The sequence below is a fragment of the Zea mays genome, chromosome 3, assembly GCF_902167145.1.
Source record: "Zea mays cultivar B73 chromosome 3, Zm-B73-REFERENCE-NAM-5.0, whole genome shotgun sequence".
In the NCBI taxonomy this organism is placed as follows: Eukaryota; Viridiplantae; Streptophyta; class Magnoliopsida; order Poales; family Poaceae; genus Zea; species Zea mays.
The window spans coordinates 217,763,764-217,835,201 of NC_050098.1; the positions used below are offsets into that span (position 1 = coordinate 217,763,764).

The window sequence follows — 71,438 nt, forward strand, 5'->3', positions numbered from 1 at the left end:
GCAAACTAGTTAGTCCAAAGATTTGTGTTGGGCAATTCAACCACCAAAATTATTTAGGAACTAGGTATAAGCCTAATTCCCTTTCACTTTTTCTGTCAATGTTAAAGAGAAGATCCTCGACCTGCAGGGGCACACCCATTAGATCAATCTTGCGGATCATCCTCATTACCTTTCCGACGCGTCGGATTGTTTCTTCGTCCTCGGAGGATGATGTGCATGGTTGATTATCTTCATCATCATCACTTTCTTCTTCTTTCTCTTCTTCACTTGAGGAACTTGGAGTGGGAGCCTTCTTTTTGCCTTCCTTTCATCACATGCAAAAGCATATGACTTTGAGGAAGTTGGCTCCTCTCCCCGACTCATTTTTCGCGACATCTCAAAAGCCGCAATTTTCCCAATCACAATGGTCGGGGTCATGTTGCTTAGGTCCTCCATGTTGTGAAGGATGGTGATGATGCTCCCATATCTTTGTTGTGGTAGCAGGGAGATAATCTTCCTCACAATGTCTGCATCACCTAGCTTATTAATGCCAATAGAATTGAGCTCATTGATTATTAGATTCAAACGAGAATACATGTCTCTAACAAGCTCATCATCTTTCATAGCAAAAGAATTATACTTATTTAAGACTAGGCAATGTTTTTGCTCACGGACATTGGATGTGCCGTCATGGAGCTCATGCAATTTTAGCCAAATCTCATTAGCAGTCTTCAAGGTAAATACTTGATTAAAAATATCCATGCTAAGAGATTCATACAAGCAATTTTTGGCTCTAGCATTTAAATGAATTTCTTTTTCCTCACTCGTGGTGGGTTTCTCGGGATTCTTGAGGGTTTCATCCCGTCACGAGTGACTCTCCAAACACCTAGATCAACGGCCTCTAGGTAACAAGCCATTCTAGCACTATAATATGGGAAGTTAGTGTCGTCGAAGTGTGGTGGCCTATGGGTATCCATCCCTTCCTCTAAAAAGCGTCGGCTCTTTTAGCGGTGAAGCTAAAGCGTTTCAAATGAGCCAAACTGGGCTTTGATACAACTTGAAGGAAACGGGTGACGCCTAAGAGGGGGGGTGAATTAGGACTTCTAAAACTTTTACTAAACTAGGCCACAAATAAATCCCTAGAGCAAAACCTATGCAAATAATCAAACTAGAATGTGCAAGTTAGGTTTTGTCTAAGTGTTGCTATCTCTACCGCAAAGGCTAAGTTTTAATCTACACTAAATAAGAATGGATACAAGATTGAAACTTAAATGCTTAATATAAATGCGGAAACTTAAAGAGCAAAGTAGAGAAGCAAACTCTTATGGATGACGCCGGTATTTTTACCGAGGTATCCGGAACCACGCAAGGTCCGACTAATCCTCGTTGGTGCCCCTACGCAAAGGGAAGCTCACGCGAGGGCCAAGCACCACGGTCGAGTAACTCCGTAGAGAGCCGTAGGCCTTCTTCACGCTCAAGTGGTGCTCCGCTTTCGGCTCCTCTCGGACGCTCCCCACCGTCTCCACTATCGAGCTTCCGGCCGAAACGCCGTGGGCCTCGTTCCCTCTGGTACACGGTGGCGGCCGTGACACAAACGCGGTTGTCACGGTCTCGCAAGACTCTCGCCCCACTCGGTACAATTACAACGACTCACGCAAGAGCTGAGGGGTTGTGTGGTTTTACAAAACTTACTCAACTAACTAGGGTTCACCTAGAGCAAGCGCTAAAGCGGTCTAACTAACCTAAGCACTTCGCAAAGTACCTACGCTAATCACCGAGTGATTCTATTAAGCACTTGGTTGTTTGAGCTCTTGGAAATGTGCACTATATGCCTTGGTATGTTGCTTGAGCTCCCACACTAGAGAATGGCCGGTTGGGGTGGTATTTATAGCCTCCAATCCCCAAACTAGCAGTTGGACAGAAAGCAGCAGCTTTCTATCGTCGGGTGCACCGGACAGTCCGGTGCACCACCGGACAGCCACTGTGCAGTGTCCGGTGCACGCCACGTCAGCCGACCGTTGGCGCCTGTAGCAGTTGTAACACCCGGCTTTAAGGAACAAAGCCAGGTGCATCTCATACATGCGCCAAGAAGACAACACATATAATAACAGAGTGTATAGAGATAAATGTCATAAATCATCAGAGTATTTATTACATAGCGGAAGACTTATTACAAAATAAAATAATAAAGATAAAACGAACTAAGGATCGCCGGCGCCAATGTCGACTGGGAAACGCCACCTAGATCAGATCGAACTCCTCAGTGTTAGGCGGCTCCTCCTGAACCTCCTGATCATCTCCTGTGGGGGGGTGTGAGACAGCAAGGGTGAGCTCACACATGATCATAGCTCAACAAGTTGTGGGGAACCAGTGGACATAAACTCACAAAGGTGTGAGTTCATGTGATGTGTAAGGCTAATCAATGATAGGGGTTAAAGCTGAGCATTGCTTTTAAGTAGTTGGTCAAAATTTTATTAGCAATTACTAAGTATAAGTAAATACCAAACCATAAGTAAAGTAATAGAACAGAATTAATAACAAACCCATGCAATGCAAATGACAAAATTGAATTTAAGTTCCATAATTTAAACATCAGAGAGTCCTGAGTTGCTCATGACCGCGAGCACGGCTAGTATACCAGTTTTACACTCTGCAGAGGTTGTACCCTTTACCCACAAGTCGTGTATCCCATGTCGCCAGGGTTTGCAAGGCCCTTAGACACTACCGAGGTGAATGGCTAGGGATCCACTACGAGGCCTTTACAAAGTTCCACTAGCTTCCGAAAACCCGCTACAGTTTATAGGAAGTTCCAATGCAGGGTTCCTGGCTGACTGCCATCCCAGCAAAATCAACCAGGGACCTCCCTACACTGACCACTCCCCTACTGCCCTTGCCCCTTTCGGGTAAGGTAGTCTTCCACTAGCTTTCCTAATTAATCAGCCAAGGGCGTCCCATTAAACCCTTGTGGTGGCACGTGTTACTCAAGTTAAGCTCTATGTTCCAATTAACATTAATGAACTTGACATGAACATAAACAGAATAACAAGAATAATTGGAACATAGATATAATAAATGATTATCCCAAAACCATGTAAAGCAATAGCAAACTACCCAGTGATTCAGGGGTAAACAAGGTAATGAGATAAACAAATCTAGGGTGACCTATTGGGTCCCATCAAAATTAACCTATGCATGGATAAGTGATATTAAAGAGCATTATTGGGTAAAAAGTGGTCAAGGGCACAACTTGCCTTCAATGAGCTCCTGCTCAGCTACTTCAACCTGCTGCTCACCAGGATCCTCAGCAACGGGCTCTTCTACTCGCCACAATACAAACAAGCACAGTGCATATAGAGAAATTAACATTACACCAAACATATAAACAAAATACACAGAGATATTCTAGATGTTAAAATAAAATTCTAGGAACAGGAATCATAATTTTTGGAGTTATAGAATTTAAGTTATGGATTTTCAAAGATTTTATGTGCTTTAAATAGAATTAAGTGATAAATTAATTTCTTACTGTTTTCATGACATAACAGAGGCTCTAGGTGATAGAGAATAAAACTACAAAATTTTAGGAACTGGAATGGATTAATTTGGAGTTAGTATGAATTTTCTATGAATTTATAAAGTTCTAGCAATTATTTTCCTATTAAAAATCTATTTTCTAATTCATTTAATCATTTTAAAACAGCACTGGACTGGGGCTCATTTAAACAGGAACATAGGGGGCCCAGGGTAAGTTGTCCAAGACACAGTGAACAGCTACGAAAGGACGGTGGGTTGATTTCGCTAAAGTCCGAGGGCTCTTTAACAAAAGTGACCCGCGAAGGGGTACGGTTTGATACCGGTCGTTCGATCAGAAACGACAGGCGCTGATTAGGTCGCGATTCCCCCGAGCTGGCGTGCAATGGTGACCACCGGATCTAGGATCCACGGTTCTGCTTTAATTAGCACTAAGTCGCATCAGACCGCCCGCTAGAAGATCTACGGTGCAGAATTATCCGTACGCGCGTTCCAATCTAAGCTGTCGTCCATGGATCCGACGGCGCACAGACCGTCCCCTTCGTCATATCCTGACCGCCCACCGAATCGGACGGTCGAAGGCGCGTCTTCAACCTCCGATCAGACCCCAGGCAGCAGCGCATAACCCCACGGTGGAGACCTTCCTCCGATGCCCCGATCGTCGCCTAGTGAGCTAATCTCGGATTGGAGACATGCTACACGAAGCACAATGCGAAACGAAGAGAATGAATGGGTTATTACCCTCGATGGTGGTGCAGAGACCCGCGCCCACGACGAAGCGACAAAGGGGATCTCCAGCGACGAATCCTTGGAGTTGCAGAGGATAGTCCCGCACGCGATGCTATGGTGGACCTTCCCCCGGGCCTGGTGAAGGGCACGGACTCCACACGAGGCGCGGATGGCGGCACTACTGGGGATTCCACCGCGGCGGCAATGGAATTGTTGGGCGGCAGTGATTTCCTCTCTCGGTTTCCTTGAAGTGTGGCGAGGGGCACGGCGGTTGAAGGCATGAATAGCACGGCCGAGGCGGTCCTTAACATATATGCGCCCCGGTCAAGCGATTGGGAGCAGATGCGAGATCGCCGCGCCCGGCGGCTTCGGATTCTGTTACGGAGAAGATGACCGAGCTGACGGGTGGGTCCCGCGTTGCAGTGTAACAGAGCCGCGGCGCCAAAGGTTTCCAGTGCACGCGTGGCATGGGGAGTGGATGACAACGTGGGCCCGCTCGACAGTGTGCCGTGCGCAGTGGAAGCCGATCGGGCCGCGCGGGTGAATTGGCCAAGTGGGCCAAATTCTGTTTCCCAGGCCCATCCGAGTTAAAAGCTTTTTTTTCCTTTATATTTCTTCTTCCCTTTCTTTTCCTTTTTAATTTCTAGAATTCAAATTTGAATTCAATTTTAACTGTGAATTCATATTCATTTTAAATGTACAGGTTGGACCCAAATAAGGGGATCTAACTATTTCTTTATATTTTTTTTTCTTTATCTTTGTCTAGTATTCTTTATTCTCTTTTTTCAAATTCTTGCATTCTCTTTAGACCTTAAATTTCCATTTAGGGCATTAATATTTTTCTTTTCACATTATTTTTATGTTGTCACAAATGCACACAAAATAAAAAAAATCTCAGCATGATGCAATGATTCAGTGGCATTTACTTTAGAATTACCTGTTTTACAATATGGTGTTCACATATGATGGCACAAAAAGTTCAAACTCCCACATGGATAAAGTGAACTTGTTTCTCCCTTTGGTATTATCTCTTGCAAATTATAAATTGGGTATTACAAATCCTACCCCCCTTAAAAATAATCTCGTCCTCGAGATTTAAGAAGAACGAGGGAAAAGATGGGGAAAATCTATACGAAGCTCTTCTTCTCTTTCCCAAGTTGCTTCATCTTCACCGTGGTGACTCCATTGGACTTTGCACATCTTTATCACCTTATTTCTTGTAACTCGAGTCAATGTATCAAGAATCTTGATCGGGTACTCCGTGTAAGTCAAATCACCTTGAACACTGAGCTCTTCCATCGGTAACTGTTCCTCAGGGACACGGAGACACTTCTTGAGTTGAGATACGTGAAACACATTATGCACATCCGATAGACTAGCAGGTAACTCGAGTTGGTATGCCATCTCCCCAACTCTTCTAAAGATCAAGAATGGACCAATATAACGAGGGGACAATTTGCCCTTAACTTTGAATCTCCTCATTCCACGCAGTGGTGACACCTTGAGGTACACATAATCTCCTTCTTCAAATTCCAGTGGCCTCCTTCTATTATCAGCATAACTCTTTTGCCTGGTTTGAGCCACTCTCAAATTCTCTCGAATTATACGGACTTGTTCTTCTGCTTCTTGAATCAATTCAGGCCCAAAGAACTGTCTCTCTCCAGTCTGATCCCAATACAAAGGAGTCCTGCACTTTCTCCCATATAAAGCTTCAAAAGGTGACATCCTCAGACTGGCCTGATAACTATTATTATATGAGAACTCAGCATAAGGCAGACTCTTATCCCAACTTCCTCCATGCTGAAGGGCACATGCTCTCAACATATCTTCCAATACTTGATTAGTCCTTTCAGTCTGTCCATCAGTCTGAGGGTGATAGGCTGTACTAAAATTCAACTTTGTACTCATGTTCTCATGAAAGCTTCTCCAAAATCTTGAGGTAAACTGCGAACCTCGATCAGACACGATCTTCTTTGGTACTCCATGCAAACACACAATCCGAGCCATATATAACTCTGCTAGCTGAGAACCTTTGTAAGTAGTCTTCACAGGAATAAAGTGAGCCACTTTAGTCAATCTATCCACAATCACCCATATTGCATCATATCCTTTCTGGGTGCGAGGCAATCCAGTAATGAAATCCATACCAATCTCTTCCCACTTCCACTCGGGTATCTTAAGTGGGTGCAATAGTCCAGCTGGCCTCTGGTGTTCAGCCTTAACTCTTTGACATACGTCGCACATAGCCACATGCGCAGCTACGTCTCTTTTCAATCCATACCACCAATACTTCCGCTTCAAATCCTGATACATCTTAGTACTACCAGGATGAATAGAATAATCTGAATCATGGGCCTCTTTCAATATAGTCTCTCGAAGGCTTTTAATATCAGGAACACACATTCTATCCCTGAACCATACAGTGCCTTGCTCATCTTCCGTGAACTCCGGAACTCGACCTTCAGTAATCAGATCCTTAATCTCTTTTATTTTAGCATCACCAATTTGTCCTTTGCGGATCTCTTGCTCCAAAGTAGGTTCCACATCAATAGTAACTCCTTCAGTATGAGCAACTATCCCCAGGTTAAGTCTCCTGAAATCCTCAACAATCTCATCGGGTAGCTGGGCAACAATAGCTGAATGAACATGCTCCTTGCGACTCAAGGCATCTGCAACCAAATTAGCCTTGCCCGGGTGATAGTGAATCTCCAAATCATAATCCTTTATAAGCTCCAACCAACGACGTTGCCTAAGGTTGAGATCCTTCTGAGTGAATATATACTTCAAACTCTTATGATCCGTATATACTTGGCACTTGGTCCCCATAATGTAATGTCTCCAAATCTTAAGAGCATGCACAACTGCTGCTAGTTCCAAGTCATGAGTGGGGTAATTCAGTTCATGCTTCCGCAACTGACGAGATGCATAGGCAATCACATGTCCTTCTTGCATAAGCACACATCCAAGTCCTTGGCCACATGCATCACAATAAATGTCAAACCCCTTCTGTAGGTCTGGCATAACCAATACCGGTGGCGACATCAACCTCTTCTTCAATAGATCAAAGCTGTCTTGACACTTCTCGTCCCACTTAAATTCTTTTCCCTTCTCCAAAAGTGAAGTCATAGGTTTAGCAATCTTAGAAAATCCTTCAATAAATCTCCGATAATATCCAGCAAGTCCCAAGAAACTCCGAATCTCAGTAACTGTAGTGGGTACTCTCCACTCCATTATCTCCTTAACCTTAGCAGGATCCACTGAAATTCCTCCATTAGAAATAATATGTCCAAGAAATGGCACCTCGCCAATCCAAAACTCGCACTTGCTGAACTTGGCATAGAGTTGATTATCTCGTAGCTTCTGTAGCACCAACCTTAGATGTTCCTCGTGATCACTATCACTCTGAGAATAAATAAGAATATCGTCGATGAATACCACGACGAATCTGTCCAAATACTCCATAAACACCTTATTCATCAAGTTCATGAAATAAGCTGGGGCATTGGTTAATCCAAACGACATAACAGTAAACTCATATAATCCATATTGAGTCGAGAAAGCCGTCTTGGGAATATCCGATGGTCTAATCCTCATCTGATGGTATCCCGATCGGAGATCAATCTTCGAAAATACTCTTGCACCTCTCATCTGATCAAATAAATCCTCAATACGGGGCAACGGATAATTGTTCTTCACTGTAACATCATTAAGAGATCTATAATCCACACACATCCGCTGCGATCCATCCTTCTTCTGTACAAACAGAACCGGTGCTCCCCAAGGCGAGGAACTCGGACGAATGTACCCAGCCTCTTGTAACTCAGTTAACTGCTTCTTAAGTTCCTTCAACTCCTCTACGGACATTCTATATGGCCGTTTAGAAATAGGGGCGGTTCCAGGTAAGAGATCAATAACAAACTCGACTTCTCTCTCAGGTGGCATTCCTGGTAACTCCTCTGGAAAGACATCCGGAAAATCTCTAACCACCCGGATGTTGTCACCAACAAACTCCTCCGGTATAAAGAACATTGCACGCATGGGTGAGGAGGTTACTGCAATATTAACTTGAAACCTTTCTCCTTTAGTGGTAGTGAGTTCTACGGTACCTCTACCACATGCTATAACGGCCTTTGCCTTTCTTAGCCATGACATACCAAGGATCAAATCTATACTGCTTGACTCCAATATTATAGCAGTAGCTCCAAATTCTCTACCCATAATGGTTAATGTCAATCTACGTGTCATTTGATTCGCCTCAACAGGCCCTTTAGGTGTAATTACTCCCATGGGTTTTCTCATATTGTCCAACACATGTGCACAAACCAAAATCTCAGCATGACGCACAATTTTATTAGCAACTCATGGGGTCAAATAGACCTTTTTATTCCTCCTAAAATAGTATCATACCGAATACTAACTAAAGGAACATGTAGATCTTACAAATAGTAGTAATTTATATATATGTTTATGTAGCTTGGTGGAGCTGGTGGTGGTGGAGATGGTGGTTGTTGTTGTTGTCTCTCCAACCGTGATTGCCTTCTTTCTTGTTGTATCTCCAGACGGGCCCGACGTATTTCCTCGCGTTCTTGTCTTATCTGGTTTTGCATTTCAGTCACCATGTCTGTCAATTGTTGTATTACCAGCCTTTGGGTTGCAATCACTTGATCGGTGTCGACAGGTGGAGGATTTGGAGAATTCATTTCTGTTTGCTGTTGCGTGATAATCTTTCCTTTCCTGGTATTGACCCTCTGAGTTAGATACATATGGTAAGAGAATAGTAGACAAGGCAGGTATTTACAAAGCAGGTTACTTTGGGGAATTTTATTAGCTAAGCAGATTGATATTTTACCTACTAAAGCTAATTCAACTCCTTATGTTGGTACATGCTAAGATGTCCATCTATAATTCAATCAATCAAAGAAGCAAATCAGGCATTTAGCATCAGCACAATCAAACAATATTTTTAAAGAAAATAGTTTTATTTTCATCTCAGGTTCCCTATCTCTTAAAAAGATCATAGTGGTAGGATTCCAAGGTGTGAAATCCATTTTGTCTTAGAGTAGAAAAGATAAGGTTAATCAGAGTAGAGTAGCAAAAGGTGAGACAAGATCAAGATGAGATAAGTATAGAATGAGTCAGAGTAAGGTAAGTAGGAAAGGGGTTGTCCATTTCTATCTAGGTCTCGTCCTACGGTCAACATTTGCTCTGATACCACTTCTGTAACACCCGGCTTTAAGGAACAAAGCCAGGTGCATCTCATACATGCGCCAAGAAGACAACACATATAATAACAGAGTGTATAGAGATAAATGTCATAAATCATCAGAGTATTTATTACATAGCGGAAGACTTATTACAAAATAAAATAATAAAGATAAAACGAACTAAGGATCGCCGGCGCCAATGTCGACTGGGAAACGCCACCTAGATCAGATCGAACTCCTCAGTGTTAGGCGGCTCCTCCTGAACCTCCTGATCATCTCCTGTGGGGGGGGTGTGAGACAGCAAGGGTGAGCTCACACATGATCATAGCTCAACAAGTTGTGGGGAACCAGTGGACATAAACTCACAAAGGTGTGAGTCCATGTGATGTGTAAGGCTAATCAATGATAGGGGTTAAAGCTGAGCATTGCTTTTAAGTAGTTGGTCAAAATTTTATTAGCAATTACTAAGTATAAGTAAATACCAAACCATAAGTAAAGTAATAGAACAGAATTAATAACAAACCCATGCAATGCAAATGACAAAATTGAATTTAAGTTCCATAATTTAAACATCAGAGAGTCCTGAGTTGCTCATGACCGCGAGCACGGCTAGTATACCAGTTTTACACTCTGCAGAGGTTGTACCCTTTACCCACAAGTCGTGTATCCCATGTCGCCAGGGTTTGCAAGGCCCTTAGACACTACCGAGGTGAATGGCTAGGGATCCACTACGAGGCCTTTACAAAGTTCCACTAGCTTCCGAAAACCCGCTACAGTTTATAGGAAGTTCCAATGCAGGGTTCCTGGCTGACTGCCATCCCAGCAAAATCAACCAGGGACCTCCCTACACTGACCACTCCCCTACTGCCCTTGCCCCTTTCGGGTAAGGTAGTCTTCCACTAGCTTTCCTAATTAATCAGCCAAGGGCGTCCCATTAAACCCTTGTGGTGGCACGTGTTACTCAAGTTAAGCTCTATGTTCCAATTAACATTAATGAACTTGACATGAACATAAACAGAATAACAAGAATAATTGGAACATAGATATAATAAATGATTATCCCAAAACCATGTAAAGCAATAGCAAACTACCCAGTGATTCAGGGGTAAACAAGGTAATGAGATAAACAAATCTAGGGTGACCTATTGGGTCCCATCAAAATTAACCTATGCATGGATAAGTGATATTAAAGAGCATTATTGGGTAAAAAGTGGTCAAGGGCACAACTTGCCTTCAATGAGCTCCTGCTCAGCTACTTCAACCTGCTGCTCACCAGGATCCTCAGCAACGGGCTCTTCTACTCGCCACAATACAAACAAGCACAGTGCATATAGAGAAATTAACATTACACCAAACATATAAACAAAATACACAGAGATATTCTACATGTTAAAATAAAATTCTAGGAACAGGAATCATAATTTTTGGAGTTATAGAATTTAAGTTATGGATTTTCAAAGATTTTATGTGCTTTAAATAGAATTAAGTGATAAATTAATTTCTTACTGTTTTCATGACATAACAGAGGCTCTAGGTGATAGAGAATAAAACTACAAAATTTTAGGAACTGGAATGGATTAATTTGGAGTTAGTATGAATTTTCTATGAATTTATAAAGTTCTAGCAATTATTTTCCTATTAAAAATCTATTTTCTAATTCATTTAATCATTTTAAAACAGCACTGGACTGGGGCTCATTTAAACAGGAACATAGGGGGCCCAGGGTAAGTTGTCCAAGACACAGTGAACAGCTACGAAAGGACGACGAGTTGATTTCGCTAAAGTCCGAGGCTCTTTAACAAAAGTGACCCGCGAAGGGGTACGGTTTGATACCGGTCGTTCGATCAGAAACGACAGGCGCTGATTAGGTCGCGATTCCCCCGAGCTGGCGTGCAATGGTGACCACCGGATCTAGGATCCACGGTTCTGCTTTAATTAGCACTAAGTCGCATCAGACCGCCCGCTAGAAGATCTACGGTGCAGAATTATCCGTACGCGCGTTCCAATCTAAGCTATCGTCCATGGATCCGACGGCGCACAGACCGTCCCCTTCGTCATATCCTGACCGCCCACCGAATCGGACGGTCGAAGGCGCGTCTTCAACCTCCGATCAGACCCCGGGCAGCAGCGCATAACCCCACGGCGGAGACCTTCCTCCGATGCCCCGATCGTCGCCTAGTGAGCTAATCTCGGATTGGAGACATGCTACACGAAGCACAATGCGAAACGAAGAGAATGAATGGGTTATTACCCTTGATGGTGGTGCAGAGACCCGCGCCCACGACGAAGCGACAAAGGGGATCTCCAGCGACGAATCCTTGGAGTTGCAGAGGATAGTCCCGCACGCGATGCTATGGTGGACCTTCCCCCGGGCCTGGTGAAGGGCACGGACTCCACACGAGGCGCGGATGGCGGCACTACTAGGGATTCCACCGCGGCGGCAATGGAATTGTTGGGCGGCAGTGATTTCCTCTCTCGGTTTCCTTGAAGTGTGGCGAGGGGCACGGCGGTTGAAGGCATGAATAGCACGGCCGAGGCGGTCCTTAACATATATGCGCCCCGGTCAAGCGATTGGGAGCAGATGCGAGATCGCCGCGCCCGGCGGCTTCGGATTCTGTTACGGAGAAGATGACCGAGCTGACGGGTGGGTCCCGCGTTGCAGTGTAACAGAGCCGCGGCGCCAAAGGTTTCCAGTGCACGCGTGGCATGGGGAGTGGATGACAACGTGGGCCCGCTCGACAGTGTGCCGTGCGCAGTGGAAGCCGATCGGGCCGCGCGGGTGAATTGGCCAAGTGGGCCAAATTCTGTTTCCCAGGCCCATCCGAGTTAAAAGCTTTTTTTCCTTTATATTTCTTCTTCCCTTTCTTTTCCTTTTTAATTTCTAGAATTCAAATTTGAATTCAATTTTAACTGTGAATTCATATTCATTTTAAATGTACAGGTTGGACCCAAATAAGGGGATCTAACTATTTCTTTATATTTTTTTTTCTTTATCTTTGTCTAGTATTCTTTATTCTCTTTTTTCAAATTCTTGCATTCTCTTTAGACCTTAAATTTCCATTTAGGGCATTAATATTTTTCTTTTCACATTATTTTTATGTTGTCACAAATGCACACAAAATAAAAAAAAATCTCAGCATGATGCAATGATTCAGTGGCATTTACTTTAGAATTACCTGTTTTACAATATGGTGTTCACATATGATGGCACAAAAAGTTCAAACTCCCACATGGATAAAGTGAACTTGTTTCTCCCTTTGGTATTATCTCTTGCAAATTATAAATTGGGTATTACAGCAGTCGACCGTTGGATCCGACCGTTGCCGTCTGTCCGGTGCACACCGGACAGTCCGGTGCCGACTGTCCGGTGCACCACTGGACAGACCGGTGCTACAGCCCGAGAGCGCATGTCTGTGGTGTCTCTGCGCAGACTGTCCGGTTGTCCCACTGGACAGTCCGGTGCGCCACCAGGCGCTGGCCGACAGCCCGCTTCTTGGATTCCTTTGCTGATTTCTTCGGGCTTCTTTTGTTCTTGAGTATTGGACTCCTATGCATCTTTTTATGTCTTCTTTTGAGGTGTTGCATCCTCATTGCCTTGGTCCAATTCTCTTCGCATCCTGTGAACTAAACACTAGCAAACATATTAGTCCACAGGTTGTGTTAATCATCAAACACCAAAACTCAATTAGCCAAAAAGGCCTGGGGTCCATTTTCCTTACACGCCTGACAGAAGAGTGGGCATGCCTCATTAAATGCCGAGGCGGCATATCGCTTATCAGGCGGCGCGTCTTATCCGCAATAAATGCAGGGGCCGCGCAACCCGGAGGCCTTACGTCAGGCTCCGCCCTCTGGCTTATGCCACGCGTAGTAGGCCAGGTGGCGGCATCGGGACTCCGCCTGGGCAGGGAGCAGAAGCATATGCGGACAGGTCCGCACCAGGCTGGGCCTGGACACGTGTTGACACCGGACCCCTGCGTGGGTCCTGTTCAAGGCCCGTGTATGTTCCGTCCTGGGACCTTGGGACCCCACTGTGGGCGACCCGGACCCCATACGGAGGGGTCAGGATCCCATTCCAGGGGTCTAGCTTGCCCACGTGGAGGTCCGGGACCAACCTTGGGGGTCCGGACTGTATATCCGGGGGTCCGGCGCTCTCCCGTGGGGTCCGGACCACTATTGATGCCTTGGAGTATATCACCTTCTCTAGACACGTGGTGGCTTTGGACCCGCTCACGTGGCGGGATCGGGTGCTGCTGTGGACCCAGAATAGCCGCCTGAGATCAGGGCGAGCCGTGGCTTGATCCCACACATAGCACTTCTACCACGCGACTAAGTGATAGCCGCGTGGGCACTATGTCTTTGCACAGTAGTAGGGGTACCCTAGTTACAAGGTACCGACAGTGACTAATTTTTAGTTTTTTCATTTAATTTAATTTTATTTTATTTTAGTCTCCGCTAATTTCTATGTTGTCGGCTTAATCTCCTCCGATCTCCATGCAAACAAGCCCCCAACTATAAGAGGAGCCTCCATAGATTTACTCTAGAAGGGATTTCTGCACTATTAAACTAGACAAGAAAAGGCACACATAGAGGCCAAGCCAAGCGTATCATCACGTCCACACCGACTAGTTTTGAATAAATGTCAAATTATAATAGTAACTACAGATTTCTGTTGTATGCTTACATAAAAATGACTTGTCGTATGCTAATGTAGGAGAAATAACGACAGTAGTACTGTAGTAGATGTAGATGCAGTTATCATGTTAGACTATTCGTACCCATATAAATCTAAATTTTTACCCTAAACAAAATATTTTGTTCTTGTCTACCGTTAAATTTAATCTATATCTCAGTCATATACCAAATACTATTATATTATCTTATTTTTTTTAATTCTGTACCTTATATTTAGCGTTTGGTGTCGTTCGCAATGCCTCCAAGAACATACGCTATCACGTCCGGTAAGATAGCACTCCCAGCGTCCTCTATATCTGAGGCTGCTTCGCCGTCTGCTAAACATTGTGCTCGTAGTGTTCTCATTTAATTCCACTCTATTTCCTGTATGGGGATGTGATGTATGCGTAGTGTGGTGTACGACACGAGATGAGGGGCGTGTTTGGTTCGGCTTTTTTCTGAATAGCTTTTCTGAAAAGCTGGCTGTGGGGAAAAGCTGGCTGTTGGGAAAAGCTGATGGTTAGAATTTAGGTGTTTGGTTCGCCAGCTGTGCAGAAAAGTTGTTCGTTAGAATCTACGTGTTTGGATAAACAGATTCTCATATTGCAGATTCTGTTCGAACAAACGACAAACTTGAACCCTGAACCAACAAAAGGTCATTACACATTAATTAGTGGAGTTGATTACATCATAAGTACCGTTACATTGACATAGTTAACTACGACACTAATGCATTAGCAATTGCATCTCGAAAAGCACTCATGTCTAACTCATCAGATGTGCTACTACTACTCTCACCTATAGGTACATCATGACTGAGGCTAGGTCCTAGTTCATCAAAGTCTCTATCGTGTAGAGCACTATCGCTAATGAAGTTATGCAATGTCATACATGCAATAATTATCTTCGATTGTTTGTTAAGCGAAAAAGAAGGGAGACTTAATAGAATTCTCCACTTTATTTTAAGCACCCTAAACGATCGCTCTATAACATTGCGTAGCAAAGAGTGTGCATAGTTGAATACTTCTTTGCTCCCAATAGGTTGCCTCGCATTTTGCCATTCCGAAATGTGGTACTTCTGACCCTTATAAGGTGCAAGGTACCCCTTTCTATTTGGATAACCTGAATCGACAAGATAGTATTTACCTGCACAAACATGAAATACAAAAGTTAAATACTTAAGACATAAATTAATGCCGTATGATAAAAAAGTACAACATATTTATGTACCTTCGGGTGGATGGGGGACCTGTCCGCATAAGTTATCAAAGTATCTTGTAATACTCTAGTGTCATGTACGGATCCTGGCCATCCTGTGACAACAAATGTGAACCTCATATCGAAGTCATAAACGGCCATTACATTCTACGATGCGTAACCGGCCAATATATTTGGCTTGCTCCGAGGCCGGGACTGACGCTGGAAAGTGACTACCATCAATTGCTCCTATGCAATCCTTGAAGTGGGGCCAAAATCTCGCCTCTCGCAAACGAGGATGAATCTCGATGAAATTTGGGTCTTTGGGCTTGATTATGTCAGATGACATCTTATACAGTGCATTAAGGACTTCACTATACTTGCGACTAATAGTTTCCAAGGAGTGACCAAACTTATTCCTTATCTGCCTAAATGATTGTGGACCCCCACATGCCCACAAGAAAATGCCTAGAGCTTCCATAGTACTGACACCCCAGCTTGGAAGCAGACCATAATTTTCCACCAACGTATCATGCAATCGTCTAAAAACAGTACGTCGCATGCGAAACATGTTGAAGCAGTCGTTACTATTCTCCAAAGTTCTCTCAACCCATTGAATACCAGTTTCAACCATTGTTCTTCTAGGAACCTCACTGAAAGGCCTGCCCCAAATGTCTACAGCATATAGAGCAACAAGTAATTCTGCATCTCTGTCATCCATGTCATGATCATTTGTGTGTGCACCAGGGTCACACATCTGCATGCACACAAACAACAACCACATATTCATATGTAACCACAGTTTATAAGCCACATATTAATGTATAAGCACAGTTTACAAGCCACATATTCATGTATCATAGGTGACAGAAAGTTCACAGATTCACATTGTTCACAAGCTTACAACTCTGATTATTGAAATACATGTTCAACTCGAATATTTGGAAAATTGTTTGAAAGGGAAAATGATGCGTACGAAAAGTTTATGTTCTAACACGACAATCCTCATAAAAGTGAAACGACATGACTCATAAAACAGACACAACTAACATAATACTCAACATCAGCCTCTGTTGTCGGACGACCAGCATCTAATTGGACTTTTTAAGATCTATCTCGAAAGCTTTGCGCATCCAAGCGTTCCTTCCTTCTTTTGTCTTCAGTGATGCAAATACATCTCTATACTTTTTCTCAATCAACAGATGAGTGGCAAACAAATGTAGGTCGCTGCCTTCTGGTGATCCATCATCGATCACTTGTTGCAATTGCGCAATAACCTCAACACGAACTGGGTCCGTGTCAGCAGAGGTAATGGACTTGTTAGTGGTCATTGAACGCGACTCAAAAGCCTCCACTAGGCGTTTCATGTACTCTTCCCTCGAATCTTTTTTCTTCTTTGGTTTTGGAGAATCATGTCGCATCTTACGCTTCCCAGTCGCATTTGTGCATGGGTCAGGTGTGTTGTTTTCACCCCCACCTAAAGTGGCTTCCAAATGATCGTCAGATGATGAATTAGCATCCTCGACGCCAGGAACAAGGGTTCTTTCATTTGTGCAGACAATGGGTCCAAACATAACCTTTAGCTCGTCCTCATTCTCTAGGGGGGGTGTTTTGAACATAATACAACCTGGCATTGCCTGCAGCAACATGGTAGTTCCTAGTTTCAGATGGCCAATACTATTGTTAGTCTACAAAAAAAAAGATCTACTTACTTCATTTTGCTTAGCCCACCACTCATCTGGCGCACTGATTGAACCAGTATGAGGGTCTCGACCAAGACCTGTAGCCCTTTCATTAAGAGTTTTCCACTGGGTGAACATTCTCTTCAAGGAGTCCCACCTATTCTTCATTTGATCCCTTGTGTAAGTGCGACCAGTGCGTTCCTTAAACTTTCTTATGAGGTTAGCATACCCTTCGGTGTTTAGGAAATGTTGTGGCCTGTTCCGTGCATTGACCTCTTCTACACAAATTTCTGTGAAAATTTTTGTTGCTCTACTATCCCACTTAGCAATCACTTTGCCAGACTTGTCCATCTAGTGGAAAAAAGTGTAGACGATTGAAAATACGTATTGAAGTGCAGTTACTATGACAAAATATATAACAGGTAAGGGACCATAATAACATAAAGTAGTACCATAAGCAGTCACATTCGTTTGCCATAATTACATATAGAGACTGACGAAATTAAAGTGCTGCTGGACACAAAAGCACAAGGAACACTTAAGAACTGCGCATGAACCAAAAGCCTGATCTATCCCAGTTACCCTAATACCTGACTCTAACATGGTCTAACTTAAACTTCATTATCACTAAACGATGGCATCTGGTCCGAGTCATATTCAAGACCCCAGAAGTTTTCAAAGTGCTCAGCAAAGTCCCAATCCGGACTAAGGTACTCATCAGCTGGGGGTGGTGAGGACAAGGCTGACGGTTCGTAGCTGCTGTGACCAGGGTTGTTTACGTTGTTCACGTTGTCCAAATTCTCTTGCAACACCAGAGAGTCTTGCTCAAGCATGCAAGCAATGTCCTCCAATGCTACACGTAGTTTGGTAGCCTCAAATGAGGTCAACCCGCGTCCTGGACGGATTGTTTCCCGAGCTACGGAAAATATCTTGTCCGCAATCTCTTGCATCCTTCCAATTGCCTTGTCGGCTATGGAGTCTGCTGAATCCATCTGATGTGGATTTAGGTGGTTAGTGAACTAGACATTAGGACAATGTACTTACATCCATGTAATTCTGTGCGTACATAGACAAAAGTAGGGTTCAAGCTACAATCATACAGATACTCAGATAGACAATCTATGAAATAAACCCTGAACCCTAAATAGTACGGATAAAACATATGAATGGTTTCCAGTTAACCGCGAACAACATTTGGTAATATCTTATGTATTCAAATAAAATACATCCCCCCCACAAAAAATTGATGTAGTAGTTGAGCCCTACCATTGAGAATACTTTTGTTATCCTAACTGTGGACTCATTGTTTAGGTGTCGTGAATCTATGAACTAAAAGAAGGCCATCGTTTCACGTTGTTGGAACACTTAAAGCGCATCTATGCTGACAAATAAGTGAACCACAAATTGATATTCACGTTACCTTCGCTGCAGTGGATGTTGGAACCGAAGTCCAAGAATCCCTGTTGATGCGGAAATCTGCAGGACAAATTGGACAAAAATTTCGTTAGTATCTCGAGCGAAACCCGTTGTGATGTACTAAATAGACTGCACATTACGACTTAACCTACGAGGATCAACCGTAAACAATAAGGGAAACGGGGACGAGGCAACCTAAAAACACGAAAACCGGCGGCGGCTGGAGAATAGAGGCTCGGGATGGAGGCGAGCGTACCTGCGAAGACGACGACGTAATGGGGAGAAGCCTTCAGGACGGAGCTGCGACGCCGGTGTGCATGCGGCAACCCTAGCGAAACAGAAACGGTCAAGGGTGCGCCAACCCTAGGCGAACGAGACGCGGCGGGGGAGGAGAATACACGAATGGAGGAGATCGAGGAGGTGTTCGCCCGTACCTGCGAAGCCGTCGGTGTGGGGAGGAGAGGGAGCGACGGCAGCGCGGTGGGTGCGCGAGAACCCTAGCGACGTTTCCCAAGCGTTCGCAAGAAGCCAACTGATGGCCGCTTCTCGGGCACCGTAGGCGGCTGGCTTCTATTCGAAGCGCTGCGAGGAAAAGCCGCCCGAGAAGCTGGCCGTTTGGTTAGAGCTTCAGCTTCTGGCGGCCAGAAGCCGCCCAGAAGCTGAACCAAACGGCACCGAGGTCACAAGGATACAGTGGTGATGGAGGAATGTTTAGAAATTAGTTGTAATGATGAAAAATTACGTAAATGAATAAATAATTTATTTTTGTGATTCTGTAAATGAATGAGTAATTGATTTTCTTGAGTCGTCAAAATTACTGTTAATATAGTTAACGAAATGAAAAAAAACAATGCCCTTAATAAAGTCTGTTAACACTGTAGACATAGAAGACCTAACTTAGAGAACGTTGTTGGAGATAAAAAAATGTATAGGATGAAACTTTTTAAAGAATTTTGTAAAATTTAGAGAATATTTTTTTAGAGGACGAAATTTAGAGCTATTGTTGGAGAGTATAGGAAGACTGCACACACGTAGACCGGCTGGCTTATGGTCAATGTTATTATTGTTAAAAAAAACTTTTGAGCACATAAAAAGCATATAGTAACTAACTTTATTTGCAGAAAAAAAATCGAATTGGTAAAATAGACTGGAGAACTGTAAGACTGTCTCTCGTCTTATGTCTCATTCTACTATTTAACAGTGTAATCTACTGCCGTACAGCGGACAACTTAAAAGTGTGTTTAGCGAAATAATCACGAAAGTACCAGCCGTAGCCGCCGCCCGCCTCGAAGCTTTGGCGGTGGCTCTCCGAGATGTAGCGCGGGGGGAGTTTGACAACTGCCGATGATCGGCTGGTGCACGGCCGGTTTTTGTAACACGTGCCGGGCGCGGCCGTTGCCGCGGCGATCCCGACGGCAGCCCAGCCGCGCGCAGGGAGCCAGAAGAAGCCAGCGGCGCGGCATTGCTGTGCTGGGGCCTGGGCGGATGGAGAGAATCTCGCGCGCTGGCGGAGGAGGCTGAACGCGGCACGAAAAGCTGGGCTTCACGAGGGCGTCCGGTGGTCTTTTCCTATGCTGCCCCCTCTTTGTTTACTCCTCCCCATACCTCCCAGTTGCTGCACAGCTCAAGCTCAAGCTCGTCGTCGTCGACGCCACTCTCTCTCTCTCTCTCTCTCTCCTCTCGTCGGGAACCTCCACAGCACACTGTCCCTCTCTCTCTCTCTCTCTCTCTCTCTGTCTCTCCCGAGGCGGCGACGAAATTATTAGGAAGTGCTTTAACGCTACTAGATTAAACGTGTGGTGGAGCACTGGAGCGTATGCTAATGCGGCTGTCGTCCTCCTGTGATCTCTTGTCTCTCAGTCTCAGGCGACTGGTGCCCAGCAAAATGCAGGGGAAGCGGTCTAAAATACTCTGGGCGGTGACGACATGGCACGCTTGCAAGCACGAGAACGACGGTGGCCAGCCAGATTCGCTCGCCCACTTGTTTTTTTTTTTGGTGTGTGTGTGTGTTCTTCCGAGCTAGCTGTCCTGCATGGGGGCGGCACCGCGGCAGGCAGGACTGGCCCGGGACACGCATCATCACGTCCATTCGTCGTCCAGCCTCGCCCAGATGCTTCCACGCTAGCACTCCCCATGTATATAATGTGGGGCAGCGTCACGTGTGCCGCACGAACCTTTGCCTTTTTTTTCCTGCTCCGGTATGAGTATGTGTACTTCACCTTGTGACAGCGGGTTTTGTTTAAGAATGATGGCGGCGCTGATAGCAGCTTTAGTTTAGCCTAGCTGCTGCATACGCTGAGCACTTCCAGCCATTTGACCAACGGTTCGATGCGAAGAAAAGTAACTAACCGTTGTTATCTGGTGAAAAAAAAATAACCCGAGAGGAAGATAATAAAAAGTTTCCCCACCTTGGTCGAGCTGGAGTGACTCGCATGTGCACGCGCAGTCATCCAGCACAGCAGATCTCTGCTGCTGCCGGCTGGTATCTTTCGATCCTCAGGCAGATGGTCAAGCACGACCTGCATCAAACTGAGAGCTCTGTTCCAGGTTCACAATACTCGCCCACTTGACCTCACTTACAGTGTGGAGAGGAAAAACTGTCGACTGAGCTGAGCATAGCTTCTCGTCGCTCGATTCCTCAGAGTTCTCACTCAAATCCGCCTCAGGAAATTCGGGAAGCTCCCGTCTAGCCATCAGACGTGCTTGTGGCGGGGCGTCGCGCTTTATGCTGGAACACATTTCCCGCCAGGCGCCACCAGCACACACAGCGTCCGTTAATACAGAAGCCCCCGCAAAACAGAAACCAACATTTGGTCCACGTACAAAACCCAGTACCGTTTGTGCTCAGAAGCGGCACTCTTCAAATAAACGGAGAAACATGACAGGAGGTGAGCTGGCGAACTTTACAAGAACTTTTATTTTTTATTTTTCCCACAAGAACCGTATCCGACATTAACTAGATATACACATCAACAGGACAGGACAGGAACGGAACGGGAAGTTCAGCACGACAAATGGCTTTACAATATTTATTCAGCTTCGCAATGGGAAGTCTAGCAGTGCTTTATTCTTATTCCTCGGAGCGAACGAAGTACAAACAGTCGGTGCTCGGCGACAGTAATGAACAAATAAGGTAGTTTGTACATTGGGGATGAATACCGTAAACGATCAATTTGGCAAAAACCACTAGGTAGAAGCGAGCCATACCATCATCTGCGGATTGAGTCAATTAAGCTGCAGTCTGGCCAAAAAGAAGCTTCCGGATCTGCAAGGGTAGGAGCGTTGTGTTAACTTGGTTCTATGAAGATTTCGTGATAAACTAATAATTAATTGCTCATAAAACAGAAGAATGGTTTTCTCCTATAAAAAAAAACTCTACCTGTTTTACAGTAACTAAATGACAAGTTACTGCTAAAAGGTTTTCATACAGGTATATTGAAAAAATGAGATGGCCAAAGGTACCTCTGGCAATTTCTTGCGGAAAACAACTTCCAGTCTGGCGTCAAGTGTACTCTCAAACACAATCTTTCCATCTCGAGAAGCCAAGACAATACCTCCAGAGCTGAATAAACAGATACTTTTAGAATATAACATTGGAATTATGGCCAAGATTGAGTTGAAAAGCTAGCCACAAACTATTGGAAACAGACTATATTCAGAATTATAGCAGCAATCCAAATCTCATGAAGATACATAGATATATGTATCTCAAGCACATAAAGAACCATCCGGAGCATCAAATTGAACAAAAGATGTTTTTTTATGTAGTAAAAAGATCTGGGAAGGGGGGAAACTATGCTTTTCCAAGTTCCATCACTACACAAAGGTAGATATGTCTTGATGCAAGACATGTCAGCATAGTAGTCTCTTGCAATACCACGGTATTGCCCATATATTTGGCTTTGCTAAAGAAAGTAACTTTACTGTTGAAAATAGGACGGTAAGCCTAGCAACAATACCAGATTTAAGCGTAGTCATATGTCAATTCAAATGTAATATGAACAACTATGTGCCAATTCTACCATGGACTGATATGCAGAAGACTATTGTAGCATGTCGACCAGCAGCAGCGATAGGCAACCAAGAGTCCAAGAATAATCAAATAATACCCCAGTCCCCAAACAAGCAACCAGTGGCATAACAAACATTACCAAAACTGGCCGTGAGCATCATGATGGCTTGGGGCAGGTGGTAGGTACACATCATGGTCAACAAATATCTCTGGTTCATGGACATCTGCTTTTGATGCATACTCGTGCTTTGCTGAATGCAGTACTGATTCCACATGATGGTGATCTTCCTTGCGGCAACGGAGCAATACAGCTGGCTCTTTCAAACGGAGCAAGCCCTGAATTTGATCAAACAAACTGTCTAATTGATGTTTGACAATAATGGGAAGCAGCATGCAGAAAGTACTGATATGGCACATAGCATATTTGGCCCTATTGAGCATTTGACATCAGATCAGCCAAATCTAGGAAAAATGACAAATAGCATATTGTGCTATAGTTTGCCTTAGTTGAAATTTAAGATTAGAGCATGCATTAATATACATAAATTTTATTTGTTTAGTAACTTTAGATATCGACTTGTAGATTTTTTTTCTAAAAAAAGAACATTGAAATGTGTGTATGATGTTTTGTCCTAACCTGAACAATTAGATCTTTCAAAAGGTTCTTGTATTCATGGTGGTTGTGGCTGACAAGGAGGAGTTCCTTCATCGCATCGTCTTTCATTTTGTTTACTAGATCATCCTGAGCTTGAAGAACTTTGATGCGAGAAGCATTCAACTGCATAGAGTACTCACTGTTAACGAGCAAACAGAACCTTGTTAGATAACAGGTTTGAAAAATCATAAACATTGATGTAACATGACATAATGGTATGCCTCGAAGATAAAGCAAATCATGATGGCATATTTTGGATGTCAGAAGTTGCAGTGGCATATTTCACTATAGCAGCATGGTTCCAATTCACCCTAAACACTACAGCTAAACTAAGATGCCATTACTATAAATCAATATCCAGTTAATTTTGTGTTGTATTTACTAAGGAAGAAACTCTTTTTTCCATTGAGACATATCCAGTTTCCCATGACCTTTTACAGTGTTAAGATCTGTCTTTGCGTCTTTCATCCGCAGCATATTCCTTTCAACTTTTGTTGTCATACAGCAACAACCTCCTGACTATATAACACCTACTGACTACTAAAATTCCCAAATAAAATGTTCAGCCAACTTATCTAGCATCTACCTCCTCTGACCACAACCATATATTCATGTAGGTTTGTTTATCCTAAGTCAATTCCTTTTACCTTTGACTACCAATACCTAAAACTTTAAAAGACCATCAACATTTTAAAAGGATAGGGCAGAGGGTTTCTCTCTATGCTGACGATATAGTGCTGTTCTTACATCCTTGCGCTGAGGAATTACTGCTGGTCAAAGAAATCTTAGGGTCTTTGATGAATCCTCTAACTTGGTTACAAACATTGGAAAGAGTTCAGTCACTCCCATCAGATGTGAGCTTCGTGATTTGGAAATTATACAACAGGTGCTACCTTGCAATGTGCAACACTTCCCTTGTAAGTGTCTTGGTATGCCATTGTCGTTAGGAAACTTACAAAGAGTGACTTCTATCCGCTCATTGATAAGATAGCTGAACGGCTCCCTGGTTGGAAGGCTACCCTTATTAATTCTGCTGGTAGAGTGACGCTGGTAAAATCGGTCCTAACAGCTATCCCAATTTATCACCTCATTGCTATTCAGTGTCCCAAGTGGGTAATCAAAGCAGTTGATAAGATTAGACGGGGGGTTCTTGTGGAAGGGAAGGAAAGACATTAGAGGAGGTCACTGCCTAGTTGGATGGCAAAGAGTATGTCGCCCACGCGAGCTTGATGGGCTTGGAATACACAATCTGGAGGTTTTGGGGTGGTCTTAGGTCGTGTTTGGTTTGGAGTCAAAATAGGATGGGATAGGGTCATTCCTAATTTAGGGGCAGGGTCATTCTTAAGAGTCACTACTGTTTTTGTTTGGTTGAAGGGATAAACTTGGATGGAACCAACCAAGTTTTTGTTTGGATGGTGGTTTTGTCACTTGTTGGGAGGCAACACGATTTTTCAGCACCGCGACAGGGGCGGGGGCGACTTCATCCGCTTGTTTTTTGGGGACGGTGCCGCCACCGAAAAATGGTCTGGGGTTCAACTCGCCCCTGCTTGACCCTCATCCAAACATGACTGATACTGTGTCCGCCTCGTTCCGTCCCTCTTTGTCCATTCAACCAAACGCACCCTAAATATGAGATGGTTATGGATGCAAAAAAACTCGGTCATAATTGGGCAGGGCTAAATATTCAGGTTCATCCTTGTGCGACATCCATGTTTGCAGCTTCAGTTCCAACAGTGGTGGGTAATGGAGCAGCGACATTGTTTTGGTTGGATCATTGGCTGCATGGCAAATCTTTACTTGACCTAGCCCCAAACCTGGTTTCTTCAGTACCTAATCGTATTATGAGGGTTCGTAAAGTTCGAGATGCCCTTGCTTATAATCAATGGGTCAACGATGTTAGAGGTGACTTGTCTCTACAAGCTTTCTATGAATTCTTTTTGTGCTGGGATTTGATGCAAGGGTGTCAACTTTACCCTGAAATTCATGATCAACATATATGGTTCCCTTCTACAGCTGGTACTTACTCGTCCAAGTCAGCTTATGATCGCTTCTTTGTGGGGGCAGGCGGTTGCGTTTGAGCCAGCTGCTTGCATTTGGAAGACTTGAGCGCCCCCTAAGTGCAAGTTTTTCTTATGGTTGCCTCCTTGAATCATTGTTAGATAGCGGATCGTCTGGCGCGCCGAGAATAGTATAGACACTAAGGGGGCGTTTGGCGAAGCTCCCATAGTTCCACTCCCAGCGAGAATCACTCTCACGTAGCCAAACGGCAAAAAAGTGAACTGCTCCATGGTGTGAGTGGAGTGAATCTAGTCACCATTTTATACTAGAGAGTATGAGCCAAAGAAAAACTTCTTCCTGCCGCTCTCAACCTGCTCCCCACTCTCCAACCCCCAGGAATCACTTTACACACTATTTGCCAAACAATTTTCACTAGATAGATTCACTTCTACTAAAGAATCATTCGGAATCACTCTATCAAAGAATCAGCTCTCGGAGCTAGAGAATCAAGGAGCAGAGCTCTACCAAACGAGCCCTAAGATAGGGATGGTGATATGTATCGCAGGATTGTCAGAACCACACTACACATACAATCTCAAGTGACTCTAAAGACAGGTCAGAGATCATCCTTGGATTTGAGATCAAATAGCAGGGATTAGATGTGGCTCGTACCAACCGTACAATAGAAAAAAGCTGCACTGGCAGCAGTGTCATTATGCAGAGAAAGAGGCACACTGACAGTGTCTTCACCTTCTCTTTGAATTTGGATGTCAACATTGTTCCTTTGCGCGACTAATTGCTTCGTCTACAAAGCAGGAGAGGGGAAGTTGCTAGATGTGTCCATGTCTTCGGTGAAGGGGATTTGAGTGCTGGCTGCTGGGATACCGGCAGCAAAGCGGAGAGCCAAAAGCAAGGCACTTCTGCCATGAAGCTATAAATGATTCGTGCATACCTCTAGGAACCGGGCACTAGTTGTAGCAACATTGCAGCATTAGCAAGGTGAGTGTTAGCACTCATGTACTTTATCCTCTACCTGATGCCTTAACCATTCGTGATATGGATGGTGTGCCTTCCTATGATGAATGTATTACTGAAACTGAGGAGCCTGCTCTTCCGATGGTGTAGCTGAATATATTGATAATTTCTGGTATTGTGATAGTCTGATAGATAGTTATTAGATGTTCCTTGCTGCAATGTGACTCCAAGTCTCCAACTAAGCGTCATTGTACAAAATGTTAGAATTAAGAAATCGATATAACTATCTGAAGTTTTGTGTTCATGTATGAGGACAAACTCGGCACTTTATCTTCAGAACATACGTTAAATGGAACTATTAGCTATAATGTGTGCTTTTCTTTTGACAAATATATTTGTTTGTAACTTTGTATGTCTCTTTTTTAAAGAAATCTCATAATCTCATAGGATCCTGATGCTACGATATGATCCTATGATCCAATACTGCCTAGGATCCCAGACCTTGCCACCTTGCAACGAGTATAATGATGCTCTAGTGTGCAATCCAGCTCAATGACATATTTTCTGATGCTAATGTAGCATGTTACATGTTGTGAACATTCTCAACACGAAATGCATTTCATGGCAACGACATCATATTCCATGGCAATTACTGTTTATCGAAGAGGTGAACAAATTCATAGAATTGAAGTCTTACATTTTCTTCCGTACTTCAACCTGCTTCTCTTTGCGTTCATACTCTTGTCTAATCTTCTTTTTCTCAGCTTCAACAAGCTGCAGCTTCTCAATGTTGAATTCCTGTAAGTTTTTAAACAAAATAAATTAAAATTGAGGACACATAGAAAAATGGTCATTAACAAGTATGCACATAAAAAAATAAGTGAAATTGTCTGTCCGATCAAATCACATTTGAATTTGTGTATGCAAGCTGTTAGCGTAACTGTAATTGTCTTGTAATGGGCCTTGACCCAATTACTCTGATATTAATATACTCCCAACCAACTCTAGGGTGAGGGTTTTATTCTGCCAACACTAAATATACTCTGTGTATGCCTTTTTACATATGAATACAGTGTTTATATCTAATACAAAATCAGAAGAAAAGGAAGCAATAAATAAACATAATGCATAAAAGGAGGACAAAAACACTAAAAATTGTCAACTGAATAAAATGTTTACTCAAAAGTCAAACCACATTACATCTAATGCAGGCTAGATACAAACATGAATCTATGTGTGCTATTCAAATATGAATCAAGTGTTTGGATTGCACATTGAGTCCTCTTGGTCAGTTTCAGACAACGCCTGCACAACAATAACCTTATACATTCGCATGAAACAATTAATAGGCATATTTAAATACAGTAGACCCGATCATGGGCCACCCAACCTGACCAACACGATCTGACCTGACCCAAGCCAACCAAGTCGATACTACGGGCAGGCACAAGCCATCCTTTTTTACTCAAAGAAAATGCCGGGTCAGGCCCAGTTTTCAACCTGCAGTCCGACCAGATGGCCCAAATATAAAAATAGAATAGAAAAAAATATCATACACCTACGATCCCACATGCAGCCCAGGAATAGCCGAATAACAGAAGCCCATCAATACCACATGTATGCCACCCATACCGTGCACAACCCTCTGGCCCAAATCAGCCTCTTATAATATCTCTCGTCTCCACCAGCCACCCCCGCCTCCTGTCTCGTCCTCTCGTAATCTCATTTGTCCCATCCTCCAGCCACTAGTCGTCAAGCACGCTGTCAGGGCCTAAGGAGACCCACGGAGGGGCTGCGGCAGCAGCAGCCATGGGCCCTCCAAGGGGGATTAGATAAGGATAGTTAGAGATAAGATTAGAAGATTAGTTGAGATTATCTAGGAAGGTTATCAGTTAGTAGTTGTTGAGAGTTTTAAGGAGATAAAGATTTCTAGTTAGATAGGGGCGGCCAGCTGACCTATTTATGTAATCAATAGATGAGAAATAAAGTAGGCAAGAATTAGAAGGGAGAAACCCTCCTCTTGCTCGGCCGTGGGCAGAGGCCCCCGGCCGACGTTCCTGTCCATCGATACCCCTCTCCAATCCCTCACCGATCTAGCGACCATACCACACGCCCAGTGCCAGACAAGCTCGAACAGTCAAAAGGTGGTAGGAGCACTGTGTCCACCACAAGGAGCTCTACATCCGCTGCCCGTCTCCCCAGCCACTCCAGATCCCATTGTCGTCAGGCACCATGCAGGGCCAATGACAAGCAGAGTAGAGACCACTGGCAGGACCAGGCCACCATGGAGCACAAGACACACTGGATCCAGCCGTTCGCCACTGCGCCCTCGCCCAGTCTTCGTTGTGTCATCAGGCCATGCCGCGGGTGGCCTTGGGACACTTCTTTAGGTTCTAGTCGGGCCACCGACGAGCTTGGGCCATAGCAAAAGTGGACAATTATTTTTAGCATGGCACAAATCTGGCCAGACCTGAGCCATGATCAGGTCTGAGATAAAGTTCAGAGTAAATTTAAGCTAGATATAAATAATAATGCAGACAATGCTACTATTTTAATGATAACCCTAAATCCCTGCCATGTTTTGATGACATATATTATAGTTAGTAATTAACTCATATTATACTTTCACCCAAATGCATAAACATGTCTAATGATCAAGGAAAACGTGGGTGTGAAAATAGCAATAAAAACAAGTGGATATCTATATTTAGTGCAAAGAAATCAATACATGACTCACGCACTTCAACATGACTATTGCTCCACAAAGTCAAACATTACCGCAGCACATGTATATCCAGAGAGCACACTACTCCCATCGCCTCAACCCAAATATAGCACGTGAAGTGCATCTTTTCTTGTATTGTTCGGTTTTTATGATCTTCAAGATTAAACCATGCATGCTAATTTTTTATAACTCCATGCCAATCTACACTAACAAATGTGCTTTTATGGAAACATTTCTACAAGATAGGCCTAGCAATGTGGTTTTCATATAGGCAAACTTTGATAGTTTTAGACATTATTAGTCAAGATTTTGCACGTTTGGCAGGCTGAATTCTAGTTCACCAAACAAAAGGTTTTGGCAATAGCCTATCCCACGCCGCTTAGAACCATCTAGGCATCTACCAATGCAGGTTGAGCACAATGGTCCAACATATTCTACTATACTCTAGCAGATTGAGTAAATTAATCATACATGTACGAGATCTCATACATTGAATTCAATCAGTAGTTCAGTATACTTTGTCCACAAGTAGGCAGCAAAGGCAAACATGAAAAGACAAGAATGTGCACGATGGTAGAAGCCCTCCCACAAGTAAATCTGTTGGCAACTGTCTAGTACACTAGCAATTCATCTAGCAAGCACCCAAAATTTGTATCTGTCAGACTGCATCTTCCAGTACAGTTACTTAACTGTCCATTTCACACTACAGCGAGAAACCAAAAAGGCACCTTAAACGGTGATCCATGGTTAATGGCATAGGTAACTATGTACAGCATACATAAGTTGTGATTAGTTGTTTGAAACTTATGATATCAGGGGTTATACTCTTATTTCTGGAAAGCTATTTGAAGCCGAACTTGTAGAACCAAGGCAGAAGAAACATGGGGCATTGAGGCCATTCGCTTTGAAACCTAACTCATAGAATTAGTCTAGACAACAAATGGAGTGATTTAGCTTAAGCTCCAATTTAGCTTCTAGGACCATCTAGAAGGCTGTGAATCACGTTTTCAGCTTAAGCTCCAATTTTCTTTCCAGAACCATCAGGAAGCTTGTGAACCATTTGTGAGCTCCGAAAACCACCTCGTCTGACTACAGTTATACAGGAGCCCTAGAATTCAGTCAGTCGGTAGAGAATGGCGTGAATTGTCTGAGCGCACTTCCAAATACCAGGTCAAAGCTTGGAGAGTTGGAAGCACAAAACCTCCGCGATCTAGAAGTTCTACAATGTCCACCACCCACCGTGATCGGCACAAGCTTAAAGCCTTGCAGCCGCCAGCCGCTAATCCAACTCCAAGCTCTCCTCGATCTGCCTCGTAACTGGGGATCTTTGTCGCTTGGGACTACGGATCTCGTGCACAATAAGTGAAACACCAAGTGAAAAAACAATCGAGCGTCTAAGGCGGGTGCTCCCAGATGCTTCGGGGTCATGGAGCGCGCCAGCCACATCGGGCAGCTGAAAGTACAGAGGCAACCATCTAGGGGCTTCTGGAAGCTTCTAGGAGGGTGAGGAAGCGGCAGCGAAGGAAAACTGACCTCCTCGGCGGAGACGGAGATCTCGTTGGCCTTCTCGTCGGCCTCCTGGCGGATGAACCGCACCATCTGCTGGATCTGCTTGGCTACATCGGCGTCATTCATCTTGGCGGCGGCGGATCCGACGGGCCTTCCGGCAGCTCTGCTCGCTCCGGCGACCGCCGCGCGAGGGTGGAAATGCTGGAGCCGGGACAGCCGGACAGGTAGAGGAGGCAGGCAATTGGGAGTCCACGGGATCGGGAATGGTCGAGCTGGAGGTCGTGGGGCTAGTCCAGCCGCGGGAGCAACGTGATCGGGTTGGCTCTGTGGTTGCCGTTGATTGTCTGTATGTGCTATCATTATTTCGTGAACCCGGTCCATGGATCTGTGATTTGCAATTCTGCTTTCTAAATCAGATTTACTATCAAAAAATAAAATTCCAACTAAAAAGGTATAAAAGCTGAATAATTTTTTAAAATCTATATAATCCTCTGATTCAATCTAGAATATTCTCTTATCTCAATTTTTTTTTAGATTCATGGCATCCTAAATATTTTGAACCTGAGTTACCAAACTACTTAAGTTTTTGGTTACTCTGTGTCCAATCCTAGGAATCAATTTTGAAACTCCAACCTTACCCGGTAAACCGTGTAGTCTTATTAATTTTCTATTGAAAAAGTTTTATCAATCCTCTGCTACTTATGTTTTCACAGTACAGTTTGTTCATTGTTAGAATGTTGTTTCATTTTTAAATATGAGTAAATTTGTCCGCAGCAGAGGTAACTGGTGTAGGCTATCATCCTCGAGTAGAAACTTTGTGTGTTTAGTGTGAACTCAGGGTTGCCAACTATTGTGTAGACCCGAGGACTTGCGCAATATAAAGGTCCCCATATCTGATGATGACTACCATGAGGTCTCACTGTTCAGTCACGTTCAAGCAATATCTACTAGCCAAACAATATGCTACTGAATTCCTCAAACAGCATTAGGTACGCTTCTTAGACCTTGATCCGTTGAGCAGGTTCCCATTTCCGATGATTCTATTAACAGGAAATCCTGAACGAATTTAGTGAGACATTTCTTCTTCTTATGCTGACGTATAAAAAATCTTTAGACATCCGAGTCCACTTGGTAGGACATAGAAAAGAAGAAGGCGAACAACCATTACCGAATTCGGCTCTTTGCCGAGTGTTTTTTTCGGGCACTCGGCAAAGAAACTATTTGTTGAGTGCCAAACAAAAAATCCTCGATAAAAAAGACATTCGGCAAAAAAAATCTTTGTCGAGTGTTTTTTGACATTCGGTAAATAGCTTTTTTGCCGAGTGTTTTATTTTGGACACTAGGCAAAGAGCTTTTTTGGCGAGTGTTTTTTTTTCCAACACTAAACAAAGACAATTTAAAAATCATATTTTAAAGCAGTAAATTATTTCAAACGAAAAAATTTCAACTACAAACTTATATAGCTCATCAAGATGTACAATTTATATTTTGATCATTTCTTCATATGACAAAATAGAAGTAAATTTATTTATAAAACCTATCTCTCGTAATTTATGAAACTACAAGAGAGATGTACAAGATTTGTGAATAATGTTAGAACCATCATGCGAGATGAACAAATGACCAAACAACCAAAATAAACTTTGTAAATCTTGAGAAGTTATAGAATTTTGTAGTTGACAACGTTTTCATTTGAAGTCATTTTGTCAACGAATTTGAAATTTGAAAACAACCTCGAATGGAAAAACCAACAACATAAAAGCTGTAGGTCTTGAAAAGTTATGAAACTTTGTAGTTGACAATGTTTTGGTTTTAAATCATCTTATCATGCAAAACCATGTTTAAATTTTTCAAACTACCTCGGATGGAAAAACCACCAAAATAAAAGTTGTAGGCCTTGAAATGTAATCAAACTCTGTAATTGATAATTCTTTGATTTGAAATTATCTTATCATAGAAAAATTCGTGTGGAGTTTTTAAATTTAAAATTCAAATTTTGTAAACAACCTTGAATGTAGAAATTATAAAAATAAAACTTGTAGATTTTAAAAAGTTATGCAACTATCGTTGACCAACTTGAGGCCAAGTAGGCCAAGCTTGAAGTACGTGACCAACTTGTGAATAATGTTATAATTTAGGACGGAGAGAGTATTTATAAATTATCTTCCAGTCAAGGAGTAGGCTCATCTAAAATCGCCAAATTAGATTGGCATTTATCACAATGCTCCTTGTGACAACTAAGGCCTTGATGGGGTGTTTGTTTGAGATTATAATTTGTTTGTTTAGGATTATAATTTGTATAGATCCAACAAAAAAACTAATATTTATTTCGAAATTTGTTAGATTATATAATTTGAGTAGATTATAATCCCAAACAAACACTCCCTGATTCTACATCAAAGCTATCTAGGGTGACAATAGACTCTAAATTGTACACTATAAAATTTAAGATCAGATTGATTAGAATTGGACTCTATACTCATTTATTTTTAAACTAAAATTATTTTAGAGCCATAACAATTTGTAAAAAAAATAGATCACGATCCCTAAAGCTATCGCATTAATAATTATATTTTTATAGAAATATATATGCATGTAGTTTTCCACTAATATTTTTTCACCAAATCATATATATTTATTTATAGAGAGAGGAGGAGCAAGAGTAGTATTACTTTGGTTCTTAAATATTTATCATGTATTAGTTTATTTTTGAAATAAAACACGATAAATAAAAGAAGCGAGGGAGTATAAGAGCATCTCTAACTCCAAAGACTCTTTATTTGACTTTAATTTGTCTCTTCATAAAGATTAAATTGTATATATAATATTTTATTCCAACAAACTTTCCAAAATACAAGTTAGCTTAGCTAACGAGAGTTAGAGCAACTCCAAGAGAATATGTATATGGTTTTGTAAAGATAAATTTAGCTAATATTAAAAGAAAATTGTATCCAATAGACTCTGTAAACGACTCTTCAAATTTAGTGACTCTCTATTTCTCCATCTTCGCTCTCCATTTTTGGATAGCCTGCTTCACTCTCTATTCAGTCCGTAGATTTACCGAGTCCGTTGGATTAGCCTACACTTTTTCTCTAAAATCTATTTTAGAGAGTAGCTAAATCAGTAAATTTGGCTAGTTTTTTAGCTAATCTCTTGGAGTTGCTCTTACTAGCCAAATTTAGCTAGTGTGGGAGTCAATTTAGAGAGCTAGATAGTTTAACAAATTAAATAACTAATCTATTGGAAAGCTATTTTGTTATTAAGTAGGTAAAATTTAGCTTGTCAATTTATTTAACTAGTTTTCGAGATGTTCTAAGAGTACTTAGAGCAACTCCAATAGTTATGTAAACAACTCCCTAAATATAAATTTAAGAAGTTTTTAGGGCAAACTCTTCTCCAACAGTTATGAACCTCGTTGGGATTCCCTACATTTACGAACCCAATTTCATCCCTACATTTACGAAAACCAATTTCATCCCTACATTTACGAACCTCGTTGGGACTCCCTAAATCAATGTTGGTTCTAAATCCATCACGAAAACCATATTTCGGCCACCGTTTTGTGTTGTCCCACTGTCCCATTGACTACAAACCTATCTCCAGTGTCATGTGTTGTCTTCATGTCGTCGTCGCGATCTTCTGGTCTTCCATCGACAACTTCGACCTAACAAGACATTATGGAAGATTGTTGTGCTAGCTCAATTAAAAATAGAAGATAGATCGCGAAAACCATATTTCGGCCACCGTTTTGTGTCGTCCCACCGTCCCATTGACCACAAATCTATCTCTAGTGTCATGTGTTGTCTTCATGCCGTCGCCGCGACCTTCTGGTCTTCCATCGAAAACTTCAACCTTCCAAGAAATTATGGAAGGTTGTTGATGTGCTAGCTCAATTAAAAATAGAAAGCATGCTCACTCACTTTTTTGTTGACATGGACAATTTTAAAAATTAGCAACCAATAAATAGAGAACTGTTGGAGGACACATATTTTTCTACTCCTTAAAGTGATTTAGCAACTTCTTAAATCTGTAATTTATGGTGCTAAATTTATATAACTATTGGAGATGCTTTTATAGTATTAGACTATTACCGCCAATGATGCCATGGCGCCCAGGCTTTCGTGCGTGCGTGACTGCGTGTACAGAAGTGGAGAAGCTTCCTTCCTCGGGCCTGCGGCCTGCGGGGCCCGCGATGGCGGCACCCACCACGTCACCAACGTGACTGGTGTTGTAATACTCAGTGGTAACGAGATTGAGACAAATGACAGAGACAATCACTGTTTGTATTCCACAGATCATTACACTTATATACAAGTGAAGGGGTGTATCCCAAGGGGTGTGTCCCTTGGAGAAAACTGTCGCACCCCTTGGATTGATCACATATGTAATATTTTGTAACACTCCCCCTTGATCAATCCAACTTCATTTGATGATCTGTCAGCTGTTCTTTCAAGATCTTATCTCCTCAAAAACCCTGTGGGAAAAATAAGGAGTACACAATGTCTTTTGGATTATGAGTAAAACTCATATTAAACTTCCAAAAGAAAAATATGCTTGTAATCATCATGCATAAAAACCCCTGTGGGGAAAAGTTAATGATGAAGCATATAGCTTAGTTGATATTACCTCGTTAAAAACTTTGGATGAGAAAACCTTAACAAGGCAAAACTCATACAAAGAAAAGAGTGTAATATGATGGTACAAAATAGGTCAAATATCACGGAGAATTTCTCCCCCTGAATCTTGCAATCACTTAAGTCTTCTCATACCAATCCCCTCAACACATTTCTGAAACGTGGAGTATGGTAGAGATTTTGTGAATAGATCAGCAAGATTATCACAAGACTTTGTTTGCAAGATGTTAATATTTCCATTTTTCTGTTTCCATCTGAACAACACAAGCTCAATTATCCTTATAGATAATTGTCGGTGGTTCAATTGAACCATGGTACGACATTGTTCTCCAATGGACCTCTAGCCCAAAGAACAATAATATGTCTATAGCCATCATCTCAAAAACCCCCATGGGGAAAATAAATGATGAGACATATAACTCAGGCTAATATTTCTCCAAGATAATCTAATTAGAAAATCTGAGAAATCAACATATTAGCCGAGTCTCCTTAAAAACCCAATAGGAAAATAAGGAGAGTAGTCATACTCTATTGTTGATCCATTTGAACTCTAAGGAGATAAACTCGTCACCTAGTTCAAATACAACAATAACTATGTCATAATGTATCATCCTCGAAAACCTCTGTAGGAAAATAGATGATACGACATAGGCCTTGTGTTGATGTTGCCTCGTTAAAAACTTTGAATGAGAAACCCAAACAGGGGGAAAACTCATGCAAAGAAAAGAGTACAACATGATGCAGAAACAAGTTCTTCAGATCAAGAGAAAACTCCCCCTGATCTTTACAAATCACTAAGTCATCCCATACCTGCTCTCAAACACATCTAAAATGTGGAGTAAGTAGAGACTTAGTTCGTAACTTGTTTTTCATCTAAACAACACAAAGTAATATTATCTCCATAGATAATAAGGTCAATGATATAAAATCATGACCACCACATACCTTCAGTATGTAGTATATCATTCTGTACAATCCCACGAAGTGTACTATAGAATGATTAGTGTAAGTGACCATTAATCTCTGTTGATTAACATTTATCAAACAGTAGGTCCAACTTACCAGAAGTATGTCATTGATCTTGTACCTGGGGATCTTCTATAGATATCCAAGATCAATATATCCAAACATAAGGAGAGCATGAGTACATCTAGAGATCATAACTCGATCTCATGTGTTGTTAGCTAGCAAATCATTGCAAAGCAATATCCGGCCGGATGCTCTTGCAAGATACAATAGCACATCTCATGATCTGAAAGAATCAAATGACTATGATTCCATTATATTGAATTTCTTCAATATACGTTGGATATAGACAACTTTGTATCCAAGATAATCAAGATAGTTTAGTTTGAATTGAAAAACTCTTTCAATTCATATCCTCTATCTCGAACTCCGTCGATAAGTAATGTATGTTTATAAATATGCTGCACACATTTATACTAAACATATCATTCTTCGTGTATCCCTTCAGAAGGAAGGATTCACTAGGTCAAATGTACCATATTTGACCTGGATGCTCTAAGTCACAAAGACTTTCCAAGCATCGCAAATTTGTGATTGATGATTATGTATTTAGAATCCTTCAAGACTCCACAAATACCATAATCCAGTGACCACATAAGCATATGTTGTCACTACATCTATCAACTGCACAGATAGATAATTTACTGCCCATAATATTGTATCGGAATTTTACTACACACGGTAGAAGAGAATTTATAGCATTAAAATAATGCTTGGGTTTGCGTATAAACCCAGTTGCTACTAGCCATGCTTTCTCACCACCTCATTGTTTTCAAGTCCATGAAAACAAACTTGTATCCACAGTAAGATACCTTGAAGTGAAAATAAGTTAACACTTCTTTCCGGTGAGCAAGGCTATCTCTGCAACATTGTATCACTCAACAAGATCCAGTTTGAGCATGCTCGTGCTCTGCTATGGCCATAGTCTTTTGGATCACTTGGAGTGCATATACAATTGCTGAGATGTATGTGTCGACACTTGTAGCTTTTAAATAACACAATTCTCCAGTTGACATAAAGTCATTTTTATGTACCCTTATGATTCCTCGTGAAATCCCAAAACGAGAATCAAGGGCTTCCGATAACCTAGCCTCATCAGTGCGCACTGAGCTAGGTTGTGAATGTCCTCCATTCACAGGATAATCAATATCCTTTAGGTGTCCACCAACACTAGGTTGGTTACCAACGAATAGATAGTCTGCATTTACTATCTCAGAAGGTCTAGCCTTCAGCTGCTTGCAAGCATCTTAATCCCAATTTGTGACCATACTTCTCCCCCTCTTATTTACAACAACGTTGTAATAGGGAGTTAAATGGTTTTCTATGTAACCACTCTTTCTGGCACTTCCTCATAGGATTAATTTGAGTGACACCTCATAGTAAATGCACATGGCAGTTAATTTGCAACTTCTTGCAAAACATTCGAACCCAAAGGTTCAGTTTTAGTACGTGATCCTGAGTCTGAATGCTTACTGCATTCATTATAATTTCCTGGCATTTTTTTTTGGTACTTGAAATCTCCCCCTAATGCCTGGAAAAGCTCATGATTCAAGCAAGCGTACGGGCCGTAAATAGATTCTCGTGAAGAGATTCTAAAACTTAATGATCGACGGAGAAGGAACTCTCACAAAGATCCCCAGCTTTCTGTGTGCCCATATATGTACGTTGCAGTGGTGAGATTGGGAACATACCCAATGTACGCATGGGAAATCTTTCACGGATTCCCACGTACTAAAAACCATAGGGGAACTTGTACATGCAGTACATGCAGTTAATCACAAGTCAGGAGCGTGCAAAACTTCCTGACTCCAACCATAACCAGTTGGAAATGACAATTCATTACTGATGGTTATTAATGATCTGAAATTTTCGAATCTATCACAGATTCATCATATCCTTTATGGATATCATTCTGAATACCAAGACAAACAATCACCATTGTAAGCACATTTGGTAAATTCAGTAGTGTGGAGGCTAATGTGCTCAAGCTTGAGACATTATTGCTTAATGGACATGTGTTGTCCGAAGGACACACTTGAGGTCATCATATAGATGCACCAAAGAACCATATAAAGCATTCGATGTCCATACAATCTCTGTAATGGACCACACTCGTTCCTTTGAAACAATTCAAAGAACTTAACCAATTCAGATCAGATTTTAAGATAAGAGGGACTTAAAATCTCATTTCCGATGATACTCATCAAGTATCCATCTTATGGGAAAAACATGACCAATAGAATTGTTCATAACTTTTCATTTCATCCCAACAATGGGATGACCAATTCAATCTTACCCAGCATGGTAAGTATCATCACTTGAAAAGTTATAACATATGCAACACATTGTATGGGAGGATGTATGTAGAATACAGTCCATAAGAAATGTTTCTGAGAAACATATGCAATATCCATCACTATCACCTTGTGTTTCCACATGATAGAAATTATATGGATATCTCTATAATATGGTAAGATAACAATTAGGATATATCAACGCATCCTTGATACATCCTCTCAATACCAAAGGGGGTATGATAATAACATATCATGATATCGCTTGAAGCGATAGTCAAAATATTCTTTCCTCTTTCCAAAGGAATATGAGAATATTTTGTTTCCCCACTTATAGAGTTTGTGGATAAATTCTCCACATTGCATGTTTCTTCCTCAATTGGAAGAATCCCTGTACAAGTTTGCACAACTCAAATCAATGAGTCTTCAACTCCCTTGAGGAGTTTGTTCAACTCTAATCGATGAGCTTGTTCAACTCAAATCACATGAGTGATCAACTCCAATCGATGAGTTTGTTTAACTCAAATTCATATGAGTTTTTACACTCAAATCACATGAGTGTGTTCAACTCACACCGCATGAGTTGAACTTATCACAACATCAATTATGAGATTATACCAAATCTCATGCATCATTTAAATATTACTCAAAAGCAAATCATCTAACAAAATGGTCTTCTCTTAGAAAAAGAAGTGTTGTTACATGATTAGTCCAAATCATGAATTACACAACTAACCACTGTTATCATGTCAGATGGAAGATTGAAGTACACTTCATATCTTAGCTTTCATGAGTAGTATCCATCTATTGGTATTTCATATACAAGATTAGATGCTTAGGCATACAACACTATACCACGTATAGTGTAATGACAAAAGAGTTTGTCATACTCATTGCCCTTTCCTTTTTAATGTGCTTGTATATTTGCTTTCAAGCAAAATATATGAATACAAAGTGTTAGTCTACAACATAATGTAGACACATACTCATAAGTCCACAAGTCTTATGATTTTCTTTGGTATTCATTTTGGGCTTGCACATCATGCCACAAAAGCACATTAGTTCTTTTCATAAGAACCACAAGAGAAAGGGAGCATCTCACTTCCTCCAAAATAAAGAAGTGAATCCCCATATTATGCAAAGATGAAATGAACATATCCAATGAACATTAAGGATAATTAAGCCCATTAGGCGAGTTCATCAAACTCTATTAAATAATTATCCTCCAAATGGTTTAACCATTTTCATTTGTTGTTGCAACTTTGCCGCAAAATATAACATATCTTTATATGTTGGAGAATTCCAGGTATCACATAAAGTGTACCAAAGATTTTTGAAAATTGGTGTACACAACGTAGATAATCTCCATGTAATGAAACAATGGAGTAGATCTCCCAGTAGTGGGCAAAACTTTTGCTGCCTGAAAGCATGGTCTCTGGGCTGATATATTCAAGGAACATACCGCAGCCAATGCTTAGGACTCCACTACCCTGTGCTTGACCAAAATTTCAAAAATAAAATGGAAATCACCATAAAGGTGAATAACCAACATCACATCTCCAACATATCTACTTGGGAGAACACATAGGTAATCATCATGACCATATGATGTAGACCTCTTACTGATGGGCAAATAACCTTTTGCTGTCTAAAAGCTTGGTCTCAGGGCAAATAAATTCCAAGAACTTATTGCAGCCAAAGCCTAGATCTCCATCATGTGTTGAATAATCCCAAGTTCGAGATATGTGTCATATTTTGCAAGAATTCATCGTTTAATTAAGTAGAACTTAATTAAAAGAATTCTTTTAGCAGTCACCATGACTGCAGCGTCCAGCCTGGCTCCATAGCCCGCGACGCCTGCGTGGTCCGTGATCTTTTTGGATAGCACGTATAGGTAATCATCTCGAAAGATGTAGACCTCATAGTGATAGGCATTTCAAATGCGGCCTAAAGCACGGTCTCTGGGCTACTAAACTCTATAAAGAATTTAGCGCAGCCAGTGCTTAGGACTCCATCACCCTATGCTTTTCCAAAATGCAATATCATTTTGCATGAGGACCATTAGTTTCGACTTAATTATGTGTTATGTTTTCCATGCAAACATAAAAGAATGCAAAAACAAAAGTAAGTCGAAAATATGTGAATTATAAATGCAGAAAGAAATATAATTCACGAACGAGTCTATATTTTTCATAATAAAAACAGACCAATGTATACAATTACATATATCATCAGGAGTCTAATTATTTAAATTTAGATACTCAAAACTGATAGTAATTGTGATGCAAATAAACATTTGGTCTGCAAAATTGCAGAAAATCAAAGCTAAAATGATAAAATCATATGCCCAATCTGTCCAGCCAAATCAAAGTGGCCCATAAAAGCCCACTAAGCAAAGCAATAAGGGCTAGCGGTTAGGGTTTTCAACCCTAACCAGCCTTAGCCACCAGGCGGCGGCGGCGGCCTATGCCAGCCGGCCTCGGCGCGTGGCCCCTAGCCCCGGTGGTGGGCGCGACCCGGCGGCCGTACGGCGCGCGGGCGCCTCCCCCAGCCAGCCCCGGCAGCAGGCATGGCCCCTGGCCTCCCGTCCCTGGCGGCGGGCGCGGCCCCCGGCGGCGAACCCAACCGCGGCCCTGTAGCGACGCGGTGAGGACTGAGGAGGTCCCGGCCACGGCGCGGGCGTGCTCCTCTGCGGCGCGGGCAAGCCCCCCGACAGCGCGCGGCACGGATCCTCGATGGCGCGAGGCGTGGCCCTGGCAGCCACAGCCCGACGCAGGCGCAGCATCCCGGCATAGTGCCGGCGTGGCCCCTCGGCATCGGCGCGGCTGCCCGCGGCGTTCGGCCTCCCGGCCCCGGCATGGGGATAGCCGCCGCCGGCCCGGTCGGCCCTTCCTCCTCCTGGCCGTCGTCGACGGCGTTGGCGCCGAACAGGGAGAGGGGTAGCAGGCCCCACGGCTTCACCCAAGACGAGGAGGAGGGAGCGGCGGCTGGCGCGGCCGTCCAGCGCGTCGAGCCCCTTGCACGGTGGGGCCCCTGACGGTGAGCACGGTCCACGGCCCCGTTTCCGCGGCGGACTCTCGTCCCGGCGCGTCTCCCCGTGGTGCGGCGGTCCGGCCGCGGCGGCTGACCAGCCCCGATGGCGCGGCCCCTCGGCGGCGCGCGGGAGCGTCCCAGCGGTTTTGGGCGCGGTGCAGACGCGACGCCATGGCGGTGCGGCCCTAGCCGCGGTCTTCCCTGGCGGGCGCGGTCACCAGCGCAGGCACGACCCCTGCGCGATGGCGTGGTCGCGAGGCCCCCTTCGTGACAGCGTGGTCGCGAGGCCCCATGCGCGACGGCGTGGGCGTGAGGCATCCTGCGCGACGGTGTGCGTGCAGCCACGGCGTGGGACCTTGGTCCGGCAGTGCGCGTCACGAACACGGTTCCGGCGACACTGCACTGGGTGCGCAGATCCTGCACGGCGGCCCGGGCGTTACCATCCCGTCCTGACTCAGGCAAGGAGCGGCGGTGTTGTCCCATTCTGACCAGCCCGTGCTTCTGTACTGCCCGCCATCGAGCAATGCCATTCTTTTGCACTAAAAAAAAGGAACTGTGCGACGTACTTACAATTTTCTGGACATCGAAGCCCCTCATTTCCTTCTTTCGAGCGATAGATTTTTTTCTCTGATCTCGCGAACAGTGCTGATAACGTGTTGTAATACTTAGTGGTAACGAGATTGAGACAAATGACAGAGACAATCACTGTTTGTATTCCACAGATCATTACACTTATATACAAGTGAAGGGGTGTATCCCAAGGGGTGTGTCCCTTGGAGAAAACTGTCGCACCCCTTGGATTGATCACATATGTAATATTTTGTAACAACTGGGATACCCAGCTGGCCCTGGAGTAGGGGTGAAAACGGGTAGGGTACCCGAAACGGGTACCGGATACGGATACTGATTCGGGACCATTTTTCGGATACGGATACGGGTATTTTTTAGATTCGGGACGGATACGGGTAATACCCGGATAGTATGGCTTCGGATTCGGGTCGGATACGGAGCGAGTACTACCCGGTAAATACCCGGATATTCGGGTCGGATACGGGTACCCGGAATTCGGGTACCCGTTTTTTCTTTTTCTGCATAATAATATAGTTATAAAATCATAACTTTTACATATGAAATCGGATGAAGATAAAGTTTATATGAAAATTGTAGAGCTCGAAGAGATCTATAACTTTGTAGTACATCACATTTTTGTTTAAACATATCTTTAGGCCAAAATCATTAAAATAATGTCTAAATTTATATCAAAATAATAGACTTTATTATTTTCATGTGGGGACTTAAGATTATATCCATGTGGGAACTTAGGATTATCTTTTTATAAACTATTTATTAATATTGGTAACTTATTTGCAATTTTCGGTCGACGCTACAATATTTTTATGAATTTAATTGTATTTTGATGATTTTCTACAACAAGAAATTAATAATACACCAAATAGCCTAAAAAATTCATGAATTTTTACGGGGACACAACATATAGCCACATATAGTTCTCAAAAACATTTGGACTATAAAATCCACAAGATATTGGTGTTTCTTCCATTCTACTCTCACTTATTGCGTGAGTTACATGTGAAATCATTTTATGTATCGAAGTTTCAACATAATTAATATTTCACTTATCATTTTCATGTGGCGACTTGAGGTTTTATTTGAATAGAATGTTTATTTGTTTTGGTAAGCTTTTTGCAATTTTGGATCAAAACTAGTGTATTTATGAATTTTAATTATACTTTGATGATTTTATGTAGAAAGAAATTAATAATATATAAATAGCCTCAGAAATCTATGAAATTATACGAAGGTACAACATATGGCCACATATAGTCATAAAAAATAATGGGACCATAAAATTCACAGGATGTCAACGTTTCTTCTATTTTATTTCCACTTATTGCGTGAGTTACACGTGAAATTACTCTAAGTATCCAAGTTTCAACATAATCAATACTTCACTTTACCATTTTTACGTGGGAACTTGAGATTATCTTCTATTAAATGCTTATTAGTATTAATTTACTTGCAATTTCGTGGTCGAACAAGAATATTTTTTGATAACCAATTAATGCATTATCCGACAAGTATCCGATATCCGATCAAATAATATCCGTATCCGTCACTTATCCGCCCGGATAAATATCCGGTCCCTGTATCCGTATCCGTCCCGTTTCTAACTATCCGTATCCGATCCCGAATCCGTTTTAAATACATTAGGGTAGGATACGGGATGAGCTAATATCCGTCCGTATCCGCCCGTTTTCACCCCTACCTGGAGTGAGGCAACCGCTGGGACGCGTAGACCGGCTGCCGAGCGGACACGTGCGCACAAGACGCGCGACAGGGGTGACGCGGGCACGCGGAGCACGCGCACCGTGGTCTGGCTGCACAGCCGCACAACTCATCCGGTCATCCTCGCCCCTCTCCGCCCAGATCTCGTGGCACTGCGTCCGGCCGATGCCCATCATGCCCGATATTAGTGGTCCACGGTCCCACAGGTCATTTACACATGTGCTCACAACACAAGTGTGTTTCACGGGTAAATGATGCTGTGCTGAACTTGGCAACTGACAAATGTGTTTGTGATAGGGATAAATTACGCGTGATCCAAACCAAATACCGACACGTCCTCGCTGAACCTATACGGTATGCAGGTTGGGAAAAAAGGGAAATATTCAGGCAGGGGAGGGCCATGTACAAATACACCGTGTCTGAGTAGTAGTAAAATTCGGGAACGCAAAGGATCGATGCACATGACATGAGCACATTGCACATGGCATCGGAGTATGTGACCTGTGGCGGACACCAACCGATGCCTCCAGGCAGCCAAACTGACTGCCACGCGTTCACCAGCTTATCGGGCACCGACGCGTGCCCCTGTGACGTGGCAGCGTCTTCCGCGCTCCTCGCGCGAGCGACTAGTCTCCTCCTCCGGTCCTCCTTTGGCTACTCCTCCCGTCCCGTCTCCAAAGTCCAAACTCCAAAGTCCGAACTCCAAACCAAACGCTCCAGCCCCGCCGCACGCATACGGCATACGCATCCCTCATCTCCCTCTCCTCGCCTTCCCGCCGCGGCGCCGCCTCTCCTTTCCGAATTCCGACTCCCGCCTCCCCGGGGTGAGTGTTTCCGCATCCGGCTCGTCCGCCGATCCTCGCGAGGCCTCCTCGACCCCGACCCGACCCGGCGCGGCCACCGGTTCAAGGTACGCTCGATCCATCCCCCTGCCCCCCTCTTAAGTCTTACCACGCAATGCGCGCGCCCTCCAGTTGCACCCTCACTCCGCCCATTTGGAGTTGTGACCTTCACGAAGGGTCGAGAGATATGCTGCAGTAAGCTCGGCTCTACTGCGCTCCATAAAATTTCGCTGCTTCCCGTTAGGATCCTGTAGTGCCTTTGCAGCATGCATCGGTGCTACTAGTCTACTAGTACATGCTTTGCCGCTGCCAACTCGCTGCCGACGGTTACGACATGATGCTGCGCCTGTGGGTGTAGTCTGTAGCGTGGTTCACTCTTCTTCTCATGTATCTCTAATCTTCAAAATCAGCACGCTACCCCTATACGGTGCATGGAAGAATGTAAAATGGGTGCCCGTACAGGATGTGAAGAATGTAAAATTAGTACCCGTACAGGATATCATCCTTGTCCTTGTCGTCTCCCGGTCCAGGCGTCACCTCGCCTTTCTATGCGTTGGACAGACGAGACTGCTGATCTAGTCAGCTCTCAACCGGGGTTCCGCGTGGATGCTGTTTACGATTTTGAATGAGTGGTCTTGGACAGTTACGTTTAGTCTGCCAAAGGCGAAGACGGTACTCTCTTCTTGTTATTGGTAGCTCAGCCTTTCTTAGGCTTCAACTCCTCAGTCCATGTCTCAATCCATGTGTATTGAGGTGGATTAGAGTGTAACTTAAAATAATTTACATCTTAATACACGTGTGTTGATGTAACACGTGCATTGAGGTGAATACAGAAGTATCCAAACAAGGCCTTAAGGGGATGCCAAATTGTCAATTGGTTCGGGGACACGATCACATGACAGAAAAGAAAACAATCACTTCTCGGTCTCATGAAACAAGCAGATGTTACTGTCCCTACCTTACAAGACCGTATTAGTTACGATGTGATTTATCAACCGAAAGTTCGATAGTAGGATGGCTTTATCAGGCTCTACCACTATTCCGTGGTCCTGTCATACAGTGAAAGGTACACCGACAAATATCGGACACAACGCAATCGGGTTGCTTGTTTCATTATTCTTCATGCATCGGAGAGGAGGTAAAATGGATTCCAGAAATTAAGTTGTAAACACGGAGCTAAAGGATCTAGGCTATCACTTCACCTTCTACCTTTTCACCAAAGGTGAAAAATGTATCATTTTGATCGAAGTAAGTACCATGCGATGCAGGGTGGAGCCAGAATTCAGATATGGGTCCGGATATAGGGGGCTCACTAAGTGTCGACAAAAAATATATAGCACTAGACTTTGATGTTGGCTTGAAAAAACTGATATAATAAATCATCTTTAAGCTTTTCATCTTAGAAAAATGCTATTCCCTATATTATCCTGGAATATATAGTGCATTGTGACTTTTAACCTTATACTGAAATATAATGCATTCTACATGGTGTCAATGCTTAGATTTTGACAAAGTTTGTTAAAAAAGTTACTATAATTGGAGAAGAAACATCTTAATTGGGGATATCTATTGAGTTTAATCTATGGGGTTGCACTATTTAAGGATTCCCTTAAGCTGTCTTATTTTTTTTCGGAATGCACTATATTACAGGACAGAGTAAATATCTAAATTGAAGATAAGAATTGAAGTGACATTCTTCGTAGATCGACAATTCACATCACATATTTATTTTATTTAGCCACTTAACATTAGATGATCAAGAGATGTGTTTGAGAAAAGCAACCTAAAATTAGTTAGTAAAGCATGTTCATTTATAATCTCTAGTGATTAGTGAGAAATAATAAAATAGTAGTGAAAACTATGCAACGTTAGGTGGGGCAGCCCCTTCCCGCCCCCTTGTCTATGCCCCTGTTGCAATGGGCACACGATTATAATTTTTGCAAAAGTCAAGGAGGAGACAGGCACCCAAGATGAGTTAAATGTTTTTTGAACATAGATGATTTAAATATTTTTTTGAACGCGGAGGGTTTAAACGTTATTTTGAACGTAGATGATTAAAATGTTGTAACCTGATGGATTAGAACGCACCCCACCATCTGGATAAGCTTAATCTATTCTCCAATGGATACAGTCCAAGATACCTTCAACGGTAGTTTCGGTGCATCGGGGTGGAAGGCTGACTGCCAAGCCAGGACTTCCAACCCTACTGTCTGGGTACAAAATGTGCTGATGCAAAAGCTAGAGGTCGTGAACGTGGCCCAGAGCCCAGACCCTGAGGCTTTCAACAGATTCCAGGCTATTTTTGCTATCTCTGCTGCTCCCTTGTCTGCCTCCAAGCATGAGGCCCTTCAGGCACTATTCTCTGATGGTGTGGATCCGGTAGTCATGGAGTTGGACTTTGCCGGGTTAGAGCACAATGTTCTTTAGCCCGCCTAGTCCAGGGCCTCCTTTGATGATTGCGCCGTGTCACCTAGTTTATTTGTAATCACAACCGAGTGAGCTTAGGGGGCGTTTGGCTCAGTAATCACCAGTTACCGTCCAAGCTTTGTATTGTTAAACTCTATTTTTGCTTAATGAAAATGTGTTTCCGCACGATGGCGAAAAAGATTGTACTGCACATACACAAAAAATCTAGTGTTGACCTGTAAGGACCAGGGATAAGCATGGGCTTTCAAATTACATGAACTTATTGCATATTTCTGGTATGTTAATAAATATTAGGGATATAATCATATCAATTTGAGTAATCTAATTCATGAAAATCTACAGTAACAGCTTGGTTTTTTTAATGGGACGATGTGTTGGATATTCGTGCGGAGCCTACAACTACAAAATGTTGTTTTCCCTCGAACACATAGGAGAGTTGCTCAATATTGTATAAATAAGTAAAATGGTGGAGAGCTTACAACCAATCACAATTTGATAATTATTATTCACTGAATGATGAAGTAGACATTTTGGAAGTTCTATTTGTGCAGATGCTATTTTTCCTTAACTAATGTCACATCTCTTATCATAAAATATGCAGTCATTCACAAAAAAACATGGGTCATGATGAAGCTGTAGTTACTCAGAATTCAGTAAAAGCACCATCACCACCCAAGGTAAATACATCGAGTTATCATTGTTTTCCTTACTGATTTTACAATCATTGGATTTAACCAAGGATAAAAATGAACAATCAAATGCATAGAAAAGTCCCATTAAAGCTTATTGGTAGTAAATGTTATCGAGTGTTAGTATTGTGGGAATGTGGGTGTTCTTTTTCTTTCCTATGTGATTGTTACAAAGTAACAGAAGGTTAGACATTCAATAGCAATCAAGCATGTATATAATGTTCTGAAGGAACTTTTCTAGTTACATGCACTTATTGGTCGACTAGCTGGTTTGGTGTCTAATTAATAGCTGATTGTGTTGCAGGATCAGCCAGCTATTTATCCATGCTTTGATTGGTCGACTGTGCAGGTTAACTGCCTTATACTTGATTTTTTTCTTATTATTGTTGAAATCAAGTTTTCCTTTCTTATTGAGCAACCGACTAAACCATAGAACCACCGGTGCAGGCATATTATGGCCCAGGGGTCTTGCCACCAGCTTTCTTTAACCCTGGAATAGCGCCTGGTCATGCCCCTCCACCATATGTGTGGGGTCCGCAGGTATTTTGAGTTAAATCTTGATATACCAAATGCTGTATACATTTTGATTTGTCTTGTACAATTATAACCTCCGCCAGCGTCTTTGCAGACTATGCCACCGGCTGCCTTTGGAAAATCATATGCTGCAATATACCCACATGCTGGTGGTTTCCTGCATCCACTCATGCCCCTAGTAAGTATGGCATTGCAGACTTGCAGTGTACCTATCTCTACTTGGCTCATACAGTCATACTTTAGTAACTAATTAAGATGTTACTATATTTTATTACATATGTTGACTGTTTTTTTTTTTTGTGAAGGTGGTAAACCCATTGAGTGCGGAGCCAGCTAAGTCTGGGAACAGCAAGGATAATAGTTTAAACAAGAAACTAAAGGAAATTGATGGATCTGCTGTGTCAAGTGGCAACAGTGAGAAAACAAGGTGGTTACATGATATTTCTAATATATTTTTTCCTACGAATTTGGAAGTGTACTGTTCTGGCATGTTGTTCGAGCCAGATTTGAGCCGGCGGACTGTCCGGCCCTGAGGCCGGACGGTCCGCGGTCCGGACGGTCCGCGCGTGCGCAGAACAGATTAGGGTTCCGAGTTTTGTGCTACGGTTGTTAGCTATATTCGCGGGATTAGCTCGGAATCAGTTGTGTAAAGGGTCCAGCCCCCCTCCTCTATAAATAGAGAGGTCTACGGCTGATTTGTAATCATCAACAATCGAATCAATACAACTTCTATTTCGCATTTTATCCTAGGAGTAGTTCTAGTCTAGTTTAGGTTTAGCTATCCAATCCCCAAATTCTTCGTCTCTCTTCGGCTCTACGTCGATTAGAGGAGTCTAGGTCGGCCGGCCCGAGCCTAGACACCACCTAGGATCTCTCCTCCCCGACGGGGTCCCTCCCGGGAGCGAGATCCAGGCGCCGTCGGCGGTCTTCCGCCGCCCCTGCGCACGCGCGGACCGTCCGGCCCTAGGGCGCGGACCGTCCGGCCGTCAGGCAGGGAACTCGGGCTCCTGCACCAGGTCGCGGACCGTCCGGCCCTGTGCCGCGGACCGTCCGCGCCTGACCAGAAAGCACCGCCGCCTCGCACCAGGCCGCGGACCGTCCGCCCCTGTGCAGAGAGCACCGCCGCTGGTTCTCTTGAGTAATTGGCGCCTCCGAAAAGGTGTCAACATACTTTTTGGCGACTCCGCTGGGGAAGACATATCTAAGCTCATCAAATCGGCCCTCAATGGCCGGTTCAAGGGATAGCTCTGATATTTCTCCAAGCAACATCATAGAGCCAACTTGGGAAACCTTGCCGGCTGACGAGCAGCTCCAGTTCGAGGAGCACAAGGAGCGGATGATCCAGGAGGCGAAAGCAAAGTTCCTGGCCAACTTCAAAGTGGACAGGAACAACAAGGTCGTCCGACATCGGGCGACGGATCCGGCTTCGCTCCAACCCACGCCAGATATCCCCAATGTAAGTAATACCAACGAGCTACAATCTCTTAGAAATTATGTAGAAGAGCAGCGTGAACAAATGCAGAGCATCATAGGGGGTATGCAAAGCGATGTTAAGAGACTAGTACGTGCATTCGATAAGTCTAACATCGCAAATTTTCCTTCACACGAGGTTGGGTTAGGAGATAACGCGTGTAACACATCGGCTACAGGTTGTCACGACCAGTCACAACCCCTTTATGGGATGCCGATGGACACATACCCTAAGCAACCGCAAATCGGCAGCAAACCAGCCGATCTGCACATGCCCGGACCGTCCGCACGTGAGCGCGGACCGTCCGGGCCAGCAACAGTCGGGCCTATTTTTAATGAGTTACCTAGATATGCGCCCGAGCCACCACACACGGCACAGAACCCAAACTACCCAGTCGGACGGTCCGCATACAACGACGGACGGTCCGCATATAACCACGGACGGTCCGGGTACGTATCCGGACAGTCCGTGCATGAGTATTTTGAGGAGGATTATTACATGAATCCTCGCCCGTCCCAGCAACACTTCCCATCACACTATGCGATGCACCAGCCCATTAATTCAGGATCCAAAGCCCAGGAAAGCTTTCCGGCCCCACCTAGAAGGCCGGAAAGAAACGATCAAACCTATGACCCATATAGGGCAAATGAAAATGCACCACGTAACTCAAACCAATGGGGGGAAAGACAACATGCTAATATCCAGCCAACCCCACCTATGTTTGACCAGAGAGCCGGTGGTCTTGCACCGGCTGCCATTGATATAGTAAGGGAAGAAATAGCCGGGGCGTTCCGAGATAAGCTCGGAGTAAGCATGGTCCCTGGGGGGCAATCATATCGGAAACCTTATGACAGCCGATTTGATCACCACCCATACCCACAGGGAACCAGGATACCCGAATTCGCAAAATTTTCGGGTGATCAAGGGAAAAACACACGCGAACATATAGGCCAGTTCTTAGCACAATTGGGAGAATTGGCCGACACAGAGGCATTTCGCGTACGTTTATTTTCATTATCGCTAACAGGAACCGCGTTTGCATGGTATGCCACTTTGCCTCCTAATTCCATTTCATCATGGGGGGATCTAGAACAAAAATTTCATGATCATTTTTTCTCCGGTGATTATGAATTGGATTTGGTAGATTTAGTGTCATTGCGACAGACAAAAGACGAATCGGTTAATGATTACATCCGGAGATTCCGCGATACAAGAAACCGATGCTTTCAAATTCATTTAGCAGAAAAACAGCTAGTAGGATTAGCCTTTAATGGTCTACGATATTATTTAAAAGAGAGATTAGAAGGCATCCAATTTTTTACACTAGCACAGTTACACCAGAGGGCTTTGGCTTGCGAAAGCCGGAGCAAAGAAACTGCTAAAACAATGCTTCACAATGTACATATAGTAGAATGCGACCAAAGTAGCTCAGATGACGAATCAGCCGAAGTATATGCTGCTGAAATGGTTTGGCCAAAACAGGCCAAATCTTCGGCTTGTTCCTCCTTGCAGCCGGTTCAAAAGAAACGGCAAGAGGAGGTTAAGTTTACGTTTAATGTTGGTAAGTGTGATAAAATATTTGACGAATTACTCAAAAATGGCAATATTAAAATAAATCACACTGTTCCATTCGCCGACGAGCTAAAACGTCGTGCATACTGCAAGTGGCATAACTCATTTTCTCATGCCACTAATGATTGTAATGTATTCCGACGACAGATTCAATCGGCCATTAATGAGGGACGATTGAAATTTCAGGAAATGCAGGTGGATACATAGCCCTTTCCAATGAATGTGATCGACTTTGAGGGCAAGAAAGTCCTGGTTCGGCCAAACACAGCCGATAAAAGCAAAGGCAAAGAGGCAATCATCGGCAATTCTAAAAAGGCCGATGAGGATCATAAAGTTTCTTGCAGAAAAGTGGTAGCCGAGAAGACTCCCGATGGAGGGGAGACCCTAAAGGTGACCATCACAGCCTCCAGCACTGGGGGGCAAGCGCAGACAGGGAGACAGATGCAGGAACTCGTGCTGCGTATCCCGGACGGTCCGACACATAGGCGCGGACGGTCCGGGACCCCACCGGACGGTCCGGAGAGCTCCGGCGGACGGTCCGGCCGTACTCAGGACTCGCAGCGACCACGTACCTTCAAACCACGACGACCAGAGATAGGTACGTGGAAAACAAATACATTTAAAGCAGCTGGTCGGCTGATCAAGCCTGGCCCAACTTTCGATCAATTGTTGTCTAAATATGTGAAAAAGAAGGCCGGCCACCGAAGCGACCCCGCTCACCCATTCATGAGCAACGTCAGGTCAGGCCGATTGGACCACCTCACCAATCGGAAGGAATGAAAGGTCCTATTGTACAATTGAGACCTAGCATGCCGACATGGACCCCTCCACCTCCTTATCCATCTATGCCATATCCATACACATACTTACCTCCACCATATGTCCCAAATCAAATGTGGGGCATGCCACCATATCCATTTGGGATGCCACAGTACCCCACCTGGGGGGCACCCCAAACATCCGTTTTTGATAGGTTGGCGCCGCCAGTGCAAGACCGATTGAGCGCTGCTGAATCTGGTCACCAGGCACAGGCCCAACAAGATTGCCGGACTACTCGGCCTCCTAGGCCGACCAATCCGGCAGGGGGGCATATGCCTGTAGCAACTCAAAGAACAACAAAAAAGGACATCATCAAAATAGGCACTGCAGATGTTGTCATACAGGGAGACAATAAAGGGCCGATGATTTTCGGCAAATCGGCCAACACAACAGAAAAGGATACAGCTACCATCAAAACAGCTGATCCAAAATACTCCATGCCTCGATGGTGCCCAGCGGGATTGACACGATCCCAAAAGAGAAAATTACAGCGCCTAAGAGCAAAGGAGAGCCAGGAGAAGGAGGCGGAAAAGACATTTAATGACACACATCCACTATACCCGCCACCACAAAAGAAATGGAGACCGAAGGCCGTTGAGAAAAAACAAACGGCCACAGAAATAGAAAGTCAATCTGCACCAGGCGCGGACCGTCCGGCCTCTGCGCGCGGACCGTCCGCCGTTCACCAGGAAGTCTCTGGACAACCTGCACCAAGCGCGGACCGTCCGGCCCCCACACGCGGACCGTCCGCCGTTCACCAGGAAGCCTCCAACGACACGACAACATCAATGGAAGAGGACGACCTGCTGGGAGAAGACCTGGTCGACTACGAGGTTTCTCCAGAACGCCCAGGTATGGATGTAAATATTATTACATTTTCTGCCGATTGTACTATCATCGGCGACGATGAACCTGTTGTTGCCCAGTTTGATTTTGGTCCTAAAGAAGCCGCCTTTACTAAACCAAAGGAATCGGTAAATCATTTAAAGCCGCTCTTCGTGCGCGGTCACATTGATGGGATACCGATTGCTAAGATGTTGGTAGATGGAGGGGCGGCTGTAAATCTAATGCCTTATTCATTATACAGAAAATTAGGTAAACAAGATGACGAACTTGTCAAGACCAACATGACCCTCAGCGGTGTTGGGACTGATAGTTCGATCAAAGCCAGGGGAGTCACGTCCGTTGAATTAACCATCGGGACTAAGACCCTTGCTGCTGCATTCTTCGTCGCTGATGTAGAAGGAAATTACAGTTTAATCCTAGGCAGAGATTGGATTCACGCCAATCAATGTATACCTTCTACATTACATCAAATGCTGATACAATGGGTAGGCGATGACATAGAACAAGTACATGCTGATGTATCGGCCTGCATCGCTGTGGCCGATGCCCCTGTACTCTGGACTTATGAGACTGCTACATGTCTCACAGGAGTAGACTTTTCTGATTATCAATTCATAAGTATAGATAAGAAAGGTTTCATTCCTGTAATGCTAGAGCCGATGGAGAATCGGCTAAATCCTAAATAAAGTTAAATGATGAATACACACAAAGTTCATGAGTCTTTGGTCACGGACAGTTCGGCCGCCAAGGCCGGATGGTCTGGTCTTTCACAAAAGAGTTCGGACTTTAAGACCGAACATCTACCACAGCGAAAAGACAGTATTACGGGTGATCCGGTCCACGAGACCGGAAAGTCCGCCATCACACAAAGATCATCTGATTCCTCTGTGGGGGACATGATAGAGGAATTCAGAGATCTTGATAAACTAGGACAGGGGTTTACATCGGCCGATCCTTTGGAGGAGATTGACATAGGAGATGGTAAAACTCCAAGGCCGACTTTTGTAAACAAGACCCTGGAGACCGATCCTAGAGATGAGATGATCGGTCTATTGAAGGAATATTCAGATTGCTTTGCTTGGAATTATACTGAAATGCCTGGATTAAGCCGAGAGATCGTAGAGCATCGGCTGCCTATTAAATCTGGTTTCAGACCTTTCAAGCAAAGAGCTAGAACATTTCGTCCAGATCTTCTCCCACGCATCAAGGACGAAATCCACCGGCTGCTAGAAGCTGATTTTATCAGACCTTGCAGATACGCAGAATGGGTCTCCAATATTGTGCCGGTGGAGAAGAAGGAGTCAGGTAAACTTAGAGTATGCATTGATTTTCGCAATTTAAATAGAGCAACTCCTAAAGACGAATATCCCATGCCCATAGCCGATACATTAATCAATAATGCATCAGGAAATAGAATTATTAGCTTCCTTGATGGTAATGCCGGATATAATCAAATTTTCATGGCCGAAGAAGATGCGTCTAAAACGGCCTTTATATGTCCAGGCTTCATTGGTTTATTTGAATGGGTTGTCATGACATTTGGTCTGAAAAATGCTGGTGCTACTTATCAGAGGGCTATGAATTTGATCTTCCATGAATTGTTAGGAAACACCGTGGAAGTTTACATTGATGATATTGTAGTCAAATCGGCTGAGTTTAGTTCTCATATAGCTGATTTGCGCAAAGCCTTTGATAAAATGCGTCAGTATGGTTTGAAAATGAACCCACGTAAATGTGCTTTTGGAGTGTCGGCTGGTAAGTTTTTAGGATTTGTCATACATGAACATGGTATAGAAATAGACCCTGACCGAATCAAGTCTATTCGGAGTGTGGGACCTCCGACCTGTAAGGTCGAGGTACAAAGGTTTCTCGGCAAGGTGAATTATTTACGAAGGTTTATTTCTAACCTAGCCGGGAAGATTGATGCGTTCACCCCTATTCTTCGGCTTAAGAATGATGCCGAATTCGCTTGGGGGGCAGAACAACAAGAAGCATTTGATCTCATCAAAAAATACTTATCTTCGGCTCCCGTATTAAAAGCACCACGAGCAGGAGTACCATTCCGATTATACATTGCGGCTGAGGATAAGGTCATTGGGGCTGTTCTGACACAAGAAACCGAGGGGAAGGAGCATGTGGTGACATATCTAAGCCGAAGGTTGGTGGATGCTGAAACAAGGTACACTTTTATTGAAAAGTTATGCTTATGCTTGTTTTTTGCATGCACCAAATGTAGATGCTATTTATTGTCTAGTCATTGCACTGTTTCTGGTCAAGCCGATGTGATCAAATACATGTTGCATAACCCAATTATGAGTGGTAGAATTGGTAAGTGGGCCTATGCACTCGTAGAATATGACTTGGCCTATGAACCCTTGAAATCTATGAAGGGCCAAGTCATAGCGGATTTCATTGTAGAACATCGGGTTAATGATATTCATGAACTAGACATGTCATACCTCACTATTACTCCTTGGACTTTATATTTTGATGGATCGGTTTGCAATGAAGGGCAAGGAATTGGCATTGTGCTTGTTTCACCAAGTAATGTCTCCTTTGACTTCTCTAGCCGATTGAAAACATATTGCACTAATAATCAAGCTGAATATGAGGCCCTCCTATTCGGTTTAGAACTGTTAAATGGTATGGGAGTAAAACATGTGAAGGTATTTGGTGATTCTCAGCTGGTTGTCCAACAAGTGTTAGAAGAATATCAATGTCTTGATGGTACTCTAAATAGTTATCGTGAGAAATGTTGGAGCATAATCCATTCTTTTGATGAATTCAGTATTCAGCATATCTCTAGAGTTGAGAATCATAGAGCTAACAACTTGGCACAAGATGCATCGGGTTATCGGATAAAGAGAGGGAAATTTCACAAAACTGAAAATCTGATAACCAGTGCAGAGCCAAATTCCCAGGTCGCGGACCGTCCGCGTGTTGACGCCGGACCGTCCGAAGTTACCAGAAAGGTTCTCTTAATCAATTCGGCTGACAATGAAGCCGATACAAGTGATTGGAGGACACCTATACTTAATTATTTGCAAAATCCCAATATCAGGACAGATAAGAACATTCGGCGAACAGCTTTCAAGTATGTTTTGATAAGTGATGAACTTTACCGCCGAACGGTTAATGATGTCCTGCTTAAGTGCTTGGGCCCAGATGATGCTATATTAGCCATGGCCGAAGTACATGAAGGAATTTGTGGTACCCATCAATCAGCTCCAAAGATGAAGTGGTTGTTGCGAAGGTCTGGTTTTTATTGGCCTAGTATGACAGCTGATTGTTTCAAGTACTACAAGGGGTGCCAAGTGTGTTAAAAATTCGGCGACCTACAGTTGGTCCCTGCAGCCGAATTACATCCTATCATCAAGCCTTGGCCATTCAGAGGATGGGGATTAGACTTTATTGGAGAAATTCATCCTTCATCATCAAAGGGGCATCGGCTTGTGTTAGTTGCCACTGACTATTTCACCAAATGGACTGAAGCCGTTGCTCTAAGGAACATGACGCACAAGGAGGTAATTGAGTTCATAACTGAGCATATTATTCATAGATTCGGCATTCCCCAGACCTTGACTACAGATCAAGGTACTTCTTTTATGTCAAAGGAGGTACGTGAATTTGCTGAATTATACAGAATTAAGCTGCTTAATTCGTCTCCATATTATGCTCAGGCCAATGGACAGGCCGAGTCTAGTAATAGGACATTGATTAATTTGATAAAGAAAAAGGTATCTGATAATCCTAGACATTGGCATAAGATTTTGTCTGAAGCTTTATGGGCTCATAGAATATCTAAGCATAGTGCTACTAAAGTATCTCCTTTTGAGCTTGTCTATGGGCAGGAAGCAGTGTTACCTGTGGAAATAAGTTTGAATGCTGTCAGGTTTGCCAGACAAAATGATCTAACTACTACTGATTATTATAATTCAATGATGGATAATATTGATGAGGTGACTGACAAGAGGATGATAGCTTTGGGAGCAATAGAAAAGGACAAGATCATGGTAGCCAGGGCCTACAACAAGAAGGTCAAAGCAAAATCATTCCAAGTAGGAGACTTGGTGTGGAAGACCATTCTGCCTCTAAGGAATAAAGACCGAAAGTTCGGGAAATGGTCGCCAAGCTGGGAGGGTCCTTATAAAGTGAAACAGGTGATGTCTGGTAACGCTTATTTACTACAAACATTACAAGGCAAGGATTTACCTAAGGCTTTGAATGGGCGTTTCCTCAAACGGTACCATCCTAGTATGTGGCAAGATGCCTAAGAAAACCGATGTGATCACATCGAGTTAGTTGCTTTTGGTTCGCCCAGCTCCACCAAAAGGCAGGGGGGCATATGTTCGAGCCAGATTTGAGCCGGCGGACTGTCCGGCCCTGAGGCCGGACGGTCCGCGGTCCGGACGGTCCGCGCGCTGGGGCCGGACGGTCCGCGCGTGCGCAGAACAGATTAGGGTTCCGAGTTTTGTGCTACGGTTGTTAGCTATATTCGCGGGATTAGCTCGGAATCAGTTGTGTAAAGGGTCCAGCCCCCCTCCTCTATAAATAGAGAGGTCTACGGCCGATTTGTAATCATCAACAATCGAATCAATACAACTTCTATTTCGCATTTTATCCTAGGAGTAGTTCTAGTCTAGTTTAGGTTTAGCTATCCAATCCCCAAATTCTTCGTCTCTCTTCGGCTCTACGTCGATTAGAGGAGTCTAGGTCGGCCGGCCCGAGCCTAGACACCACCTAGGATCTCTCCTCCCCGACGGGGTCCCTCCCGGGAGCGAGATCCAGGCGCCGTCGGCGGTCTTCCGCCGCCCCTGCGCACGCGCGGACCGTCCGGCCCTAGGGCGCGGACCGTCCGGCCGTCAGGCAGGGAACTCGGGCTCCTGCACCAGGTCGCGGACCGTCCGGCCCTGTGCCGCGGACCGTCCGCGCCTGACCAGAAAGCACCGCCGCCTCGCACCAGGCCGCGGACCGTCCGGCCCCAGCGCGCGGACCGTCCGCCCCTGTGCAGAGAGCACCGCCGCTGGTTCTCTTGAGTAATTGGCGCCTCCGAAAAGGTGTCAACACATGTTTGTTATCTCTGTGTAAACTGAGTTCTGTTGTATCTGGATGATGCTGTGAATTTAGTGGGGATCACAGCCTAGAAGGATCCAGCGATGGAAACAACCCAAAGGTACTCTTCTGTGGTCAATGGTGTCATGATGTTCCGAGTTAGCCAACAGATATTAACACTGTAAGCATTCTTTTTCGTTGTATATAGGTCAGCGGAACTCCAAAGAAGAGGAGCTTAGATGATAGGACTACATCAGGTAGTCTACTGATTTACTCCTGTATTTATTATGTCGTTCACAATCATCAAACACATGATAATCGTATATTTTTCTGTCAGACGATCCAGAATTCTTTCCTATCATTTTGCAACCTATTTCCTCCGTTGCAAATTATAGGTCATTATAGCTTTTCTAGATACATGCTTTAACTATGTATCTAGTTTCAATGATATGGCAAAAGGTCCTTGATTCCCCCCTTTTTTTTTTGGTTCAGAAACATGTGGGGAATCAGGAAGATTGCCAGCTTTGTCCAGTGTGCGCATTCCAGACACAATGATGAAACCATGTGTGAGCACCGGTAGTGACTTCAAAGTTAGTGGTGCGACATCAACCGAATGGCCAGCTAAGGTATGTTTGATGTGGCACCTGGATTGGGCAATTATGCTTTTCTCTCCTCCACCTCGTAAAAAGACGACGGTACTCAGTACAGTAGAGTGTCTTTATAGGGTTTCTTGGTTGCTTTATAGAACTAATTGACATTATTGTGAGCGGCTAGAATGGGTTCAACTTCTAGGATTAAAAATTCTTGGTTTGCTCGAAGCAATTGGTGTGTGTAAGTGTAACTCTTGCTGTATTGCCAGGACGACAAGGAATCGAAGCGTGAAAGGAGGAAGCAGTCAAACAGGGAATCTGCCCGGCGCTCAAGGCTGAGGAAGCAGGTAAACCGAGATGCTTTTGCCAACCATGCTATTAATTGTTTCGGAGACCATTCACTTCACAGAGGTACTGTACCACCTTTGACAGCAGAACGTATAATATTCAGCCTGTAGAGTGAGTGAGTCTAATAGGGCGCCTCGGTTACATCTCGATTCCAACCTTTCTTGCACAGTGCTCATGTTGGTTTTTCCTGTCGTTTCAGGCTGAGACTGAAGAACTGGCTAGAAGAGTAGAGCTACTGACCGCGGAGAACACGTCCCTCCGAAGCGAGATCAGCAGGCTAACGGAAAGCTCCCAGAAGCTAAGGATGGAGAACTCGGCTCTGATGGTACTTACATCCTTGAACGGCGGCCATGCATAAACTCTTGTCGACGTTCTGTTTCCTTCGAACAACGAACATGCCCAACCCCTCACGCCACATCGCATCACCTCACAGGAGAAACTAGCGGACGGTACATCAGACCAAGCACAAGAAGCTTCCGCCGGCCACCAGACGACACCAACGGCGCCATCGTCGGCTCGCGTCGTCAAGAACTTCCTCTGGATGATGGATGGCGAAGGCGCGTCAAGAGGCGGCAGCGGCAGCAGCAGCCGGCGCAGGGATCACGGTGCGCCCATGCTCCGCCAGCTCCTGAGCTCGGGTCCTCTGGCGGCTGACGCCGTGGCCGCTAGCTGATCAGTGCCGTGCTTCCCTTGTGCCGAGCGCGTGTGGACTGGCGATTTTTTTAAAAGAGCGCACAAGCCGCCACGCACGGACGACCTGTAAATTACAGTAGCTATGCCTATGTATGGGGCATCGTTCCGGCCGCTCTGCTGAGAGCCGATATACGGATCCCATCACTGAGCTTTGGTAACTCTCTGTCGACTGTCGTTAGAGTGGTTGTGCCAAACTGAATCAACTGACACGATTCAGCAGTACTAATAATAACCATCAGGAGGTTTGCCTCTGAACTCCATTTCTTCTCGTGCATGGATTGTTACTGCAGCCGTCTACAGTCGTCCCAATGCAGCCCGCAGCGGGGAGTTCCCATCGTTCTATGGGGAGTTGGGACACGATGTGTCTGTTAAGAAACTAGTTTGGGCCTCGAAGACCCATATTCTGCTGAAAGCTATATAAAACTAACTTTCTATTATATATAGAGGAGAACATTATTATTTGTTATAACGAATGAGCAGAATAGATAAATGATAATAACAGTCACTTCTATATTTATGTCTTCTATGTTTATGAGTTAAATTATACTCAATAGCAAGGGGTTTGTAACTCATCAATAGCAAAGGGTTTGTAACTCAAAGGCTCAAAAGAGATTTCTCGGTTGTATTTGTTGCGCACTTGCATCTAAAGGACGCAAGCGCACATCATCGTAGAAGCCTCAGATCTAGTTTGGGTACCTAGTATTGACCATAATCCACTTGCATTGAGGTGGATTAGGGCGCAATTTAAACTAATTTACACTATAATTCACCTCAACACATGTGGATTGAGGTCAATACTAGAGTACACAAACAAAGCCTCATACTAGAGTACACAAACAAAGCCTCACAGGTGTTTGGATCTCCTATCACATCGAAGAATCTTTGGATGCTAGTTAGAAATATTACATATGGTCATGAAACAAACTATAAAAATGAAAAATTTCTGGTTAGAAATATTAAATACAATCTAATTATAAAACTAATTATATGTATGAGAGCTAAACGATAAACAAACATATTAAGCCTAATTAGTTCATAATTCGTTTATGTGATGCTACAGTAAATATTTGCTAATCATGAATTAGTTAGGTTTACAAATTTGTTCTGTTGTTTAGTCTTCGTCCATGTAAATAGTTTGGAAATGCTATCTAAGGCTCAAAAGTGTTGATCATCTCGTGGGAGAACATTTGGATTTGGCATGCTTTAGGAAAAAGTTTTTTTTGGTATGTCCTAACATAGGGCTGGGTCTTTGTATTAGAATTCTAGGTTGATACATTGTGTTTTGGATGAACTATTTTAAGTGGATTGGGTACCCCTTTGAATAAGCTTTCCGAAAAAATATAAGATCATCAAAATCATAGTTCGAATGAAGAAGTTTTGGTCATTTTTAGTTTGGGTGGCACTGCCGAGGAGACGAGGCAGGATAGCACCACGAGGCCTTTCCAAAGTTTCACTAGTTTGAGAAAACCCGCTACGGTGTCAGGAAGAAGGGAGCATAAGAATCACTCGTCGAAAAAGCTATTACAGACAGTTCGACCCGAGAACCTCCCTATACTCTGTAGCGACACACTCCCCGCTTGCCCCTTTAGGAAAAGGTAATCTCTCTCTATTTTTTTAATTAATTGGTCAATGTCATCTCATTCCACTCTTGTGGTAGCACTGTTTTCCTAGGTGGTTCTTCATGTTTCAATTAACAAAATAATCTTATCATGAACAATAATTAAACCAACAATAATGACGAAGCATGATCATGAATCATATAGAATATTAATCCCAAAAGCAGGTAGATCATAGCAAGACTACACAATAATTCATTGGTACGCAAATTGTCGGTTAAACAAAACTAGGTAATCGATTAGGTCCCATTAGCTTAATGGTGTCACGATGATTAACAATCATGAACATTATTAGGTCAAGAAAGTGATCAAGGACACAACTTGCTTTATACTTGCGATAACCTTATAGTCCAGATGCTGCCCCAAAAGTTGGGCTTCAGGTTCCTCAACTTCGCTTCTACACGTAGCAATACATAGAGATAGACAAAGAATAGATGAAAATAACATTACACCAAAGATGGAAACAAACCACACAATAATTGTCGGCGTTTCGACCCCGGGGGGTCCCTGGACCGATGAGTAAATTGTCGCTGCGTGTCCCAGCCCAGATGGGTCGGCGCGAGACGGGACACAAAGGGGGGAGAACAGTAAGGGGAAACCGCGGCCTTTGTGTTGTCCTGCGCCCAGGGCGGATGGATGCGCTTGCAGTAGGGGGTTACAAGCGTTCGCGTGGGAGAGAGAGAGAGCGAGAGCCTTATGCATCGGCCCGTTCTCCCGCGCGGCCAACCTCCTCATACGAGAGCCCTGGACCTTCCTTTTATAGGCGTAAGGAGAGGGTCCAGGTGTACAATAGGGGGTGTAGCAGTGTGCTAACGTGTCTAGCAGAGAGGAGCTAGAGCCCTAAGTACATGCCGTCGTGGCAGTCAGAGAGGTTTTGGCACCCTGTTCATGTGATGTCGTGGCCATCGGAGGAGCGCTGGAGCCCTGCGGAAGTACAGCTGTCGGGGCTGTCGAATCCTTGCTGACGTCTCCTTGCTAACGTAAGGGGCTGGGAGCTGCCGTCGTCATGGAGCGTGCGGGGTGTCATCATTACTTGTTTACTGGGGCGAGCCAGATGGGACGCCGGTCTTGTTCCCCGTAGCCTGAGCTAGCTAGGGGCAGGGTAATGATGCCCCCCTGGCGATGTGGCCAGTCCGGACCCGAGTTTGGGCGAGGTGGCGATTCCTCCGAGGTCAAGGTTGAGTCCGAGCCCTGGGGTCGGGCGAGGCGGAGTCCATCGTCCTCCGGAGCCGAGGTTGAGTCCGAGCCCTGGGGTCGGGCGAGGCGGAGTTCGTCGTCTTCCGGAGCCGAGGCTGAGTCCGAGCCCTGGGGTCGGGCGAGGCGGAGTTCGTCGTCTTCTAAGTCGTGGTTGAGTCCGAGCCCTGGGGTCGGGCGAGGCGGAGTCCGTCGTCTTTCGGAGCCGAGGCTGAGTCCGAGCCCTGGGGTTGGGCGAGGCAGAGTTCGTCGTCTTCCGGAGCCGAGGCTGAGTCTGAGCCCTGGGGTTGGGCGAGGCGGAGCTTCCTATGTCGCCCGAGGCTGGACTTAGCCGCTGTCGACCTCACTCTAGCGAGTGGTACGGCAGTCGGAGCGGGGCAGGCGGCGCTGTTTTCTTGCCAGGTCAGTCAGTGGAGCGGCGAAGTGACTGCGGTCACTTCGGCTCTGTCGACTGAAGAGCGCGCGTCAGGATAAGGTGTCAGACGATCCTTGCATTAAATGCTCCTGCAATACGGTCGGTTGGCGTGGCAATCTGGCCAAGGTTGCTTCTCTGCGAAGGCTGTGCCTCGGGCGAGCCGAAGGTGTGTCCGTTGCTTGAGGGGGCCCTCGGGCGAGATGTGAATCCTCTGGGGTCGACTGCCTTTGCCCGAGGCTGGGCTCGGGCGAGGCGAGATCGTGTCCCTTGAGTGGACTGAGCCTTGACCTTAATCGCGCCCATCAGGCCTTTGCAGCTTTGTGCTGATGGGGGTTACCAGCTGAGATTAGGAGTCTTGGGGGTACCCCTAATTATGGTCCCCGACAGTAGCGGCTCCCAAGCCTCGAAGGGAGTGTTGATACTCGCTTGGAGGCTTTTGTCGCTCTTTTTTGCAAGGGGACCGGTCTTTCTCGGTTGCGTTTCGTTCCGGTGGGTGCGCGCGAGCGCACCCGCCGGGTGTAGCCCCCGAGGCCACGGAGGAGTGGTTTGACTCCTTCGAGGTCTTAGCGCGTTTTGTGATGCTTTGGCCGGTCTGGTTGTTCCCTCATGCGAACTGGCCGTAGCCCGGGTGCATAGTCGAGTCCCAAGTTCTCGGGCTGGTATGTTGACACTGTCAACGGTTTGGCCGGAGCCAGGTTTGCGAGAGCAGCCCCCGAGCCTCCGCACAGAGCGAGAGGACGGTCAACGACAAACTCGGCTTTTTTCATACGCCCCTGCGTCGCCTTTTCGCAAGGAGGAGGGGGGAGAGCGCCATGTTGCCCTCGGAGGGCGCCGAACATGGTGTCTCCAGTGAGTTGCTAGCGGGTGATCCGAGTGGACGCCTGTGCCCCATTCGTTAGGGGTCGGCTAGTGGCCCGGAGGCGCGTTCCAAAAGTACCTACGGGTGATTCGCCGGACCCGGTCCCCTTTTGACGGGGTCCGAGGGCTCGATGTCTCCCTCTGGTGGGATTCCGTTACAAAATCGTTCCCGTCAGTCTCGGAAATGTCCTAGGGTACCTCAGGAGCGTAGCCCGAGCCTTGGTTATGTATCGAACGTACCCAGGGTCATCCCTCGCTCTGCGTGCTCTGAGGCGGCTGTCGAACCCTTCGGGGGCCAGCCTACGAACCCCTGATCAGTAGTGGGTGCGGAGCCCGAGTGGCCTGAGGCGGTCGTTGAACCCTTCCGAGGGGCCAGCCTTCGAACCTCTGACCAGTAGTGGGCGCGGAGCCTGAGTGCTCTGAGGCGGCTCTTGAACCCTTCCGAGGGGCCAGCCTTCGAACCTCTGATCGGTAGGGGGGCTCGGGGCCCGCTTCCTTCGCGGAGAAGGATCCCTTTCGGAGTATCCCCTTTCCCGGTCCCTGTAGCAAGAGAGAGAAAGGGGAAGAGGAAAAGGATACGAAATTGAGCGACGTGGCGCACCTTTTTTGACGCGGTCATTATGGCGGTCAGCTGGTAACCCCCATCAGCACAAAGCTGCAAAGGCCTGATGGGCGCGATTAAGGTCAAGGCTCAGTCCACTCAAGGGACACGATCTCGCCTCGCCCAAGCCCAGCCTCGGGCAAAGGCAGCCGACCCCGGAGGATTCACGTCTCGCCTGAGGGCCCCCTCAAGCAACGGACACACCTTCGGCTCACCCGAGGCCCAGTCTTCGCAGAGAAGCAACCTTGGCCAGATCGCCACGCCAACCGACCGTATCGCAGGAGCATTTAATGCAAGGATCGCCTGACACCTTATCCTGACGCGCGCTCTTCAGTCGACAGAGCCGAAGTGACCGCAGTCACTTCACCGCTCCACTGACCGACCTGACAAGAAAACAGCGCCGCCTGCCCCGCTCCGACTGTCGTGCCACTCGCCAGAGTGAGGTCGACAACGGCTAAGTCCAGCCTCGGGCGACATAGGAAGCTCCGCCTCGCTCGTCCCCAGGGTTCGGCCCCCGTCTCGGCCTCGGAAGATGGACTTCGCCTCGCCCGACCCCAGGGCTCGGACTCAACCATGACTTAGAAGACGACGAACTCCGCCTCGCCCGACCCTAGGGCTCGGACTCAGCCTCGGCTCCGGAAGACGACGAATTCCGCCTCGCCCGACCCCAGGGCTCGGACTCAGCCTCGGCTCCGGAAGACGATGGACTCCGCCTCGCCTAACCCCAGGGCTCAGACTCAACCTCGACCTCGGAGGAATCGCCACCTCGCCCAAACTCGGGTCCGGACCGGCCACGTCGCCAGGGGGACCATCATTACCCTGCCCCTAGCTAGCTCAGGCTACGGGGAACAAGACTGGCGTCCCATCTGGCTCGCCCCAGTAAACAAGTAATGATGACACCCCGCACGCTCCATGACGACGGCAGCTCCCAGCCCCTTACGTCAGCAAGGAGACATCAGCAAGGATCCGACAGCCCCGACAGCTGTACTTCTGTAGGGCTCCAGCACTCCTCCGACGGCCACGACATCACATGAACAGGGTGCCAAAACCTCTCCGACTGCCACGACGGCATGTACTTAGGGCTCTAGCTCCTGTTTGCTAGACACGTTAGCACACTGCTACACCCCCCATTGTACACCTGGACCCTCTCCTTATGCCTATAAAAGGAAGGTCCAGGGATCTCGTACGATAAGGTTGGCCGCGCGAGAGAACGGGCCGACGCATAAGGCTCTCGCTCTCTCTCTCTCTCTCCCACGCGAACGCTTGTAACCCCCTACTGCAAGCGCATCCATCCGCCCTGGGCGCAGGACAACACGAAGGCCGCGGTTTCCCCTTACTGTTCTCCCCCCTTTGTGTCCCGTCTCGCGCCGACCCATCTGGGCTGGGACACGCAGCGACAATTTACTCGTCGGTCCAGGGACCCCCGGGGTCGAAACACCGACAGTTGGCGCGCTAGGTAGGGACATGCTGTGTGTTGACGAATAGCTTCCCGTCAAGCTCCAGATGGGTAGTCTCCAGCAACCTCTCCAACCCGGGACGAAGCTCCGTTTTGGGAATCTCGAGATCATGTCCCTCGACGGCAGCTACGACATGATACTCCTTCCTCCGCCGCGCGACAGCGACAATGGCGGCCGTCAGCCCGCCCGCCAGCGGCAGAATCAACGACGTCTTCCCCACATGGCGGAAGAACAACATCCGGGTTTGTCCCATCACCTCCCCCACCGACGGAGGAGGAGGCGGGGCAACCATGGCCAAGCAGGAGGCGGCACCTCGTCGGCTGTCAAGCAAGTTGACGACGCCGGCGCCCCAGCGGGGGACACGTCGGGCTTCGACCTTGCGTCTGAGACGAAGACGAGCGACGTTTCCCCGCAACACGCCAACCCCAAGCAGACGAACGATGTCAGCACGCTCGCGAAGGACTTGCTGGGCGTCACCCTCGTACCTGAGACAACGGTGCAGTCCGCCCCTGACACAACTTCGTCACCGCCCGTCGACCAAGAGGTACCGACCGATTCCCATCTCGTGCCTTTTGGATTCAGCTTCGACCCACCAAGCGACCTCGCTTCGGTGGAAGCCTTCATAGAGGCATGTACCAACCCTCCGGGGTACCATGTGCGGTCGCCCTAGGACAGACTGACGACCGTCTCGACCTACGGACCCTCGGGTTCCGAGGAAGATGACGAGCCCGACTTTTGTTGGGATTTCTCCGGGCTCGGTAACCCCAGTGCCATGCGGGACTTCATGACCGCATGCGACTACTGCCTCTCCGATTGTTCCGATGGTAGTCGCAGCTTCGGCGACGAGGACTGCGGCCCAAGTCGTGAATGTTTCCACGTCGATCTAGGGGGTCCCGGCGAAGGCAACCTTCTTGGTATGCCGGAAAACGGCGATACCCCTAGGCCTGCACCTCGCGTTGACATCCTTCGGGAGCTAGCTGTGGTCCTAGTCCCTGCGGGGGGTCAGGACGCACAGCTCGAGCAAATCCGCGAGATGCAGGCCAGGCTCGACGAGGGAGCAGGAACACTTGAGCAGTTCTGGCGGAACACCGGGCAGGAATGGGCAGACCAAGCTCCGGCCGGAGAAGCGCGTCATCTACCCCAGGGCATCCAGCAGCCGACGACGTCAGGGCAAGGCCGCCACCGGCTTCCAGTGGGGTCGACCAGAACCTGGCTGCAGCAGCAATACTACTCCGCGCGATGTCGGAACCATCGACCACCGAAGGGCGGCGTATCCAGGGAGAGCTCAAGAATCTCCTAAAGGATGCCGCGGTCCGACGGGCTGAAAGCTCTGCCTCCCAAAGGCAGGGGTACCCCTCGGAGCATCGCGCCGCGACTTCCCGATTCGTGTGGGAAGCCTCGGTCCACACCGGGTGCACGCGCAACACGGCGCCTGTGGCCCCGGGTCGCCTCGGTAACGAGCACCACCACCGCAACCGTCGAGCCCACCTCAACGAGAGGGTGCGCCGAGGCTACCACCCCAGGTGTGGGGGACGCTACGACAGCGGGGAGGATCAGAGCCCCTCGCCCGAACCACCCGGTCCGCAGGCTTTCAGCCAGGCCATACGACGGGCGCCGTTCCCGACCCGGTTCCGAACCCCAACTACCATCACAAAGTACTCGGGGGAGACGAGGTCGGAAATGTGGCTCGCGGACTACCGACTGGCCTGCCAGCTGGGTGGAACGGACGATGACAACATCATCATCCGCAACCTCCCCCTGTTCCTCTCCGACACCGCTCGAGCCTGGCTGGAGCATCTGCCTCCAGGGCAGATCTCCAACTGGGACGACCTGGTCCAAGCCTTCGCCGACAACTTCCAGGGCACGTACGTGCGCCCTGGGAATTCCTGGGATCTCCGAAGCTGCCGCCAGCATCCGGGAGAGTCTCTCTGGGACTACATCCGGCGATTCTCGAAGCAGTGCACCGAGCTGCCCAACGTCACCGACTCGGACGTCATCGGCGCGTTCCTCGCCGGCACCACCTGCCGCGACCTGGTGAGAAAGCTGGGTCGCAATACCCCCACCAGGGTGAGCGAGCTGATGGACATCGCCACCAAGTTCGCCTCTGGCCAGGAGGCGGTTGAGGCCATCTTCCGAAAGGACAAGCAGCCCCAGGGCCGCCAGCCGGAAGACGTCCCCGAGGCGTCCGCTCAGCGCGGCACCAAGAAGAAGAACAAGAAGAAGTCGCAAGCGAAACGCGACACCACCGACGCGGACCTTGTCGCCACCGCTGAGTACAAGAACCCTTGGAAACCTCCTGGAGGTGCCAATCTCTTCGATAAGATGCTCAAGGAGCCGTGCCCCTATCATCAGGGGCCCGTCAAGCACACCCTTGAGGAGTGCGTCATGCTTCGGCGCCACTTTCACAAGGCCGGGCCACCGGCGGAAGGTGGCAGGGCCCACAACAATGACAAGAAGGAGGATCACAAGGCAGAGGAGTTCCCCGAGGTCCACAACTGCTTCATGATCTACGGTGGGCAAGTGGCGAACGCCTTGGCTCGGCACCGCAAGCAAGAGCGTCGGGAGGTCTGCTCGGTAAAGGTGGCGGCGCCAGTCTACCTAGACTGGTCCGACAAGCCCATCACCTTCGACCAGGGCGACCACCCCGACCGCGTGCCGAGCCCAGGGAAATATCCGCTCGTTGTCGACCCCGTCATCGGCAATGTCAGGCTCACCAAGGTCCTCATGGACGGAGGCAGCAGCCTCAACATCATCTACGCCGAGACCCTCGGGCTCCTGCAGATCGATCTGTCCTTGATCCGGACAGGCGCGACGCCTTTTCACGGGATCATCCCCGGGAAACGCGTCCAACCCCTCGGACAACTCGATCTGCTCGTCTGCTTCGGGACTCCCTCCAACTTCCGAAGGGAAACCCTCACGTTCAAGGTGGTCGGGTTCCGAGGAACCTACCACGCGGTACTGGGGAGGCCATGCTACGCCAAGTTCATGGCCGTCCCCAACTACACCTACCTCAAGATCAAAATGCCGGACCCCAACGGGGTCATCACCGTCAGCCCCACGTACCAACACGCGCACGAATGCGACGTGGAGTGTGTGGAGTACGCCGAGGCCCTCGCCGAATCTGAGGCCCTCATCGCCGATCTGGAGAGCCTCTCCAAGGAGGCGCCAGATGCGAAGCGCCACGCCGGCAACTTCGAGACAGCGGAGACGGTTAAGTCCGTCCCTCTCGACCCCAGCAACGACGCCTCCAAGCAGATACGGATCGGCTCCGAGCTCAACCCCAAATAGGAAGCAGTGCTCGTCGACTTTCTCGGCGCGAGCGCCGAAGTCTTTGCGTGGAGTCCCTCGGACATGCCTGGCATACCGAGGGATGTCGCCGAGCACTCGCTGGATATCCGAGCTGGAGCCCGACCTGTGAAGCAGCCTCTGCGCCGATTCGACGAAGAAAAGCGCAGAGCCATAGGCGAGGAGATCCACAAGCTGATGGCCGCAGGGTTCATCAAAGAGGTATTCCATCCCGAATGGCTTGCCAACCCTGTGCTTGTGAGAAAGAAAGGAGGGAAATGGTGGATGTGTGTAGACTACACTGGTCTAAACAAAGCATGTCCGAAGGTTCCCTACCCTCTGCCTCGCATCAATCAAATCGTGGATTCCACTGCTGGGTGCGAAACCCTGTCTTTCCTCGATGCCTACTCAGGGCATCACCAAATCAAGATGAAAGAGTCTGACCAGCTTGCGACTTCTTTCATCACACCTTTTGGCATGTACTGCTACGTTACTATGCCATTTGGTTTGAGGAATGCGGGTGCGACGTACCAAAGGTGCATGAACCACGTGTTCGGAGAGCACATTGGTCGAACGGTTGAGGCTTACGTCGATGACATCGTAGTCAAGACGAGGAAAGCCTCCGACCACCTCTCCGACCTTGAAACGACATTCAAGTGTCTCAAGGCGAAAGACGTAAAACTCAACCCCGAGAAGTTCGTCTTCGGAGTCCCCCGCGGCATGCTCTTGGGGTTCATCGTCTCCGAGCGGGGCATCGAGGCCAACCCGGAGAAAATCGCAGCCATCACCAACATGGGGCCCATCAAGGACTTGAAAGGCGTACAGAGGGTCATCGGATGTCATGCGGCTCTGAGCCGCTTCATCTTGCGCCTCGGCGAAAGAGGCCTGCCTCTGTACCGCCTCTTAAGAAAGACCGAATGCTTCACTTGGACCCCCGAGGCCGAGGAAGCCCTCGGGAACCTGAAGGCGCTCCTTACGAACGCACCCATCCTGGTGCCTCCCGCTGCCGGAGAAGCCCTCTTGATCTACATCACCGCTACCACTCAGGTGGTCAGCGCCGCGATCGTGGTCGAAAGACGAGAAGAAGGGCATACATTGCCCGTCCAGAGGCCGGTCTACTTCATCAGTGAGGTACTGTCCGAGACCAAGATCCGCTACCCACAAATTTAGAAGCTGTTGTACGCGGTGATTCTAACGCGGCGGATGTTGCGACACTACTTCGAGTCTCATCCGGTGACTGTGGTGTCATCCTTCCCCCTGGGGGAGATCATCCAGTGCCGAGAGGCCTCGGGTAGGATTGCAAAGTGGGCGGTGGAAATCATGGGCGAGACAATCTCGTTCGCCCCTCAAAAGGCCATCAAGTCCCAAGTCTTGGCGGACTTTGTGGCTGAATGGGTCGACACCTAGCTCCCGGCAGCTCTGATCCAACCGGAACTCTGGACCATGTTTTTCGACGGGTCGCTAATGAAAACAGGGGCAGGCGCGGGCCTACTCTTCATCTCACCCCTCGGGAAGCACCTCCGCTACGTGCTGCGCCTCCATTTCCCGGCGTCCAACAATGTGGCTGAGTATGAGGCTCTGGTTAACGGGTTGCGCATCGCCATCGAGCTAGGGGTCCGACGCCTCGACGCTTGCGGCGACTCGCAGCTTGTCATCGACCAAGTCATGAAGAACTCCCATTGCCGCGACCCGAAGATGGAAGCCTACTGCGACGAGGTTCGGCGCCTGGAGGACAAGTTCTACGGGCTCGGGGTCAACCACGTCGCCCGGTGGTACAACGAGACTGTGGACGAGCTGGTGAAGATAACTTCGGCGCGAACAATGGTTCCCCCGAACATCTTCTCCCGGGACCTACATCAACCCTCAGTCAAGACCAACGACATGCCCGAGCCCGAGAAGGTCTCGGCCCTGCCCGAGGCTCCCTCGGCTCAGCCCGAGGCACCCTTGGCCCCCGAGGGTGAGGCACTGCACGTCGGGGAGAGCGGAATGGGGTCCCGCCTGATCGAGACTGGTAGACCCCATACCTGCAATATCTCCACCGAGGAGAGCTGCCCCTCGACTGAGCCGAAGCTCGGCGACTGGCGCGGCGCGCCAAGTCATTCGTCTTGCTGGGTGACGGGAAGGAGCTCTACCACCGTAGCCCCTCCAGCATCCTCCAGCGATGCATATCCATCGCCGAAGGCCAGGAGCTCTTACAAGAAATACACTCAGGGGCTTGCGGTCATCACGCAGCGCCTCGAGCCCTTGTTGGAAACGCTTTTCGACAAGGTTTCTACTGGCCGACCGCGGTGGCCGACGCCACTAGAACTGTCCGCACCTGCCAAGGGTGTCAGTTCTACGCAAGGCAGACGCACCTACCCGCTCAGGCCTCGGGGGCTACACCCGGCGGGTGCGCTCGCGCACACCCACCGAAACTCAATGCAACCGAGAAAGGCCGGTCCCCTTGCAAAAAAGTGCGACAAAAGCCTCCAAGCGAGTGCCAACACTCCTTTTGAGGCTCAGGGGCTACTGTCGGGGACCATAATTAGGGGTACCCCCAAGACTCCTAATCT

The 71,438-nt window shown here is 46.0% G+C and overlaps 4 protein-coding genes across 4 annotated transcripts; 1 reads left to right on the plus strand and 3 right to left on the minus strand.

Annotated features, from left to right (window-relative positions):
• Positions 1–16,293: 16,293 nt before the first annotated feature.
• On the minus strand, positions 16,294–20,364 carry LOC103651401 (L10-interacting MYB domain-containing protein-like). The gene is made up of 5 exons (XM_035966445.1): positions 18,844–20,364; positions 18,666–18,737; positions 18,414–18,469; positions 17,024–17,344; positions 16,294–16,948 (listed from the first exon to the last, which is right to left on the minus strand). Exons 4-5 carry the CDS (start codon positions 17,342–17,344, stop codon positions 16,403–16,405), a joined length of 867 nt encoding a protein of 288 aa, XP_035822338.1. The 5' UTR covers positions 18,414–18,469; positions 18,666–18,737; positions 18,844–20,364; the 3' UTR covers positions 16,294–16,402.
• LOC100381638 (uncharacterized) lies at positions 17,411–20,246 on the minus strand. The gene is made up of 4 exons (NM_001174453.1): positions 18,844–20,246; positions 18,666–18,737; positions 18,414–18,469; positions 17,411–17,985 (listed from the first exon to the last, which is right to left on the minus strand). The coding sequence occupies exon 4, from the start codon at positions 17,983–17,985 to the stop codon at positions 17,605–17,607; it is 381 nt and encodes a 126-aa protein (NP_001167924.1). The 5' UTR covers positions 18,414–18,469; positions 18,666–18,737; positions 18,844–20,246; the 3' UTR covers positions 17,411–17,604.
• A 900-nt stretch (positions 20,365–21,264) lies between the features above and the next one.
• On the minus strand, positions 21,265–30,630 carry LOC103651402 (V-type proton ATPase subunit E-like). The gene is made up of 6 exons (NM_001320692.2): positions 30,308–30,630; positions 26,747–26,847; positions 23,059–23,215; positions 22,561–22,757; positions 21,872–21,971; positions 21,265–21,674 (listed from the first exon to the last, which is right to left on the minus strand). The coding sequence occupies exons 1-6, from the start codon at positions 30,407–30,409 to the stop codon at positions 21,639–21,641; spliced, it is 693 nt and encodes a 230-aa protein (NP_001307621.1). The 5' UTR covers positions 30,410–30,630; the 3' UTR covers positions 21,265–21,638.
• Positions 30,631–44,272: 13,642 nt separating this feature from the next.
• LOC542188 (bZIP transcription factor 1) lies at positions 44,273–59,713 on the plus strand. The gene is made up of 12 exons (NM_001111802.2): positions 44,273–44,487; positions 47,448–47,523; positions 47,840–47,884; positions 47,983–48,075; positions 48,164–48,247; positions 48,375–48,496; positions 57,905–57,950; positions 58,038–58,086; positions 58,322–58,455; positions 58,689–58,766; positions 58,967–59,092; positions 59,201–59,713. Exons 2-12 carry the CDS (start codon positions 47,464–47,466, stop codon positions 59,438–59,440), a joined length of 1,077 nt encoding a protein of 358 aa, NP_001105272.2. The 5' UTR covers positions 44,273–44,487; positions 47,448–47,463; the 3' UTR covers positions 59,441–59,713.
• The last annotated feature ends 11,725 nt before the right edge of the window (positions 59,714–71,438 follow it).

What these genes read in the sequence shown, in the direction of transcription:
- LOC103651401 (XM_035966445.1), bottom strand. Translation starts at nt 17,344, where the DNA reads ATGGACAAGTCTGGCAAAGTGATTGCTAAGTGGGATAGTAGAGCAACA. An exon ending in GGTGGGCTAAGCAAAATGAA is followed by an intron (nt 16,949 to 17,023) that starts GTAAGTAGATCT and finishes ATGTTGCTGCAG; the next exon opens with GCAATGCCAGGTTGTATTAT.
- LOC103651402 (NM_001320692.2), bottom strand. Translation starts at nt 30,409, where the DNA reads ATGAATGACGCCGATGTAGCCAAGCAGATCCAGCAGATGGTGCGGTTC. An exon ending in TCTCCGTCTCCGCCGAGGAG is followed by an intron (nt 26,848 to 30,307) that starts GTCAGTTTTCCT and finishes AAAAACTTACAG; the next exon opens with GAATTCAACATTGAGAAGCT. An exon ending in GATGCTCACGGCCAGTTTTG is followed by an intron (nt 21,972 to 22,560) that starts GTAATGTTTGTT and finishes CTGTTTATTCAG; the next exon opens with CTCTGGAGGTATTGTCTTGG.
- LOC100381638 (NM_001174453.1), bottom strand. Translation starts at nt 17,985, where the DNA reads ATGGATTCAGCAGACTCCATAGCCGACAAGGCAATTGGAAGGATGCAA.
- LOC542188 (NM_001111802.2), top strand. Translation starts at nt 47,464, where the DNA reads ATGGGTCATGATGAAGCTGTAGTTACTCAGAATTCAGTAAAAGCACCA. An exon ending in GGCAACAGTGAGAAAACAAG is followed by an intron (nt 48,497 to 57,904) that starts GTGGTTACATGA and finishes CTGTGAATTTAG; the next exon opens with TGGGGATCACAGCCTAGAAG. An exon ending in CAACCGAATGGCCAGCTAAG is followed by an intron (nt 58,456 to 58,688) that starts GTATGTTTGATG and finishes CTGTATTGCCAG; the next exon opens with GACGACAAGGAATCGAAGCG.